This window comes from Engystomops pustulosus, chromosome 2, assembly GCF_040894005.1.
Source record: "Engystomops pustulosus chromosome 2, aEngPut4.maternal, whole genome shotgun sequence".
Taxonomy (NCBI): Eukaryota; Metazoa; Chordata; class Amphibia; order Anura; family Leptodactylidae; genus Engystomops; species Engystomops pustulosus.
In genome coordinates, this window is record NC_092412.1 from 263,671,328 (window position 1) to 263,727,142 (window position 55,815).

The 55,815-nt window shown below is 52.0% G+C and overlaps 2 protein-coding genes across 2 annotated transcripts; both read left to right on the forward strand.

Moving 5' to 3' along the window:
• Positions 1-9,217: 9,217 nt before the first annotated feature.
• Positions 9,218-36,299, forward strand: FSTL1 (follistatin like 1). Its single transcript, XM_072133550.1, has 11 exons — positions 9,218-9,361; positions 9,487-9,492; positions 27,833-27,937; positions 28,736-28,865; positions 28,978-29,010; positions 30,085-30,215; positions 30,579-30,697; positions 34,108-34,220; positions 34,498-34,608; positions 34,696-34,757; positions 35,274-36,299. The coding sequence occupies exons 1-11, from the start codon at positions 9,218-9,220 to the stop codon at positions 35,316-35,318; spliced, it is 999 nt and encodes a 332-aa protein (XP_071989651.1). The 3' UTR covers positions 35,319-36,299.
• Positions 36,300-44,147: 7,848 nt separating this feature from the next.
• On the forward strand, positions 44,148-55,207 carry LRRC58 (leucine rich repeat containing 58). The gene is made up of 4 exons (XM_072139044.1): positions 44,148-45,436; positions 48,495-48,623; positions 50,103-50,380; positions 54,501-55,207. Exons 1-4 carry the CDS (start codon positions 44,982-44,984, stop codon positions 54,695-54,697), a joined length of 1,059 nt encoding a protein of 352 aa, XP_071995145.1. The 5' UTR covers positions 44,148-44,981; the 3' UTR covers positions 54,698-55,207.
• The last annotated feature ends 608 nt before the right edge of the window (positions 55,208-55,815 follow it).

Below are 55,815 nucleotides of genomic sequence, written 5' to 3' on the forward strand. Positions count from 1 at the left end.
TATCCCCCTGTACAGTCTCCTCTCCCCGGGATGTAATGGCTGATAACAGAGAGTAATAGATTGTATCCCCCCTGTACAGTCTCCTCTCCCCGGGGTGTAATGACTGATAACAGAGAGTAATAGATTGTATCCCCCCCCCCCCTGTACAGTCTCCTCTCCCCGGGATGTAATGGCTGATAACAGAGAGTAATAGATTGTATCCCCCCTGTACAGTCTCCTCTCCCCGGGGTGTAATGGCTGATAACAGAGAGTAATAGATTGTATCCCCCCCCCCCCTGTACAGTCTCCTCTCCCCGGGATGTAATGGCTGATAACAGAGAGTAATAGATTGTATCCCCCCCTGTACAGTCTCCTCTCCCCGGGGTGTAATGGCTGATAACAGAGAGTAATAGATTGTATCCCCCCCTGTACAGTCTCCTCTCCCCGGGGTGTAATGGCTGATAACAGAGAGTAATAGATTGTATCCCCCCCTGTACAGTCTCCTCTCCCCGGGGTGTAATGGCTGATAACAGAGAGTAATAGATTGTATCCCCCTGTACAGTCTCCTCTCCCCGGGGTGTAATGGCTGATAACAGAGAGTAATAGATTGTATCCCCCTGTACAGTCTCCTCTCCCCGGGGTGTAATGGCTGATAACAGAGAGTAATAGATTGTATCCCCCTGTACAGTCTCCTCTCCCCGGGGTGTAATGGCTGATAACAGAGAGTAATAGATTGTATCCCCCCTGTACAGTCTCCTCTCCCCGGGATGTAATGGCTGATAACAGAGAGTAATAGATTGTACCCCCCCCCCCCCCCTGTACAGTCTCCTCTCCCCGGGGTGTAATGGCTGATAACAGAGAGTAATAGATTGTATCCCCCTGTACAGTCTCCTCTCCCCGGGATGTAATGGCTGATAACAGAGAGTAATAGATTGTATCCCCCCCCTGTACAGCCTCCTCTCCCCGGGGTGTAATGGCTGATAACAGAGAGTAATAGATTGTATCCCCCCCCTGTACAGTCTCCTCTCCCCGGGATGTAATGGCTGATAACAGAGAGTAATAGATTGTATCCCCCCTGTATAGTCTCCTCTCCCCGGGATGTAATGGCTGATAACAGAGAGTAATAGATTGTATCCCCCCTGTACAGTCTCCTCTCCCCGGGGTGTAATGGCTGATAACAGAGAGTAATAGATTGTATCCCCCCTGTACAGTCTCCTCTCCCCGGGGTGTAATGGCTGATAACAGAGAGTAATAGATTGTATCCCCCCCTGTACAGTCTCCTCTCCCCGGGGTGTAATGGCTGATAACAGAGAGTAATAGATTGTATCCCCCCTGTACAGTCTCCTCTCCCCGGGATGTAATGGCTGATAACAGAGAGTAATAGATTGTATCCCCCTGTACAGTCTCCTCTCCCCGGGATGTAATGGCTGATAACAGAGAGTAATAGATTGTATCCCCCCTGTATAGTCTCCTCTCCCCGGGGTGTAATGGCTGATAACAGAGAGTAATAGATTGTATCCCCCCTGTACAGTCTCCTCTCCCCGGGATGTAATGGCTGATAACAGAGAAGTAATAGATTGTATCCCCCTGTACAGTCTCCTCTCCCCGGGGTGTAATGGCTGATAACAGAGAGTAATAGATTGTATCCCCTGTACAGTCTCCTCTCCCCGGGGTGTAATGGCTGATAACAGAGAGTAATAGATTGTATCCCCCCCTGTACAGTCTCCTCTCCCCGGGGTGTAATGGCTGATAACAGAGAGTAATAGATTGTATCCCCCCTGTACAGTCTCCTCTCCCAGGGATGTAATGGCTGATAACAGAGAGTAATAATTGTATCCCCCTGTACAGTCTCCTCTCCCCGGGGTGTAATGGCTGATAACAGAGAGTAATAGATTGTATCCCCGTGTACAGTCTCCTCTCCCCGGGATGTAATGGCTGATAACGGAGAGTAATAGATTGTATCCCCCCCTGTACAGTCTCCTCTCCCCGGGTGTAATGGCTGATAACAGAGAGTAAAAGATTGTACCCCCCCCCCCCTGTACAGTCTCCTCTCCCCGGGATGTAATGGCTGATAACAGAGAGTAATAGATTGTATCCCTCTGTACAGTCTCCTCTCCCCGGGGTGTAATGGCTGATAACAGAGAGTAACAGATTATATCCCCTGTACAGTCTCCTCTCCCCGGGGTGTAATGGCTGATAACAGAGAGTAATAGATTGTATCCCCCCTGTACAGTCTCCTCTCCCCGGGATGTAATGGCTGATAACAGAGAGTAATAGATTGTATCCCCCTGTACAGTCTCCTCTCCCCGGGGTGTAATGGCTGATAACAGAGAGTAATAGATTGTATCCCCCCCTGTACAGTCTCCTCTCCCCGGGTGTAATGGCTGATAACAGAGAGTAATAGATTGTATCCTCCCCTGTACAGTCTCCTCTCCCCGGGATGTAATGGCTGATAACAGAGAGTAATAGATTGTATCCCCCCTGTACAGTCTCCTCTCCCCGGGTGTAATGGCTGATAACAGAGAGTAATAGATTGTATCCCCCCCTGTACAGTCTCCTCTCCCCGGGGGTGTAATGGCTGATAACAGAGAGTAATAGATTGTATCCCCCCCTGTACAGTCTCCTCTCCCCGGGGTGTAATGGCTGATAACAGAGAGTAATAGATTGTATCCTCCCCTGTACAGTCTCCTCTCCCCGGGATGTAATGGCTGATAACAGAGAGTAATAGATTGTATCCCCCCCCCCTGTACAGTCTCCTCTCCCCGGGGTGTAATGGCTGATAACAGAGAGTAATAGATTGTATCCCCCCTGAACAGTCTCCTCTCCCCGGGGTGTAATGGCTGATAACAGAGAGTAATAGATTGTATCCCCCCTGTACAGTCTCCTCTCCCCGGGATGTAATGGCTGATAACAGAGAGTAATAGATTGTATCCCCCCCCTGTACAGTCTCCTCTCCCCGAGATGTAATGGCTGATAACAGAGAGTAATAGATTGTATCCCCCCTGTACAGTCTCCTCTCCCCGGGGTGTAATGGCTGATAACAGAGAGTAATAGATTGTATCCCCCTGTACAGTCTCCTCTCCCCGGGGTGTAATGGCTGATAACAGAGAGTAATAGATTGTATCCCCCCCCTGTACAGTCTCCTCTCCCCGGGGTGTAATGGCTGATAACAGAGAGTAATAGATTGTATCCCCCCCTGTACAGTCTCCTCTCCCCGGGTGTAATGGCTGATAACAGAGAGTAATAGATTGTATCCCCCCCTGTACAGTCTCCTCTCCCCGGGGTGTATTGGCTGATAACAGAGAGTAATAGATTGTATCCCCCTGTACAGTCTCCTCTCCCGGGATGTAATGGCTGATAACAGAGAGTAATAGATTGTATCCCCCTGTACAGTCTCCTCTCCCCGGGATGTAATGGCTGATAACAGAGAGTAATAGATTGTATCCCCTGTACAGTCTCCTCTCTCCGGGGTGTAATGGCTGATAACAGAGAGTAATAGATTGTATCCCCCTGTACAGTCTCCTCTCTCCGGGGTGTAATGGGCTGATAACAGAGAGTAATAGATTGTATCCCCCTGTACAGTCTCCTCTCCCCGGGGTGTAATGGCTGATAACAGAGAGTAGTAGATTGTATCCCCCCCTGTACAGTCTCCTCTCCCCGGGGTGTAATGGCTGATAACAGAGAGTGATAGATTGTATCCCCCCCTGTACAGTCTCCTCTCCCCGGGATGTAATGGCTGATAACAGAGAGTAATAGATTGTATCCCCCTGTACAGTCTCCTCTCCCCGGGGTGTAATGGCTGATAACAGAGAGTAATAGATTGTATCCCCCCTGTACAGTCTCCTCTCCCCGGGGTGTAATGGCTGATAACAGAGAGTAATAGATTGTATCCCCCTGTACAGTCTCCTCTCCCCGGGATGTAATGGCTGATAACAGAGAGTAATAGATTGTATCCCCCCTGTACAGTCTCCTCTCCCCGGGGTGTAATGGCTGATAACAGAGAGTAATAGATTGTATCCCCCTGTACAGTCTCCTCTCCCCGGGATGTAATGGCTGATAACAGAGAGTAATAGATTGTATCCCCCCTGTACAGTCTCCTCTCCCCGAAGTGTAATGGCTGATAACAGAGAGTAATAGATTGTATCCCCCCCTGTACAGTCTCCTCTCCCCGGGATGTAATGGCTGATAACAGAGAGTAATAGATTGTATCCCCCCCTGTACAGTCTCCTCTCCCCGGGGTGTAATGGCTGATAACAGAGAGTAATAGATTGTATCCCCTGTACAGTCTCCTCTCCCCGGGATGTAATGGCTGATAACAGAGAGTAATAGATTGTATCCCCCCCCTGTACAGTCTCCTCTCCCCGGGGTGTAATGGCTGATAACAGAGAGTAATAGATTGTATCCCCCTGTACAGTCTCCTCTCCCCAGGGTGTAATGGCTGATAACAGAGAGTAATAGATTGTATCCCCCTGTACAGTCTCCTCTCCCCGGGGTGTAATGGCTGATAACAGAGAGTAATAGATTGTATCCCCCCTGTACAGTCTCCTCTCCCCGGGATGTAATGGCTGATAACAGAGAGTAATAGATTGTATCCCCCCCTGTACAGTCTCCTCTCCCCGGGGTGTAATGGCTGATAACAGAGAGTAATAGATTGTATCCCCCTGTACAGTCTCCTCTCCCCGGGATGTAATGGCTGATAACAGAGAGTAATAGATTGTATCCCCCTGTACAGTCTCCTCTCCCCGGGGTGTAATGGCTGATAACAGAGAGTAATAGATTGTATCCCCCTGTACAGTCTCCTCTCCCCGGGGTGTAATGGCTGATAACAGAGAGTAATAGATTGTATCCCCCCCCCCCCCTGTACAGTCTCCTCTCCCCGGGATGTAATGGCTGATAACAGAGAGTAATAGATTGTATCCCCCCCCCTGTACAGCCTCCTCTCCCCGGGTGTATGGCTGATAACAGAGAGTAATAGATTGTATCCCCCCCTGTACAGTCTCCTCTCCCCGGGGTGTAATGGCTGATAACAGAGAGTAATAGATTGTATCCCCCTGTACAGTCTCCCTCTCCCCGGGTGTAATGGCTGATAACAGAGAGTAATAGATTGTATCCCCCTGTACAGTCTCCTCTCCCCGGGGTGTAATGGCTGATAACAGAGAGTAATAGATTGTATCCCCCTGTACAGTCTCCTCTCCCCGGGGTGTAATGGCTGATAACAGAGAGTAATAGATTGTATCCCCCTGTACAGTCTCCTCTCCCCGGGGTGTAATGGCTGATAACAGAGAGTAATAGATTGTATCCCCCCCCCCCCCCTGTACAGTCTCCTCTCCCCGGGATGTAATGGCTGATAACAGAGAGTAATAGATTGTACCCCCCCCCCCCCCTGTACAGTCTCCTCTCCCCGGGATGTCATGGCTGATAACAGAGAGTAATAGATTGTATCCCCCCTGTACAGTCTCCTCTCCCCGGGATGTAATGGCTGATACCAGAGAGTAATAGATTGTATCCCCCCTGTACAGTCTCCTCTCCCCGGGATGTAATGGCTGATAACAGAGAGTAATAGATTGTATCCCCCCTGTACAGTCTCCTCTCCCCGGGTGTAATGGCTGATAACAGAGAGTAATAGATTGTATCCCCCCTGTACAGTCTCCTCTCCCCGGGATGTAATGGCTGATAACAGAGAGTAATAGATTGTATCCCCCCTGTACAGTCTCCTCTCCCCGGGGTGTAATGGCTGATAACAGAGAGTAATAGATTGTATCCCCCCCTGTACAGTCTCCTCTCCCCGGGATGTAATGGCTGATAACAGAGAGTAATAGATTGTATCCCCCCCTGTACAGTCTCCTCTCCCCGGGATGTAATGGCTGATAACAGAGAGTAATAGATTGTATCCCCCCCCTGTACAGTCTCCTCTCCCCGGGGTGTAATGGCTGATAACAGAGAGTAATAGATTGTATCCCCCCCCTGTACAGTCTCCTCTCCCCGGGGTGTAATGGCTGATAACAGAGAGTAATAGATTGTATCCCCCTGTACAGTCTCCTCTCCCCGGGATGTAATGGCTGATAACAGAGAGTAATAGATTGTATCCCCCCTGTACAGTCTCCTCTCCCCGGGGTGTAATGGCTGATAACAGAGAGTAATAGATTGTATCCCCCCCTGTACAGTCTCCTCTCCCCGGGATGTAATGGCTGATAACAGAGAGTAATAGATTGTATCCCCCCTGTACAGTCTCCTCTCCCCGGGGTGTAATGGCTGATAACAGAGAGTAATAGATTGTATCCCCCTGTACAGTCTCCTCTCCCCGGGGTGTAATGGCTGATAACAGAGAGTAATAGATTGTATCCCCCCTGTACAGTCTCCTCTCCCCGGGGTGTAATGGCTGATAACAGAGAGTAATAGATTGTATCCCCCCTGTACAGTCTCCTCTCCCCGGGATGTAATGGCTGATAACAGAGAGTAATAGATTGTACAGGAGGGATACAATCTATTACTCTCTGTTATCAGCCATTACATCCCGGGAGAGGAGACTGTACAGGGGGATACAATCTATTACTCTCTGTTATCAGCCATTACACTGCGGGGAGAGGAGACTGTACAGGAGGGATACAGTCTCCTCTCCCCGCAGTGGTAATGGCTGATAACAGAGAGTAATAGATTGTATCCCCCCTGTACAGTCTCCTCTCCCCGGGATGTAATGGCTGATAACAGAGAGTAATAGATTGTATCCCTCCTGTACAGTCTCCTCTCCCCGGGGTGTAATGGCTGATAACAGAGAGTAATAGATTGTATCCCCCCTGTACAGTCTCCTCTCCCGGGGTGTAATGGCTGATAACAGAGAGTAATAGATTGTATCCCCCCTGTACAGTCTCCTCTCCCGGGGTGTAATGGCTGATAACAGAGAGTAATAGATTGTATCCCCCCTGTATAGTCTCCTCTCCCCGGGGTGTATGAGGGTGATGGGGGGCAGTTAGGGGACACAGGGGTAAGATGGGGGGCAGTTAGGGGACACAGGGGTAAGATGGGGGGGCAGTTAGGGGACACAGGGGTAAGATGGGGGGCAGTGAGGGGCACGGGGTGTATGATGGGGGGCAGTGAGGGGCACGGGGGTGTATGATGGGGGCAGTGAGGGGCACGGGGGTGTATGATGGGGGGCAGTGAGGGGCACGGGGGTGTATGATGGGGGGCAGTTAGGGGCACGGGGGGTGTATGATGGGGGGCAGTTAGGGGCACGGGGGTGTATGATGGGGGGCAGTGAGGGGCACGGGGGTGTATGATGGGGGGCAGTTAGGGGCACGGGTGTATGATGGGGGGCAGTGAGGGGCACGGGGGTGTATTGATGGGGGGCAGTGAGGGGCACGGGGTGTATGATGGGGGAGTGAGGGGCACGGGGGTGTATGATGGGGGCAGTGAGGGGCACGGGGGTGTATGATGGGGGGCAGTTAGGGGCACGGGGTGTATGATGGGGGGCAGTGAGGGGCACGGGGGTGTATGATGGGGGGCAGTTAGGGGCACGGGGGGTGTATGATGGGGGGCAGTTAGGGGCATGGGGGGGCATGATGGGGGGCAGTGAGGTGCACGGGGTGTATGATGGGGGCAGTGAGGGGCACGGGGGTGTATGATGGGGGCAGTGAGGGGCACGGGGGGGTGTAAGATGGGGGGCAGTGAGGGGCACGGGGTGTATGATGAGGGGCACGGGGGTGTATGATGGGGGCAGTGAGGGGCACGGGGTGTATGATGGGGGGCAGTTAGGGGCACGGGGGTGTATGATGGGGGCAGTGAGGGCACGGGGTGTATGATGGGGGGCAGTGAGGGGCACGGGGTGTAAGATGGGGGGCAGTTGGGGGACACAGGGGTGTATGAGGGTGATGGGGGCAGTTGGGGGACACAGGGGTATGATGGGGGCAGTGAGGGGCACGGGGTGTATGATGGGGGGCAGTGAGGGGCACGGGGTGTATGATGAGGGGCACGGGGTGTATGATGGGGGCAGTGAGGGGCACGGGGTGTATGATGGGGGGCAGTGAGGGGCACGGGGTGTAAGATGGGGGGCAGTTGGGGGACACAGGGGTGTATGAGGGGGGGGGGCAGTGAGGGGCACGGGTGCATGAGGGGGGCAGTTAGGGGCACGGGGTGTATGAGGGTGATGGTTGGGCAGTGAGGGGCACGGGGTGTATGAGGGGGGCAGTTAGGGGCACGGGGGTGTATGATGGGGGCAGTGAGGGGCACGGGGTGTATGATGGAGGGCAGTTAGGGGCACGGGGGTGTATGAGGGGGGGCAGTGAGGGGCACGGGGTGTATGATGGGGGCAGTTAGGGGCAAGGGGGTGTATGATGGGGGCAGTGAGGGGGCACGGGGGTGTAAGATGGGGGGCAGTGAGGGGCACGGGGGTGTATGATGGGGGGCAGTGAGGGCACGGGGTGTAAGATGGGGGGCAGTGAGGGGCACGGGGGTGTATGATGGGGGGCAGTGAGGGGCACGGGGTGTATGATGGGGGGCAGTTAGGGGCACGGGGGTGTATGATGGGGGCAGTGAGGGGCACGGGGTGTATGATGAGGGGCACGGGGGTGTATGATGGGGGCACGGGGTGTATGAGGGGGGGGCAGTTAGGGGCACGGGGGTGTATGATGGGGGCAGTGAGGGGCACGGGGTGTATGATGGGGGGCAGTTAGGGGCACGGGGGTGTATGATGGGGGCAGTGAGGGGCACGGGGTGTATGATGGGGGGCAGTTAGGGGCACGGGGTGTATGATGGGGGGCAGTGAGGGGCACGGGGTGTAAGATGGGGGGCAGTTGGGGGACACAGGGGTGTATGAGGGGGGGGCAGTTAGGGGCACGGGGGTGTATGATGGGGGCAGTTGGGGAACACAGGGGTGTATGAGGGGGGGCAGTTAGGGGCACGGGGTGTATGATGGGGGGGGGGCAGTGAGGGGCACGGGGTGTATGATGGGGGGCAGTGAGGGGCACGGGGTGTATGATGGGGGGCAGTGAGGGGCACGGGGTGCATGAGGGGGGCAGTTAGGGGCACGGGGTGTATGATGGGGGGGGGGCAGTGAGGGGCACGGGGTGTATGATGGGGGGCAGTGAGGGGCACGGGGTGTATGATGGGGGGCAGTGAGGGGCACGGGGTGTATGATGGGGGGCAGTGAGGGGCACGGGGGTGTATGATGGGGGCAGTTAGGGGCACGGGGTGCATGAGGGGGGGGGGCAGGATAGTCTCCGGCAGGAGGAGGCCCCTGTGCAGGATGAGGGGCGGCACAGCTGGGCTCGGCCTGGGGAGGGGTGCAGGAGGAGGGGGCACATTTAGTTTCAGGCTCAGCACCGCAGCCTCACAGGACACAATCTTCTCCTCAGACCCAGAAGATCCGGCACCGCCTGCAGCCGCCATGGTGAGAGCTGCTCCCCTCTCCTGCCCCCCAATATCTCCCGTGTGCCCCCCACTAACCTCTGTCTGCCCCCCAGCTCCTGAGGACTGCCCCGCTGCTGCTGCTCCTGGCCCTGTCCTGCTCCCCAGGCTCTGGTAAGGACTGACCCCCAATACTGTGCTCCCCTCTTCTCAGCTCATCTCTGACCACTGTTACATTGTAACGCAGATTCTGCTGTGTATAGTATATAGCTTTCTACTGTATCACTGACTGTATATGGGAGGATTACATGGGATGTATATGACCCCCCCCCCCCCTGTATATAGGAGGATTACATGGGATGTATATGACCCCCCCCCTGTATATAGGAGGATTACATGGATGTATATGACCCCCCTGTATATAGGAGGATTACATGGGATGTATATGACCCCCCTGTATATGGGAGGATTACATGGGATGTATATGACCCCCCCCCTGTATATAGGAGGATTACATGGGATGTATATGACCCCCCCCCCTGTATATAGGAGGATTACATGGGATGTATATGACCCCCCCCTGTATATAGGAGGATTACATGGGATGTATATGACCCCCCTGTATATAGGAGGATTACATGGGATGTATATGACCCCCCTGTATATAGGAGGATTACATGGGTTGTATATGACCCCCCTGTATATAGGAGGATTACATGGGATGTATATGACCCCCCTGTTTATAGGAGGATTACATGGGATGTATATGAGCCCCCCCTGTATATAGAAGGATTACATGGGATGTATATGAGCCCCCCCCCTGTATATAGAAGGATTACATGGGATGTATATGACCCCCCCCCCCCTGTATATAGGAGGATTACATGGGATGTATATGACCCCCCCCCCTGTATATAGGAGGATTACATGGGATGTATATGACCCCCCCCCCTGTATATAGGAGGATTACATGGGATGTATATGACCCCCCCCCTGTATATAGGAGGATTACATGGATGTATATGACCCCCCCCTGTATATAGGAGGATTACATGGGATGTATATGACCCCCCCCCTGTATATAGGAGGATTACATGGGATGTATATGACCCCCCTGTATATAGGAGGATTACATGGGATGTATATGACCCCCCTGTATATAGGAGGATTACATGGGATGTATATGAGCCCCCCCTGTATATAGAAGGATTACATGGGATGTATATGACCCCCCCCTGTATATAGAAGGATTACATGGGATGTATATGACCCCCCTGTATATAGGAGGATTACATGGGATGTATATGACCCCCCCCCCTGTATATAGGAGGATTACATGGGTGTATATGACCCCCTGTATATAGGAGGATTACATGGGATGTATATGACCCCCCTGTATATAGGAGGATTACATGGGATGTATATGACCCCCCTGTATATGGGAGGATTACATGGGATGTATATGACCCCCCCTGTATATAGGAGGATTACATGGGATGTATATGACCCCCCCCCCCTGTATATAGGAGGATTACATGGGATGTATATGACCCCCCTGTATATAGGAGGATTACATGGGATGTATATGACCCCCCTGTATATAGGAGGATTACATGGGATGTATATGACCCCCCTGTATATAGGAGGATTACATGGGATGTATATGACCCCCCCCTGTATATAGGAGGATTACATGGGATGTATATGACCCCCCCCCTGTATATAGGAGGATTACATGGGATGTATATGACCCCCCTGTATATAGGAGGATTACATGGGATGTATATGACCCCCCTGTATATAGGAGGATTACATGGGATGTATATGACCCCCCTGTATATAGGAGGATTACATGGGATGTATATGACCCCCCTGTATATAGGAGGATTACATGGGATGTATGTGACCCCCCCCCCCTGTATATAGGAGGATTGCATGTGATGTATATGACCCCCCCCCCCCTGTATATAGGAGGATTACATGGGATGTATATGACCCCCCCCTGTATATAGGAGATTACATGGGATGTATATGACCCCCCCTGTATATAGGAGGATTACATGGGATGTATATGACCCCCCCCCCCTGTATATAGGAGGATTACATGGGATGTATATGACCCCCCCCCTGTATATAGGAGGATTACATGGGATGTATATGACCCCCCCTGTATATAGGAGGATTACATGGGATGTATATGACCCCCCCCTGTATATAGGAGGATTACATGGGATGTATATGACCCCCCCCTGTATATAGGAGGATTACATGGGATGTATATGACCCCCCCCTGTATATAGGAGGATTACATGGGATGTATATGACCCCCCCTGTATATAGGAGGATTACATGGGATGTATATGACCCCCCCCCCTGTATATAGGAGGATTACATGGGATGTATATGACCCCCCCCCTGTATATAGGAGGATTACATGGGATGTATATGACCCCCCCCTGTATATAGGAGGATTACATGGGATGTATATGACCCCCCCCCTGTATATAGGAGGATTACATGGGATGTATATGACCCCCCCTGTATATAGGAGGATTACATGGGATGTATATGACCCCCCCTGTTATATAGGAGGATTACATGGGATGTATATGACCCCCCCCCCCCTGTATATAGGAGGATTACATGGGATGTATATGACCCCCCCCCCCTGTATATAGGAGGATTACATGGGATGTATATGACCCCCCCCTGTATATAGGAGGATTACATGGGATGTATATGACCCCCCCCCCCCTGTATATAGGAGGTTTCATGGGATGTATATGACCCCCCTGGTATATAGGAGGATTACATGGGATGTATATGACCCCCCCCCCTGTATATAGGAGGATTACATGGGATGTATATGACCCCCCCCCCTGTATATAGGAGGATTACATGGGATGTATATGACCCCCCCTGTATATAGGAGGATACATGGATGTATATGACCCCCCTGTATATAGGAGGATTACATGGGATGTATATGACCCCCCCCTGTATATAGGAGGATTACATGGGATGTATATGACCCCCCTGTATATAGGAGGATTACATGGGATGTATATGACCCCCCTGTATATAGGAGGATTACATGGATGTATATGACCCCCCCTGTATATAGGAGGATTACATGGGATGTATATGACCCCCCATGTATATAGGAGGATTACATGGGATGTATATGACCCCCTGTATATAGGAGGATTACATGGGATGTATATGACCCCCCTGTTATAGGAGGATTACCTGGGATGTATATGACCCCCCTGTATATAGGAGGATTACATGGGATGTATGTGACCCCCTGTATATAGGAGGATTACATGGGATGTATGTGACCCCCCCCTGTATATAGGAGGATTACATGGGATGTATATGACCCCCCCCCCTGTATATAGGAGGATTACATGGGATGTATATGACCCCCCCCTGTATATAGGAGGATTACATGGGATGTATATGACCCCCCCCCTGTATATAGGAGGATTACATGGGATGTATATGACCCCCCCCTGTATATAGGAGGATTACATGGGATGTATATGACCCCCACCCCCTGTATATAGGAGGATTACATGGGATGTATATGACCCCCCCCTGTATATAGGAGGATTACATGGGATGTATATGACCCCCCTGTATATAGGAGGATTACATGTCATGTATATGACCCCCCCCCCTGTATATAGGAGGATTACATGGGATGTATATGACCCCCCCCCCTGTATATAGGAGGATTACATGGGATGTATATGACCCCCCCCTGTATATAGGAGGATTACATGGGATGTATAATGACCCCCCTGTATATAGGAGGATTACATGGGATGTATATGACCCCCCCCCTGTATATAGGAGGATTACATGGGATGTATATGACCCCCCCTGTATATAGGAGGATTACATGTCATGTATATGACCCCCCTGTATATAGGAGGAGTTACATGTCATGTATATGACCCCCCTGTATATAGAAGGATTACATGTCATGTATATGACCCCCCCCCCTGTATATAGGAGGATTACATGGGATGTATATGACCCCCCCCCTGTATATAGGAGGATTACATGGGATGTATATGACCCCCCCCCTGTATATAGGAGGATTAACATGGGATGTATATGACCCCCCCCCCTGTATATAGGAGGATTACATGGGATGTATATGACCCCCCCCCCCTGTATATAGGAGGATTACATGGGATGTATATGACCCCCCTGTATATAGGAGGATTACATGGGATGTATATGACCCCCCCCGTATATAGGAGGATTACATGGGATGTATATGACCCCCCCCCCCTGTATATAGGAGGATTACATGGGATGTATATGACCCCCCCCCTGTATATAGGGGATTACATGGGATGTATATGACCCCCCCCTGTATATAGGAGGATTACATGGGATGTATATGACCCCCCCTGTATATAGGAGGATTACATGGGATGTATATGACCCCCCCCTGTATATAGAAGGATTACATGGGATGTATATGACCCCCCCCTGTATATAGGAGGATTACATGGGATGTATATGACCCCCCTGTATATAGGAGGATTACATGGGATGTATATGACCCCCCCCTGTATATAGGAGGATTACATGGGATGTATATGACCCCCCTGTATATAGGAGGATTACATGGGATGTATATGACCCCCCCCTGTATATAGGAGGATTACATGGGATGTATATGACCCCCCCCTGTATATAGGAGGATTACATGGGATGTATATGACCCCCCTGTATATAGGAGGATTACATGGGATGTATATGACCCCCCTGTATATAGGAGGATTACATGGGATGTATATGACCCCCCCTGTATATAGGAGGATTACATGGGATGTATATGACCCCCCCTGTATATAGGAGGATACATGGGATGTATATGACCCCCCTGTATATAGGAGGATTACATGGGATGTATATGACCCCCCTGTATATAGGAGGATTACATGGGATGTATATGACCCCCCCTGTATATAGGAGGATTACATGGGATGTATATGACCCCCCCCCCTGTATATAGGAGGATTACATGGGATGTATATGAGCCCCCCCCCCCTGTATATAGGAGGATTACATGGGATGTATATGAGCCCCCCCCCCCTGTATATAGGAGGATTACATGGGATGTATATGACCCCCCCTGTATATAGGAGGATTACATGGGATGTATATGACCCCCCCCTGTATATAGGAGGATTACATGGGATGTATATGACCCCCCCCTGTATATAGGAGGATTACATGGGTGTATATGACCCCCCCCTGTATATAGGAGGATTACATGGGATGTATATGAGCCCCCCCCTGTATATAGGAGGATTACATGGGATGTATATGACCCCCTGTATATAGGAGGATTACATGGGATGTATTATGACCCCCCTGTATATAGGAGGATTACATGGGATGTATATGAGCCCCCCTGTATATAGGAGGATTACATGGGATGTATATGACCCCCCCTGTATATAGGAGGATTACATGGGATGTATATGACCCCCCCTGTATATAGGAGGATTACATGGGATGTATATGACCCCCCCCTGTATATAGGAGGATTACATGGGATGTATATGACCCCCCCTGTATATAGGAGGATTACATGGGATGTATATGACCCCCCCTGTATATAGGAGGATTACATGGGATGTATATGACCCCCCCCCTGTATATAGGAGGATTACATGGGATGTATATGACCCCCCTGTATATAGGAGGATTACATGGGATGTATATGACCCCCCCCTGTATATAGGAGGATTACATGGGATGTATATGACCCCCCTGTATATAGGAGGATTACATGGGATGTATATGACCCCCCCCCCTGTATATAGGAGGATTACATGGGATGTATATGACCCCTCCCTGTATATAGGAGGATTACATGGGATGTATATGACCCCCCTGTATATAGGAGGATTACATGGGATGTATATGACCCCCCTGTATATAGGAGGATTACATGGGATGTATATGACCCCCCCTGTATATAGGAGGATTACATGGGATGTATATGAGCCCCCCCCCTGTATATAGGAGGATTACATGGGATGTATATGAGCCCTGTATATAGGAGGATTACATGGGATGTATATGACCCCCTGTATATAGGAGGATTACAATGGGATGTATATGACCCCCCCTGTATATAGGAGGATTACATGGATGTATATGACCCCCCCCTGTATATAGGAGGATTACATGGGATGTATATGACCCCCCTGTATATAGGAGGATTACATGGGATGTATATGACCCCCCCCTGTATATAGGAGGATTACATGGGATGTATATGACCCCCCCCTGTATATAGGAGGATTACATGGGATGTATATGACCCCCCCCCCTGTATATAGGAGGATTACATGGGATGTATATGACCCCCCCCCCCTGTATATAGGAGGATTACATGGGATGTATATGACCCCCCCCCCTGTATATAGGAGGATTACATGGGATGTATATGACCCCCCCCCCTGTATATAGGAGGATTACATGGGATGTATATGACCCCCCCCCTGTATATAGGAGGATTACATGGGATGTATATGACCCCCCCCCCCTGTATATAGGAGGATTACATGGGATGTATATGACACCCCCCCCCCCCCCTGTATATAGGAGGATTACATGGGATGTATAGGACCTAATACACTGCACCCCCCCCCCATGACACCTGGGGGCCGCAACATCCAGGGAGGAGACCACCCAGTCCAGACCTAAATCCATGGAGAATCTGAGACTACACAAACTCCAACCAATGTGACTGAGCTATAACCTTAGTGCAAAGAAGAATGGGGGAACCTCCAGCCTCTAGATGTACAGAGAAGAATGGGGGAACCTCCAGCCTCTAGATGTACAGAGAAGAATGGGGGAACCTCCAGCCTCTAGATGTACAGAGAAGAATGGGGGAACCTCCAGCCTCTAGATGTACAGAGAAGAATGGGGGAACCTCCAGCCTCTAGATGTACAGAGAAGAATGGGGGAACCTCCAGCCTCTAGATGTACAGAGAAGAATGGGGGAACCTCCAGCCTCTAGATGTACAGAGAAGAATGGAGGAACCTCCAGCCTCTAGATGTACAGAGAAGAATGGAGGAACCTCCGGCCTCTAGATGTACAAAGAAGAATGGAGGAACCTCCAGCCTCTAGATGTACAGAGAAGAATGGAGGAACCTCCAGCCTCTAGATGTACAGAGAAGACTGGGGAAACCTCCAGCCTCTAGATGTACAGAGAAGAATGGAGGAACCTCCAGCCTCTAGATGTACAGAGAAGAATGGGGGAACCTCCAGCCTCTAGATGTACAGAGGAGAATGGGGGAACCTCCAGCCTCTAGATGTACAGAGAAGAATGGGGGGACCTCCAGCCTCTAGATGTACAGAGAAGAATGGGGGAACCTCCAGCCTCTAGATGTACAGAGAAGAATGGAGGAACCTCCGGCCTCTAGATGTACAAAGAAGAATGGGGAACCTCCAGCCTCTAGATGTACAGAGAAGAATGGAGGAACCTCCAGCCTCTAGATGTACAGAGAAGAATGAGGAACCTCCAGCCTCTAGATGTACAGAGAAGAATGGAGGAACCTCCAGCCTCTAGATGTACAGAGAAGAATGGAGGAAACCTCCAGCCTCTAGATGTACAGAGAAGAATGGGGGGAACCTGCAGCCTCTACAAAGTTGTGAGCCCCCTTAGATTGGTCACTGCTGATATTCAGCATTGTCTCCTGTGTCGTTGTCTCTTGTGTCGTTGTCTCCTGTGTTTAGCACTTGATACTTTGTTTCTCTATCACAGTAAATAGATACAATCCATGGATGTTTATACATGATGTTCCTGGGTGTGAAGACTTTTGCACTCCCCTGTATACTTGTTATTACCTGTGATGTGTATAATGGCTGGTGATTGTTTCCTCCCTGTCTGGGGGAGATAATGATCTCGGACTGTAATTGTGTAGAGAAGGGTCTGAAGATATACACAGCCCAGTATAGAGATTCTTTATATAGCGCCTTCATATTCTGTAGCGCTTTACAGATCATGGGGGGGGGGGGGCATATACTAATTGCCAACAATAGGAGGTGGGGGTCCTGCTCCCAAGAGCTTACAGTCTATATGCTCCTACAGCATAGAAAGGGTTAATGTGTAGTAAGACCCTGCCCCCTGTACCCTGCTATATTGCCCCCCAGAGATGCCCCCTCTGTGCCTGTTCATTCTTCTCTGTATATAACATCTGGTGTAGATATAACAGCAGCCCATCCCCCACCCTTACAGCAGAGCATCCTGCCCAGGGATCCTATAGGCTGCGTTCACACATTCAGTTTTTTAGATGCAGTTTTCAATGTCCAAACCAGGAGAGGAGTGACCTTCCCTCATGATCTGTCCTCACCATGGATGATCCACAGCTGAACCTGAAAAACTGAATGTTTAAAAGCCCCCGCAGATTGTAAGCTCTTCAGACGAGCCATGTGTTTTATGTGCACTAGCTACATACCAGGGACTTTACCAGTGGATTGTAAGCTCTTCAGACGAGCCATGTGTAGTAACTACATACCAGAGACTTCAGCAGTGGATTGTAAGCTCTTCAGACGAGCCATGTGCACTAGCTACATACCAGAGACTTCAGCAGTGGATTGTAAGCTCTTCAGACGAGCCATGTGCACTAGCTACATACCAGAGACTTCAGCAGTGGATTGTAAGCTCTTTAGACGAGCCATGTGTAGTAGCTACATACCAGAGACTTCAGCAGTGGATTGTAAGCTCTTTGGCTCATTAGCTTGGAGCCCTGGGTGGGGTGTCCTAAGGTCCTCGGCCTCCATCCTCTCCTGGTGACTCATGAGGGTGCGGTGCTCAGGCCCCCAGATGTGGACTTGTGTTTGCCCATCTGGGTGTTGCATACACTGCGTGTGGTGCGCCTGTAATCTGCACACCCTAGGCGGGTAACCATTAAAGGGGTGTTCCCATTCCTCATGGATTTCTAGATCTCTGCTTGCTCGTTAGTGTCATAGACAGTAATCAGAGCTGTGATATAACGAGCCGTGTGACCAGGGACACTGGAAATGAAGCTTTCTAAAGAATGACAGCAAGCAGAGATCTAGAAAACCGTAAGGAATTGATACAGAAAGTATATAGGAAAATTGTATAACTTTTAATTATTCAAACAATAACAATTATTTACTGAAATGGTACTATGGTGCAATGGGGCTAGGAAGGGGTTAAGTTTGGGTGCAGGACTTCACACTACAACCCACCTGTTTACAGAGCAAATACCCCCAGGGTGGTCGTCCATATAACATGTAATTGTGTGGGATTCCAGCAGGGTCCAGGTGTCACTCCCTACAAACACAGCTGTGGTGTCGTCACAGTGTATGAGCTCAGCTTCCGGGGGTCACCCAGATGTGTACAGCCCCATTACCATAAATCCTGGGTAACTCCTTGTATCCCCCCTGTACAGTCTCCTCTCCCCGGGATGTAATGGCTGATAACAGAGAGTAATAGATTGTACCCCCCCCCCCTGTACAGTCTCCTCTCCCCGGGGTGTAATGGCTGATAACAGAGAGTAATAGATTGTACCCCCCCCCCTGTACAGTCTCCCTCTCCCCGGGGTGTAATGGCTGATAACAGAGAGTAATAGATTGTATCCCCCTGTACAGTCTCCTCTCCCCGGGGTGTAATGGCTGATAACAGAGAGTAATAGATTGTATCCCCCCCCCCCCCCTGTACAGTCTCCTCTCCCCTGGGTGTAATGGCTGATAACAGAGAGTAATAGATTGTATCCCCCCTGTACAGTCTCCTCTCCCCGGGATGTAATGGCTGATAACAGAGAGTAATAGATTGTATCCCCCTGTACAGTCTCCTCTCCCCGGGGTGTAATGCTGATAACCGAGAGTAATAGATTGTATCCCCCCTGTACAGTCTCCTCTCCCCGGGGTGTAATGGCTGATAACAGAGAGTAATAGATTGTATCCCCCCCCTGTACAGTCTCCTCTCCCGGGGTGTAATGGCTGATAACAGAGAGTAATAGATTGTATCCCCCCTGTACAGTCTCCTCTCCCCGGGATGTAATGGCTGATAACAGAGAGTAATAGATTGTATCCCCCCTGTACAGTCTCCTCTCCCCGGGATGTAATGGCTGATAACAGAGAGTAATAGATTGTATCCCCCCTGTACAGTCTCCTCTCCCCGGGGTGTAATGGCTGATAACAGAGAGTAATAGATTGTATCCCTCCTGTACAGTCTCCTCTCCCCGGGGTGTAATTGGCTGATAACAGAGAGTAATAGATTGTATCCCCCCCTGTACAGTCTCCTCTCCCCGGGATGTAATGGCTGATAACAGAGAGTAATAGATTGTATCCCCCCCTGTACAGTCTCCTCTCCCCGGAATGTAATGGCTGATACCAGAGAGTAATAGATTGTATCCCCCCCTGTACAGTCTCCTCTCCCCGGAATGTAATGGCTGATACCAGAGAGTAATAGATTGTATCCCCCCCTGTACAGTCTCCTCTCCCCGGGATGTAATGGCTGATAACAGAGAGTAATAGATTGTATCCCCCCTGTACAGTCTCCTCTCCCCGGGGTGTAATGACTGATAACAGAGAGCAATAGATTGTATCCCCCCCTGTACAGTCTCCTCTCCCCGGGATGTAATGGCTGATAACAGAGAGTAATAGATTGTATCCCCCCCTGTACAGTCTCCTCTCCCCGGGATGTAATGGCTGATAACAGAGAGTAATAGATTGTATCCCCCCCTGTACAGTCTCCTCTCCCCGGGATGTAATGGCTGATAACAGAGAGTAATAGATTGTATCCCCCCCTGTACAGTCTCCTCTCCCCGGGATGTAATGGCTGATAACAGAGAGTAATAGATTGTATCCCCCCTGTACAGTCTCCTCTCCCCGGGATGTAATGGCTGATAACAGAGAGTAATAGATTGTATCCCCCCCCCTGTACAGTCTCCTCTCCCGGGATGTAATGGCTGATAACAGAGAGTAATAGATTGTATCCCCCCCTGTACAGTCTCCTCTCCCCGGGATGTAATGGCTGATAACAGAGAGTAATAGATTGTATCCCCCCTGTACAGTCTCCTCTCCCCGGGGTGTAATGGCTGATAACAGAGAGTAATAGATTGTATCCCCCCCTGTACAGTCTCCTCTCCCGGGATGTAATGGCTGATAACAGAGAGTAATAGATTGTATCCCCCCCCCTGTACAGTCTCCTCTCCCCGGGATGTAATGGCTGATAACAGAGAGTAATAGATTGTATCCCCCCTGTACAGTCTCCTCTCCCCGGGATGTAATGGCTGATAACAGAGAGTAATAGATTGTATCCCCCCCTGTACAGTCTCCTCTCCCCGGGGTGTAATGACTGATAACAGAGAGCAATAGATTGTATCCCCCCTGTACAGTCTCCTCTCCCGGGGTGTAATGGCTGATAACAGAGAGTAATAGATTGTATCCCCCCCTGTACAGTCTCCTCTCCCCGGGGTGTAATGGCTGATAACAGAGAGTAATAGATTGTATCCTCCCCTGTACAGTCTCCTCTCCCCGGGGTGTAATTGGCTGATAACAGAGAGTAATAGATTGTATCCCCCCCTGTACAGTCTCCTCTCCCCGGGGTGTTAATGGCTGATAACAGAGAGTAATAGATTGTATCCTCCCTGTACAGTCTCCCTCTCCCCGGGGTGTAATGGCTGATAACAGAGAGTAATAGATTGTATCCCCCTGTACAGTCTCCTCTCCCCGGGATGAAATGGCTGATAACAAGAGAGTAATAGAATTGTATCCCCCCCCCTGTACAGTCTCCTCTCCCCGGGGTGTAATGGCTGATAACAGAGAGTAATAGATTGTATCCCCCCTGTACAGTCTCCTCTCCCCGGGATGAAATGGCTGATAACAGAGAGTAATAGATTGTATCCCCCCCTGTACAGTCTCCTCTCCCCGGGATGTAATGGCTGATAACAGAGAGTAATAGATGTATCCCCCCTGTACAGTCTCCTCTCCCCGGGATGTAATGGCTGATAACAGAAAGTAATAGATTGTAACCCCCACCCCCTGTACAGTCTCCTCTCCCCGGGGTGTAATGGCTGATAACAGAGAGTAATAGATTGTATCCCCCCTGTACAGTCTCCTCTCCCCGGGATGTAATGGCTGATAACAGAGAGTAATAGATTGTATCCCCCTGTACAGTCTCCTCTCCCCGGGATGTAATGGCTGATAACAGAGAGTAATAGATTGTATCCCCCTGTACAGTCTCCTCTCCCCGGGGTGTAATGGCTGATAACAGAGAGTAATAGATTGTATCCCCCTGTACAGTCTTCTCTCCCCGGGGTGTAATGGCTGATAACAGAGAGTAATAGATTGTATCCCCCCTGTACAGTCTCCTCTCCCCGGGATGTAATGGCTGATAACAGAGAGTAATAGATTGTATCCCCCCCTGTACAGTCTCCTCTCCCCGGGATGAAATGGCTGATAACAGAGAGTAATAGATTGTATCCCCCCCCTGTACAGTCTCCTCTCCCCGGGGTGTAATGGCTGATAACAGAGAGTAATAGATTGTATCCCCCTGTACAGTCTCCTCCCCCCGGGGTGTAATGGCTGATAACAGAGAGTAATAGATTGTATTCCCCCCTGTACAGTCTCCTCTCCCCGGGGTGTAATGGCTGATAACAGAGAGTAATAGATTGTATCCCCCTGTACAGTCTCCTCCCCCCGGGGTGTAATGGCTGATAACAGAGAGTAATAGATTGTATTCCCCCTGTACAGTCTCCTCTCCCCGGGGTGTAATGGCTGATAACAGAGAGCAGTAACTATAGTGAGCTGAGCTGCGGCAGCACTACATGTCTGGGCTCTGGATGTTTTGGCTGCAGTCACTTCCTGGGGGTCCGCATTCTCCATCCCTGATATCATCGCTGTGCACATTCCTGTGCTGGGACTTGTAGTCCTTGTGTAGCTGTAGATTCCAGGACGTGTAGGGACAAGCCCTGTTCACAGGGAATAACTCAGACTCCTCTAGTCACATCCGGAGCTGCAGTCATAGCAGGGGCCCCCATGTTTGTGGTTTGCTGAGGCTCATCCTCCATGTGAGATGCAGACACAACCCTCCAGGAGTCAAGGGGTTAAACTGCGTCTGTAAAGTACAACCAGATGCCGGGGCAGAGGAATGTAATCACACGTGTTATGTACAGGAGAGGAACAACTACCCCCATCACAGGAACTACCTCCACCACTAGGAGGAGATCACTACATACACATTATACACCACCACTAGGGGGAGATCACTACATACACATTATACACCACCACTAGGGGGAGATCAATACATACACATTATACACCACCACTAGGGGGAGATCACTACATACAGATTATACACCACCACTAGGGGGAGCTCACTACATACACATTATACACCACCACTAGGGGGAGATCACTACATACACATTATACACCACCACTAGGAGGAGATCACTACTTACACATTATACACCACCACTAGGAGGAGATCACTGCATACACATTATACACCACCACTAGGAGGATATCATTACATACAGATTATACACCACCACTAGGGGGAGATCACTACATACACATTATACACCACCACTAGGAGGAGATCACTACATACACATTATACACCACCACTAGGAGGAGATCACTACATACACATTATACACCACCACTAGGGGGAGATCACTACATACACATTATACACCACCACTAGGGGGAGCTCACTACATACACATTATACACCACCACTAGGGGGAGCTCACTACATACACATTATACACCACCACTAGGGGGAGCTCACTACATACACATTATACACCACCACTAGGAGGAGATCACTACATACAGATTATACACCACCACTAGGGGGAGATCACTACATACAGATTATACACCACCACTAGGGGGAGATCACTACATACACATTATACACCACCACTAGGAGGAGATCACTACATACACATTATACACCACCACTAGGGGGAGATCACTACATACACATTATACACCACCACTAGGGGGAGCTCACTACATACAGATTATACACCACCACTAGGGGGAGATCACTACATACAGATTATACACCACCACTAGGGGGAGATCACTACATACACATTATACACCACCACTAGGGGGAGATCACTACATACAGATTATACACCACCACTAGGGGGAGATCACTACATACACATTATACACCACCACTAGGGGGAGATCACTACATACAGATTATACACCACCACTAGGAGGAGATCACTACATACACATTATACACCACCACTAGGGGGAGATCACTACATACAGATTATACACCACCACTAGGGGGAGATCACTACATACACATTATACACCACCACTAGGGGGAGATCACTACATACACATTATACACCACCACTAGGGGGAGATCACTACATACAGATTATACACCACCACTAGGGGGAGATCACTACATACACATTATACACCACCACTAGGGGGAGATCACTACATACAGATTATACATCACCACTAGGAGGAGATCACTACATACACATTATACACCACCACTAGGGGGAGATCACTACATACACATTATACACCACCACTAGGAGGAGATCACTACATACAGATTATACATCACCACTAGGAGGAGATCACTACATACACATTATACACCACCACTAGGAGGAGATCACTACATACACATTATACACCACCACTAGGGGGAGATCACTACATACACATTATACACCACCACTAGGAGGAGATCACTACATACAGATTATACACCACCACTAGGGGGAGCTCACTACATACAGATTATACACCACCACTAGGGGGAGATCACTACATACACATATACACCACCACTAGGAGGAGATCACTACATACACATTATACATCACCACTAGGAGGGAGATCACTACATACAGATTATACACCACCACTAGGGGAGATCACTACATACAGATTATACACCCACCACTAGGGGGAGATCACTACATACAGATTATACACCACCACTAGGGGGAGATCACTACATACAGATTATACACCACCACTAGGGGAGATCACTACATACACATTATACACCACCACTAGGAGGAGATCACTACATACAGATTATACACCACCACTAGGGGGAGATCACTACATACACATATACCACCACCACTAGGGGGAGATCACTACATACAGATTATACACCACCACTAGGGGGAGATCACTACATACACATTATACACCACCACTAGGGGAGATCACTACATACAGATTATACACCACCACTAGGGGGGAGATCACTACATACACATTATACACCACCACTAGGGGAGATCACTACATACCCATTATACACCACCACTAGGGGGAGATCACTACATACAGATTATACACCACCACTAGGGGGAGATCACTACATACACATTATACACCACCACTAGGGGGAGCCGCCAGCTATCAGGGTTGTAGAAGGATCAGTAACACCTCTGCTCAGTCTTCAGGTTATGACTGTATCTTCTCCTGGGAGAGTGCTGGTGACACCCTTGTTGCCGTGTTCTCTGGTTCCTCTGTGTTGTGTCCCTGATACTTTGTAGCACTCAGTCTCCAGTGTTCTGTGGTGTCCCCTCCCCCATGTCTAGACGCAGCGCCCCGCGGTGGAGACGTCTGGTGCTCTGTAGTGATTCTTGTTCTATTCTTGGCCTAATGGCGAGTCCTTGGCAGATAACATTGGGCACTGACAATACCACCAGGACCTGTGTAGCGGGTGTCACTGGGCAGCACGAGGGGCCGAACCTGTAAGACACCGTCAGCCATTACTGGGGGCTGCTGCCGGACCCTGTAAGATTTCCATGATCTCATACAGTGGAGGGTCCAGACAAACCGCAGCAGTGTGCGCTGACAGGTGTCATGGGGTCTGCACTGTGTCCCCCCTCCCCCTCATTACCTCACTACAGGAAAAGGGGGTCTGCACTGTGTCCTCGGTCCCACCCCACCTGCATCATCCTGTATGGACCTGGTAGTGATAGGCACAGTATGGCGCTGTGTGCCCTGTATGGGGGGGGGCAGTGTGCCCTGTATGGGGGGGGGGGGGCCGTGTCTTCCTGTATATGGGGGGAGGGCCGTGTGCCCTGTATATGGGGAGGGGGGCCGTGTGGCCTGTATATGGGGAGGGGGGCCGTGTGTCCTGTATATGGGGGGGGGGAGGGCCGTGTGCCCTGGTATATGGGGAGGGGGGCCGTGTGGCCTGTATATGGGGAGGGGGGCCGTGTGGCCTGTATGGGGGGAGGGCGTGTGCCCTGTATGGGGGGAGGGCCGTGGTCCCTGTATGGGGGGGAGGGCCGTGTGCCCTGTATATGGGGGGGGGGGGGCGTGTGGCTGTATATGGGGAGGGGGGCCGTGTGGCCTGTATATGGGGAGGGGGGCCGTGTGGCCTGTATGGGGGGGAGGGCCGTGTGCCCTGTATGGGGGGGAGGGCCGTGTGTCCTGTATGGGGGGGAGGGCCGTGTGCCCTGTATATGGGGGGGGGGGGGGGGGCGTGTGGCCTGTATATGGGGAGGGGGGCCGTGTGGCCTGTATATGGGGAGGGGGGCCGTGTGCCCTGTATGGGGGGGAGGGCCGTGTGCCCTGTAGGGGGGGAGGGCCGTGTGCCCTGTATGGGGGGGGGCAGTGTGCCCTGTATGGGGGGGAGGGGCCGTGTGCCCTGTATGGGGGGGAGGGCCGTGTGTCCTGTATGGGGAGGGGGGCCGTGTGTCCTGTATATGGGGGGGGGGGCCGTGTGGCCTGTATATGGGGAGGGGGGCCGTGTGGCCTGTATATGGGGAGGGGGGCCGTGTGTCCTGTATGGGGGGGAGGGCCGTGTGCCCTGTATGGGGGGGGCAGTGTGCCCTGTATGGGGGGGAGGGCCGTGTGGCCTGTATGGGGGGGGGGGCAGTGTGGCCTGTATGTGGCTGTTACAGTGTTAGTTCTGGTCTTGCACATCAGAGACCCCCGTGTGTGACGTATAACACACATATAAGGGGGGTCCACGCTTCCTGTACACTGTCTGTGTGACGCCTCCGGCTCCCCGTAGCAGGCCGGTGCAGGGGTTAATGTCTGCTTCCTGCCGCTGGACTTTATAGAGTTTGCTGCTGGCAGCCTGTGATTGGTTGGATCCTGACTGATTGGAGCGTTCTGATTGGTCCACATCCCCCCTGCTTCCCAGAGTAGATGCAGCTGGAAGTCATTAGAGATTCCTGGGAATTCTCAGTCTGGAGCAGCGGCGCCCCCTATAGCTGCCTCCACCAGGAACATGACCCCATCATCCCTGAGCCCAGGAGCTCACCATGTAATCTCGAGCACACACGATGTATCACTCCCATCATCCCTGAGCCCAGGAGCTCACACGATGTATCACTCCCATCATCCCTGAGCCCAGGAGCTCACAATCTAATCTCCGAGCACACACAATGTATCACTCCCATCATCCTGACCCCAGGAGCTCACAATCTCCGAGCGCACACATTAGGACATTTATTATACTGTCTGCGCCAGTTTTCAGGTACTTTGTAAAGATCTTTTGGTCATCTGTGTCCAACAAGACTGAAATATTAGCACCCTAAGGGGCGTGCACTGAGAGTCGGACCCTGCAGCGCATTTATTACTGCGACTGGACAGATTGGGGGACATTTATTATCGCAGTGCGCCCCAAAAATACCAGGATTTTTCTGGACGCAGAATTGTTGCGGATCATTTATAATGAGTTTGCGGCAGAGAGAACAGATGTTTCCGACTATCCCGACACCTCCAGGTTTTTTGGGCGCAAGTGGGCGTGGCCTAACGTTTCCACATTTCTGTGTATCTTGCCGGCATATTTAGGCGCACAATAGACCAGAAAAAATTGGTCAGAGAGCAAAATGGAGGCGCCAGTGTATGTAAGATTTGGGCGCACCCTTCATTACTGCCGGCATTTTCCTGGCGCACGACTGATTAGTTCCGTCTACCCAGTAATCACTACCAGCCGTGCGACACTTTAATACATGGGGCTGCGCTCTCCGGAGCACACAATTAGTAAATCCCCCCCCCATGTGTCACACTGTATAGCAGCGGTGGCGGACCTATGGCACGGGTGCCAGAGGTGGCACTCATAGCCCTCTCTATGGGCACCCTCACCATCACCCCAGGGTAGAGTTTGCCAGACAGGACTCAAGGCCTCCTGCAGCCCAGGACCCTAGAAGGCTGCTACACTGAGTCACTGAGTATATACCTGTGACAGAGCGGGGAGTAATAAGTTACGGCTTAAATTGTCGCATTGGCACTTTAGTAAAAATAAGTGGCTTTTGGTTGTAGTTTGGGCACTCTGTGTCTAAAAGGTTCCCCGTCACTGCTGTATAGTAAAGGTGACCAAACAAAAGCTGGTGCCACATCTGTGCCGCCTCTCCTCTGCCACCCACTGGAAGCTCTGTGCACTGCAGCCTCTCCCTACGTGTATATAACAGTACAGTATACAGTATATAATATAATCCCCTTTCCTTCTCGCAGGAAGAGGCAAAAAGCAAATCCAAGGTCTGCGCCAATGTGTTCTGCGGTGCTGGCAGAGAGTGCGCTGTAACTGAGAAAGGGGAACCTACCTGCCTCTGCATCGAGGTGAGTATCTGCATTACATAAGAATAATACTGTACGGATGGGTTCCCCCCCCCCCCCCCCCCGGGTGTGTATATATATATATACGGATGGCGTCCCCCCCCCCCCCGGGTGTATATATATACGGATGGCGTCCCCCCCGGGTGTATATATATACGGATGGCGGCCCCCCCGGGTGTATATATATATATATATACGGATGGCGTCCCCCCCCCCCCCCCCCCGGGTGTATGTATATATACGGACGGCGTCCCCCCCGGGTGTATATATATGTCCCCCTGTGTATACGGATGGCGTCCCCCGGGTGTATATATATATATATATATATGTCCCCTCCCCCCCTGTGTATATATATGTCCCCCCTGTGTATACGGATGGCGTCCCCAGGTGTATGTATATATATATATATGGATGGCGTCCCCCGGGTGTGTATATATACATATAGCGCCCCCCCTCTGTGTATATATATATATACATATAGCGCCCCCCCCCCTGTGTATATATATACATATAGCGCCCCCCTGTGTATATATACGTATAGCGCCCCCCCTGTGTATATATATATGTATAGCGCCCCCCCCTGTGTATATATATATATGTATAGCGCCCCCCCCTGTGTATATATATATGTATAGCGCCCCCCCCTGTGTATATATATATACGTATAGCGCCCCCCCTGTGTATATATATATATATATATACGTATAGCGCCCCCCTGTGTATATATATATATATACGTATAGCGCCCCCCTGTGTATATATACGTCCCCTGTATACGGCTGATGTCTTGTCTCTCTCTAGAAATGTAAGTCTCACAAGCGTCCGGTGTGCGGGAGTAACGGGAAGACTTACCTCAATCACTGCGAGCTGCACCGCGACGCCTGCCTGACCGGCTCCAAGATCCAGGTGGATTATGACGGTCACTGCAAAGGTACAAGAGCGCAAAACCTGTGTATAGTGTCATCCTGGTGATTATAGCGGTGCAATAGTCTGCAGAGCATCGCACCTCTAATACTTCATTCATTGTTTTCTCTATCCTGTAGAAAAGACGTCTGACGCCCCCGCAGCCAGTCCAGGTACCGCTCCTACCTCTGTATTACACCCCGGCCGTCACCTCCTCTGTATAACACTCCGGCCTGTCGCCTCTCTGTATTACACTCCGGCCCCTCACCTCCTCTGTATTACACCCCGGGCCGTCACCTCCTCTGTATTACAACCCGGCCGTCACCTCCTCTGTATTACACTCCGGCCGTCGCCTCCTCTGTATAACACTCCGGCCGTCACCTCCTCTGTATTACACTCCGGCCGTCACCTCCTCTGTATTACACTCCGGCCCGTCGCCTCCTCTGTATTACACCCCGGCCGTCACCTCCTCTGTATTACACTCCGGCCCGTCGCCTCCTCTGTATAACACCCCGGCCGTCACCTCCTCTGTATTACACTCCAGCCGTCACCTCCTCTGTATAACACCCCGGCCCGTCACCTCCTCTGTATTACACTCCGGCCCGTCGCCTCCTCTGTATTACACTCCGGCCTGTCGCCTCCTCTGTATAACACTCCGGCCGTCACCTCCTCTGTATAACACCCCGGCCTTCACCTCCTCTGTATAACACCCCGGCCCGTCACCTCCTCTGTATTACACTCCGGCCCGTCACCTCCTCTGTATTACACTCCGGCCCGTCACCTCCTCTGTATTACACTCCGGCCCGTCACCTCCTCTGTATTACACTCCGGCCCGTCACCTCCTCTGTATTACACTCCGGCCGTCACCTCCTCTGTATTACACCCCGGCCGTCACCTCCTCTGTATTACACCCCGGCCGTCACCTCCTCTGTATTACACTCCGGCCGTCACCTCCTCTGTATTACACCCCGGCCGTCACCTCCTCTGTATTACACCCCGGCCGTCACCTCCTCTGTATAACAACCCGGCCGTCACCTCCTCTGTATAACAACCCGGCCGTCACCTCCTCTGTATAACACCCCGGCCGTCACCTCCTCTGTATAACACCCCGGCCGTCACCTCCTCTGTATTACACTCCGGCCGTCACCTCCTCTGTATAACACCCTGGCCGTCACCTCCTCTGTATTACACTCCGGCCTGTCGCCTCCTCTGTGTATTATATTCATATTCGGCTCCTTGTCTCGCAGTTGTGTGTTACCAGTCTGATCGCGATGAGCTCCGGAGACGCGTCATCCAGTGGCTTCAGGCAGAGATTATCCCTGACGGATGGTTCTCCAAGGGCAACAACTACAGCGACATCCTAGAGAAATACTTCAAGGTGCGGAGCGGGAGGCCATGACCCCAAGTACACAGCCCGGACGACCCCTGACCCCCTGACCCTAATAGAGGAAACTGGCTTACAGGATAGCCCCATAATAACCCCCTGTATGTACACAGCCCGGATCCCTGACCCTCTGACCCCGGCCCTAGTAGGGGACAAGGGGTTACAGGATAGCCCCATAATAACCCCCTGTATGTACACAGCCCGGATCCCTGACCCCCTGACCCCGGGCCTAGTAGTGGACATGGTTACAGCATAGCCCTATAATGTGCACCTCCTGCTGTCCTGCCTATTTGCCTCCTCCAGGACGGGATAGGATATCCTCCATCTGTCTTATATCTTGTAATTTCCCGTATTTAGAGCTACGATGACGGTGACTCCCGGCTGGACTCCTCCGAGTTCCTGAAATTCCTGGAGCAGAACCAGACGGCCATCAACATCACCACCTACATGGACCAGGAGACCAACAAGATCCTCAGGTAAGACCCGGACCCCACAGTAATTGTATGGCAGGACCACCAGGGGTCTGAGAGGGGTGTCCTGGGATAACCCCAAATACAGGGGGAGGAGCTCTATATATCCAGTATATACATGGAGGAGCCCCCTATATATCCAGTATATACATATACCCTGTAGTGTAACACATGGGGGAGCCCCTATATATCCAGTATATACATATACCCTGTAGTGTAACACATGGAGGAGCCCCCTATATATCCAGTATATACATATACCCTGTAGTGTGACACATGGAGGAGCCCTATATATCCAGTATATACATATATCCTGTAGTGTGACACATGGAGGAGCCCTATATATCCAGTATATACATATACCCTGTAGTGTGACACATGGAGGAGCCCCTATATATCCAGTATATACATATACCCTGTAGTGTGACACATGGAGGAGCCCCTATATATCCATTATATACATATACCCTGTAGTGTGACACATGGAGGAGCCCCTATATATCCAGTATATACATATATCCTGTAGTGTGACACATGGAGGAGCCCTATATATCCAGTATATACATATACCCTGTAGTGTGACACATGGAGGAGCCCCTATATATCCAGTATATACATATACCCTGTAGTGTGACACATGGGGGAGCCCCTATACATCCAGTATATACATATACCCTGTAGTGTGACACATGGGGGAGCCCCTATACATCCAGTATATACATATACCCTGTAGTGTGACACATGGAGGAGCCCCTATATATCCAGTATATACATATACACTGTAGTGTGACACATGGAGGAGCCCTATATATCCAGTATATACATGTACCCTGTAGTGTAACACATGGAGAAGCCCCTATATATCCAGTATATACATGTACCCTGTAGTGTGACACATGGAGGAGCCCCTATATATCCTGTATATACATATACCCTGTAGTGTGACACATGGAGGAGCCCTATATATCCAGTATATACATATACCCTGTAGTGTAACACATGGAGGAGCCCCTATATATCCAGTATATACATATACCCTGTAGTGTAACACATGGAGGAGCCCCTATATATCCAGTATATACATATACCCTGTAGTGTGACACATGGAGGAGCCCCTATATATCCAGTATATACATGTACCCTGTAGTGTGACACATGGAGGAGCCCCTATATATCCAGTATATACATATACCCTGTAGTGTGACACATGGAGGAGCCCCTATATATCCAGTATATACATATACCCTGTAGTGTAACACATGGAGGAGCCCCCTATATATCCATTTTATACATATACCCTGTAGTGTGACACATGGAGGAGCCCCCTATATATCCAGTATATACATATACCCTGTAGTGTGACACATGGAGGAGCCCCTATATATCCAGTATATACATATACCCTGTAGTATAACACATGGGGGAGCCCCTATATATCCAGTATATACATATACCCTGTAGTGTGACACGTGGAGGAGCCCTATATATCCATTTTATACATATACCCTGTAGTGTGACACATGGAGGAGCCCCTATATATCCAGTATATACATATACCCTGTAGTGTAACACGTGGGGGAGCCCTATATATCCAGTATATACATATACCCTGTAGTGTAACACATGGAGGAGCCCCCTATATATCCAGTATATACATATACCCTGTAGTGTAACACGTGGAGGAGCCCCTATATATCCAGTATATACATATACCCTGTAGTGTGACACATGGAGGAGCCCCTATATATCCAGTATATACATATACCCTGTAGTGTAACACATGGAGGAGCCCCTATATATCCAGTATATACATATACACTGTAGTATGACACATGGAGGAGCCCCTATATATCCAGTATATACATATACCCTGTAGTGTAACACATGGAGGAGCCCCTATATATCCAGTATATACATAAACCCTGTAGTGTAACACATGGGGGAGCCCCTATATATCCAGTATATACATATATCCTGTAGTGTGACACATGGAGAAGCCCCTATATATCCAGTATATACATATACACTGTAGTATGACACATGGAGGAGCCCCTATATATCCAGTATATACATATATCCTGTAGTGTGACACATGGAGGAGCCCTATATATCCAGTATATACATATACCCTGTAGTGTAACACATGGAGGAGCCCCTATATATCCAGTATATACATATACCCTGTAGTGTGACACATGGAGGAGCCCCTATATATCCAGTATATACATATACCCTGTAGTGTGACACATGGAGGAGCCCCTATATATCCAGTATATACATATACCCTGTAGTGTAACACATGGAGGAGCCCTATATATCCAGTATATACATATACCCTGTAGTGTGACACATGGGGGAGCCCCTATATATCCAGTATATACATATACCCTGTAGTGTGACACATGGAGGAGCCCCTATATATCCAGTATATACATATACCCTGTAGTGTGACACATGGAGGAGCCCCTATATATCCAGTATATACATATACCCTGTAGTGTGACACATGGAGGAGCCCCTATATATCCAGTATATACATATACCCTGTAGTGTAACACATGGAGGAGCCCCCTATATATCCAGTATATACATATACCCTGTAGTGTGACACATGGGTAGCCCCTATATATCCATTATATACATATACCCTGTAGTGTGACACATGGAGGAGCCCCTATATATCCAGTATATACATATACCCTGTAGTGTGACACATGGAGGAGCCCCTATATATCCAGTATATACATATACCCTGTAGTGTGACACATGGAGGAGCCCCTATATATCCAGTATATACATATACCCTGTAGTGTAACACATGGAGGAGCCCCTATATATCCAGTATATACATATACCCTGTAGTGTAACACGTGGAGGAGCCCCTATATATCCAGTATATACATATATCCTGTAGTGTGACACATGGAGGAGCCCTATATATCCAGTATATACATATACCCTGTAGTGTAACACATGGAGGAGCCCCTATATATCCAGTATATACATATACCCTGTAGTGTAACACATGGAGGAGCCCCTATATATCCAGTATATACATATACCCTGTAGTGTAACACATGGAGGAGCCCCTATATATCCAGTATATACATATACCCTGTAGTGTGACACATGGGGGAGCCCCTATATATCCAGTATATACATATACCCTGTAGTGTGACACATGGAGGAGCCCCTATATATCCTGTATATACATATACCCTGTAGTGTGACACATGGGGGAGCCCCTATATATCCAGTATATACATATACCCTGTAGTGTGACACATGGAGGAGCCCCTATATATCCTGTATATACATATACCCTGTAGTGTAACACATGGGGGAGCCCCTATATATCCAGTATATACCCTGTAGGAGGAGCCCGGTATATAATGATCTGTGTCTTGTACCCGCAGGGGTCTGTGTGTGGAGGCGCTGATTGAGCTTTCTGACGAGAACGCGGACTGGAAACTGAGCTTCAATGAATTCCTCAAGTGTCTGAACCCCACGTACAACCCCCCTGAGAAAAGTGAGTGGTGCCCTATATATATATATCTCATTCCTGCCCTGCCCCTGGGGGGGTGCCATCCTCCCTGCCCTGCCCCTGGGGGGGTGCCATCCTCCCTGCCCTGCCCCTGGGGGGGTGCCATCCTCCCTGCCCTGCCCCTGGGGGGGTGCCATCCTCCCTGCCCTGCCCCTGGGGGGGTGCCATCCTCCCTGCCCTGCCCCTGGGGGGGCGCCATCCTCCCTGCCCTGCCCCTGTGGGGCGCCATCCTCCCTGTACTCACCTGCTGTCTTCTCCGCAGAGTGCGCCCTGGAAGATGAGACGTACGAGGACGGAGCAGAGACTCAGGTCCAGTGCAATCGCTGTGTTTGCGCCTGTGGGAACTGGGTTTGCACCGCCATGTCCTGTGAAGGTAATGACCCCCATAGTCCATCGCCCCATTATTAACCCCCTCTCCCCCACATATGAGGGACCCTCATTGATCTCTGGCTGTTTCCAGGTAAAGACGGCCAATCGGAGGGCGACATGAGCCGATACGTGGAGGAGCTGAGGAAGCACCAGGTGAGCGATTGTCCTCGCACCCCGAAACCTCATGGATTGTATCTACTTACTGTGATAGAGAAACAAAGTATCAATGCTGAACACAAATCTGCTTCTCCTCTCCTTCCCTCGTGTTCTCACTGTTCCGCTACATGGGACGGGAGAATGTGGAGAGATCCTCCCCTGAGCTGTGGGTCCGGGCGGTCCGGGGTGGGGTGGGGGTGGGGGTGGGGGGGGGGGTGACCGTGTTGTTATCCCGTCCCCCATCCGCTGACAGATAATGGATTGTGCCTCCTGACCCTGCTGTGCTCTGTGCTGCAGTCCTATCCCCGAGCTGGCTGCTGTCTCCCTGGGTTCTCGTGATGCCGTGGCCGTGGCAGAACCTCCGGGGGTCGTTAAGACTTTTGATACTTTGTTTCTCCGTCACATAAAATAACAAGTAAATACATAGAAGGTTGTAGAGTAGTCGGGGGTGAGGGTTTTTGGAGCCGCTGTGTCCCCATCGCTGAGCCCCGGCCTCTCTCTTTCTTCTGGCAGGAGACGGCTGAGAAGGCCAAGTCAGTGAGCAGCAAGGACATCTGAGGAGGAGCCCCCCGGCCTGCGCCCGACGCCCCTCCATTCCTTAGTCTGTCGGACGGCCAGGAGAATCTCTTCTTAGCTTTTATCAATTAAACAAAAATAAACCTTATGTAGGGCATAGGTGCAAATGAATAGCCAAGGGGGTGGAGCTTTGGGTATGGCCCCTCCCCCGCTGAATATGCAGATACTTCACTATTTCCTTGATTTAGCGTACAATAAGGCGCTCAGCTCCCCATAATGCCGCTCCACCATGACCCCAGATAATGGCGGCTGCTGAGTGCCTTATTGCCCCCTCCAGCAGCCACCCGTCTATAGGAGGCGTGTTTATGGGCGGAGTCAGCCGGATGGAGCGGGATGAAGCAAGTGTCCGGTGGGACGTGCCGCGAGCAGGGGCAGCTGCGCCTCGCACTATGATGGTTCTGGGAATGTGGCGTTTTTAGTAATGATGAGGATAATTTGCCAAAGACGTGAATAATTAGCAGTGACCCTTCCAGCGCCCAGTTAACCCCTTCACCACCCGCCCTAGGACTCCCTTGAAGGTGCTATGATTTCAGGACCTGGGTCCATACTGTATTTTATGTTGTGTGTTATTGATATTTAGATGTGATACCGTAGACGTAGCGACACCGCCCCTCCCTGTAGCATCCTGCGCTTTGGGCGTCACGCAGCTTCGTACAATCATATACCGGCGCCTGGCAGTGCAGGACGGCGCCCCCTGGTGGGGGGAGGGCGCTATAATAATGGCGTCTGGCGTGATTGACCATACTCCTCCGGGGCGCTTCAGTCTGATTGTCCCAGGAAGGGTTAAGGAGAGGTGACCAGCACTGCCCAAAGTTCACCCTCCACTACCAGCGCACATAGGGAACCCCTATACTTCCCCCCTGCCAGGCGCTGCCTATTTTTTGCATATATTTCACCCCATATTTGTTTTTTATAATGGTATTTTTTTATTCTGTAACAACCAAATAAAAAAACTACAAAAGATCAATGTGTCGTTATTCATGTGTCATGGGAAGAAGCCGGGTGCTCAGCAGCACAGAGTGTTTCAGGAGAGGAGTGTGCTCATCTCATGGGAGGTCACAGACTGCGCCTATTCCCATGTGTAAGAGACGCCCGGCCGTCCCTCTGGTGCAGCGCAGCTTCTCCTGCCATCACCGCCTCTTTCTGTTGTTCTTCAGTAACACATTATGTATCCCCCTGAAGCCATGTGCCCAGTCCTGCGCAGGGGCAGCAGGAAGTGATGCATGCACCCGAGCGCAGGGGCAGCAGGAAGTGATGCATGCACCCGAGCGCAGGGGCAGCAGGAAGTGATGCATGCACCCGAGCGCAGGGGCAGCAGGAAGTGATGCATGCACCCGAGCGCAGGGGCAGCAGGAAGTGATGCATGCACCCGAGCGCAGGGGCAGCAGGAAGTGATGCATGCACCCGAGCGCAGGGGCAGCAGGAAGTGATGCATGCACCCGAGCGCAGGGGCAGCAGGAAGTGATGCATGCACCCGAGCGCAGGGGCAGCAGGAAGTGATGCATGCACCCGAGCGCAGGGGCAGCAGGAAGTGAGCGCAGGGGCAGCAGAAAATGACGCACGCGCAGGGGCAGCAGGAAGGGTCAGGAGAAGGTGATTCATTCCATCAGTTTTGCTGTTGCTGTGACTGGTTATGGAGGATTTGTTAGAACCACCTTTCCAGTAGATGATTTATCACATGTTGTGGTGATGTTTCTGCTGTGGGGTAGGTTTGGTGGTATAATAGGTCTGGGTGTCACCCCGCAGCTATTCCCAGAGTCCACCATCAGGGCTCCAGCATCTGTCTGTGAATGTCTATTTCTCCTTCTGCTGCCCCCTGGTACACGCTGACTACAATCTAATAGCGCAGGACAAGGTGATTACATCGCCCTCAGTTACCCCTGCCCCGTGTACGCTCATGACTAGTGTGAGGACACCTCTTCCCTCCATCACATACAGGACTCCTGTACCAGTGACTTGTTCATGGTCTTGAATCTCCGTTATGGTCCAGGATCCTGCTCCTGCCTTGTCTCTGCAGGCGGCCATCGCACATACTGAACTATCTGTGCTCCTTGTATGAGGCCGGGACTCGCTCTCAGATACAAATGTCTGGGGTCCTCTGCCAGGATGTGGGGAACACTAGCACCCCCTCATCTCTTATCCCCGGCTCACATCTACGCACTCCTGTTCTGTGTATTCTTGCCTGATGGTAAGTGTCTCTAGAGAAGAGCTTCAGTCTTCAGAGATGAAGTGAAGCTGACGGAGTTCTGCCTCCTGAGACCCTGTCCAGGGGTCATCACCAATGTATCTTATACAGAATCTCTTGCACATGTTCCAGGCTCTTCTCCGCACAACCCGGGAATGAAGTAGTAAATGTTGGGGCTGGTGGAGCCCCCATGGCGGTGCCCATGAGCAGGTGACTATGTGCATGGAGCATATCCCTGACTCCCAGCTCTTCTATATGGAGTATATAGGTACCTGGACGTCCTCGACCATCGCATCATCTACTTACATGAAGGGTCTTAGGATTTTATTATTTCTTGTTTGTAAACTTTCAGGAAAACAATAAAATGTAAAGATTTGGGGACCTTATAGTTTGAGGACCTTGAACTCCTTTTTTCTTCCAGGATTTTCTCCTCTTCCCCAGTGAATATGTCCTTGGGGTCCTCCACACTCATCCGGTAGGACGTGTTCTTGTCCATCACCACAATGATTCCCGCTTATCACCGATTCCTCATTTAAACCGTATTTGGATTCCCCTATTGGCACATTCATCCATTCTCCTCTCCCTGGAGATATCGGAGGGGCGTCCAGCTCTTCGCTATATACAGTGGATGGGTCCGGGCCAATGTCATATTGTTCTGCTGTCCAAAGGTCCTCAAGGAGTTGAGATCTCATTGTGACTCATCAAATCCCAAATCCCTGCAGGTCTTACAATCATTAATGGTCATAGATTTACAGATCCTGGACCCAGGTGAAGAGGTCACATTTGTAGTTACTTTGTCTCTGGCAGACGAAGGGTTATTGGACGATGCATAACCTATAGTTCATCCTCTATAACAGCGACCCCCGAGGTGTCAGGTCATTCAGTGACTTTGCTCCAGGTCCTCGGGTCGGTACCATGTGTCCATGTAGCAGCACAGAGTATTTCGGAGAGAAATGTATGGGGGGTGCAGGATTCCCAGAAGCACAGAGGGTTTCAGGAGAAGAGAGGAAGGAGCAGGGTCTCCGCTGGTTTCCTGGAAGGGGCTTTGTTCCTGGTTGATCCTGACTGAATTCTAAGAACAGAGGGGGGGGGGGGGGGCGTGTTATGGGCTCAGGGTCACAGAGGTTCTCCAGGAAGGACCCATTGATCTCACAGCAGAATTGTCCCTTATCTAATCTCCATGCCATAAAATAGAAAGAACAGACAGAAGGTCAGCCCTGAGATCAACAATCAGGATGCAAGATAAGAAGTGAGGCTGATACACTGCACCAGAAGACCCGCTCCGAGCTGTCACAATATTCTACAATCTTATACAGAGAACAGACTCCATCTATAGCGAGCGGCAGGCAGGTGCCAGTATATATAGGGGAGTAATGGGAACCCCTTTCAGTACAAAGGGTGACTGACTCCTATCACTCCTAGGGTTGACTGTCCTATGCCATGGCCCCCACATCATCACAAGAGAAGGGGCAGTGTGTCCTCCAATCACTATTAGGGGTGACTGTCCTATACCATGGCCCCCACATCATCACACCAGCAGGGGGCAGTGTGTCCTCCTATCACTGCTAGGGGTGACCGTCCTATACCATGGCCCCCACATCATCACACCAGCAGGGGGCAGTGTGTCCTCCTATCACTGCTAGGGGTGACCGTCCTATACCATGGCCCCCACATCATCACACCAGCAGGGGGCAGTGTGTCCTCCTATCACTACTAGGGGTGACTGCCCTATACCATGGCCCCACATCATCACACCAGCAGGGGGCAGTGTGTCCTCCTATCACTACTAGGGGTGACTGTCCTATACCATGGCCCCCACATCATCACACCAGCAGGGGGAAGTGTCCTCCTATCACTCCTAGGGGCAGTGTGTCCTATACCATGGCTCCCACATCATCAGACCAGCAGGGGGCAGTGTCCTCCTATCATTACTAGGGGTGACTGTCCTATACCATGGCCCCCCACATCATCACACCAGCAGGGGGCAGTGTGTCCTCTTATCACTTCTAGGGGTGACTGTCCTATACCATGGCCCCCACATCATTACACCAGCAGGGGGAAGTGTCCTCCTATCACTACTAGGGGTGACTTTCCTATACCATGGCCCCCACATCATCACACCAGCAGGGGGCAGTGTGTCCTCTTATCACTGCTAGAGGTGACTGTCCTATACCATGGCCACCACATCATCTCACCAGCAGGGGGCAGTGTGTCCTCCTATCACTGCTAGGGGTGACTGTCCTATACCATGGCCCCCACATCATCACACCAGCAGGGGGCAGTGTCCTCCTATCACTTCTAGGGGTGACTGTCCTATACCAGTGATGGCGTACCTATGGCCCGGAAGTCAGAGGCGGCACTCGGAGCCCTTTCTGTGGGCACCCGGCCATCCCCCAGCACCAGACAGGACTCTAAGATTCTTCCTGCAGTTCCAAGCAACTTAAAAGTTGCGGCTTTCAGTCATATTTTGATACTTCGCTACTTGGGACTGTAGGAAGAGGGAGAATGAGTAGACAGGGACGAATTATCTTTGGAGGACCTTCTTCTGGTCCCACGATTCTCTGTGTACAGAGGGACACTGGAAAGAAGATAAAATGAAGAACATTTTCCATCTTTCTACTGTGCTGCTGTCCTCAGGAGGCCAATATGATTGAAAGTTGTTGAAAAGTGATGGCACCTCGCGATAAATAAGGGGGAGTTTGGGTTGCAGTTTGGGCACTCGGCTGCTAAAAGGTTTGCCATCACTGTCCTATACCATGGCCCCCACATCATCACACCAGCAGGGGGCAGTGTCCTCCTATCACTACTAGGGGTACCTGTCCTATACCATGGCCCCCACATCATCACACCAGCAGGGGGCAGTGTGTCCTCCTATCACTTCTAAGGGTGACTGTCCTATACCATGGCCTCTCACATCATCACACCAGCAGGGGGCAGTGTGTCCTCCTATCACTGCTAGGGGTGACTGTCCTATACCATGGCCTCTCACATCATCACACCAGCAGGGGGCAGTGTCCTCCTATCACTACTAGGGGTACCTGTCCTATACCATGGCCCCCACATCATCACACCAGCAGGGGGCAGTGTGTCCTCCTATCACTACTAGGGGTGACTGTCCTATACCATGGCCCCCCACATCATCACACCAGCAGGGGGCAGTGTGTCCTCTTATCACTACTAGGGGTACCTGTCCTATACCATGACCCCCACATCATCTCACCAGCAGGGGGCAGTGTGTCCTCCTATCACTACTAGGGGTGACTGTCCTATACCATGGCCCCCCACATCATCACACCAGCAGGGGGCAGTGTGTCCTCTTATCACTGCTAGGGGTACCTGTCCTATACCATGGCCCCCACATCATCTCACCAGCAGGGGGCAGTGTCCTCCTATCACTGCTAGAGGCAGTGTGTCCTATACCATGGCCCCCCACATCATCACACCAGCAGGGGGCAGTGTCCTCCTATCACTACTAGGGGCAGTGTATCCTATACCATGGCCCCCCACATCATCACACCAGCAGGGGGCAGTGTCCTCCTATCACTACTAGGGGCAGTGTGTCCTATACCATGGCCCCCACATCATCTCACCAGCAGGGGGCAGTGTGTCCTCCTATCACTGCTAGGGGCAGTGTGTCCTATACCATGGCCCCCACATCATCACACCAGCAGGGGGCAGTGTGTCCTCCTATCACTGCTAGGGGTGACTGTCCTATACCATGGCCCCCACCTCATCACACCAGCAGGGGGCAGTGTGTCCTCCTATCACTGCTAGGGGTGACTGTCCTATACCATGGCCCCCACATCATCACACCAGCAGGGGGCAGTGTGTCCTCCTATCACTACTAGGGGTAACTGTCCTTTCCCATAACTCCCCACATCATCACACCAGCAGGGGGCAGTGTGTCCTCCTATCACTACTAGGGGCAGTGTGTCCTATACCATGGCCCCCACATCATCACACCAGCAGGGGGCAGTGTGTCCTCCTATCACTACTAGGGGCAGTGTGTCCTATACCATGGCCCCCACATCATCACACCAGCAGGGGGAAGTGTCCTCCTATCACTACTAGGGGCAGTGTGTCCTATACCATGGCCCCCACATCATCACACCAGCAGGGGGCAGTGTGTCCTCCTATCACTACTAGGGGTGACTGTTATATACCATAGCCCCACATCATCACACCAGCAGGGGGCAGTGTGTCCTCCTATCACTTCTAGGGGTGACTGCCCTATTCCATGGCCCCCACATCATCACACCAGCAGGGGGCAGTGTCCTCCTATCACTAATAGGGGTGACTGTCCTATACCATGGCCCCCACATCATCACACCAGCAGGGGGCAGTGTGTCCTCCTATCACCTCTAGGGGTGACTGTCCTATACCATGGCACCCACATCATCACACCAGCAGGGGGCAGTGTGTCCTCCTATCACTTCTAGGGGTGACTGCCCTATTCCATGGCCCCCAAATCATCACACCAGCAGGGGGCAGTGTCCTCCTATCACTTCTAGGGGCAGTGTGTCCTATACCATGGCCCCTACATCATCACACCAGCAGGGGGCAGTGTGTCCTCCTATCACTCCTAGGGGTGACTGTCCTATACCATGGCCCCCACATCATCACACCAGCAGGGGGCAGTGTGTCCTCCTATCACTACTAGGGGTGACTGTCCTATACCATGGCCCCCACATCATCACACCAGCAGGGGGCAGTGTGTCCTCCTATCACTACTAGGGGCAGTGTCCTCCTATCACTACTAGGGGCAGTGTCCTCCTATCACTGCTAGGGGCAGTGTCCTCCTATCACTGCTAGGGGCAGTGTGTCCTATACCATGGCCCCCACATCATCACACCAGCAGGGGGCAGTGTCCTCCTATCACTACTAGGGGCAGTGTGCCCTATACCATGGCCCCCACATCATCACACCAGCAGGGGGCAGTGTGTCCTCCTATCACTACTAGGGGTGACTGTCCTATACCATGGCCCCACATCATCACACCAGCAGGGGGCAGTGTGTCCTCCTATCACTACTAGGGGTGACTGTCCTATACCATGGCACCCACATCATCACACCAGCAGGGGGCAGTGTGTCCTCCTATCACTCCTTGGGGTGACTGTCCTATACCATGGCCCCCACATCATCACACCAGCAGGGGGCAGTGTGTCCTCCTATCACTGCTAGGGGTGACTGTCCTATACCATGGCCCCCACATCATCACACCAGCAGGGGGCAGTGTCCTCCTATCACTACTAGGGGTGACTGTCCTATACCATGGCCCCCACATCATCACACCAGCAGGGGGCAGTGTCCTCCTATCACTACTAGGGGTGACCGTCCTATACCATGGCCCCCATATCATCACACCAGCAGGGGGCAGTGTCCTCCTATCACTTCTAGGGGTGACTGTCCTATACCATGGCCCCACATCATCACACCAGCAGGGGGCAGTGTGTCCTCCTATCACTACTAGGGGTGACTGTCCTATACCATGGCCCCACATCATCACACCAGCAGGGGGCAGTGTGTCCTCCTATCACTCCTAGGGGTGACTGTCCTATACCATGGCCCCCACATCATCACACCAGCAGGGGGCAGTGTGTCCTCCTATCACTGCTAGGGGTGACTGTCCTATACCATGGCCCCCACATCATCACACCAGCAGGGGGCAGTGTCCTCCTATCACTACTAGGGGTGACTGTCCTATACCATGGCCCCCACATCATCACACCAGCAGGGGGCAGTGTCCTCCTATCACTACTAGGGGTGACTGTCCTATACCATGGCCCCCATATCATCACACCAGCAGGGGGCAGTGTCCTCCTATCACTTCTAGGGGTGACTGTCCTATACCATGGCCCCACATCATCACACCAGCAGGGAGCAGTGTGTCCTCCTATCACTACTAGGGGCAGTGTGTCCTATACCATGGCCCCCACCTTATCACACCAGCAGGGGGCAGTGTGTCCTCCTATCACTCCTAGGGGTGACTGTCCTATACCATGGCCCCCACATCATCACACCAGCAGGGGGCAGTGTGTCCTCCTATCACTACTACGGGCGGTGTGTCCTATACCATGGCCCCCACCTTATCACACCAGCAGGGGGCAGTGCCCTCCTATCACTACTAGGGGTGACTGTCCTATACCATGGCCCCACATCATCCCACCAGCAGGGGGCAGTGTGTCCTCCTATCACTGCTAGGGGCAGTGTGTCCTATACCATGGCCCCCACATCATCACACCAGCAGGGGGCAGTGTGTCCTCCTATCACTGCTAGGGGTGACCGTCCTATACCATGGCCCCCACATCATCACACCAGCAGGGAGCAGTGTCCTCCTATCACTGCTAGGGGCAGTGTGTCCTATACCATGACCCCACATCATCACACCAGCAGGGGGCAGTGTGTCCTCCTATCACTTCTAGGGGCAGTGTGTCCTATACCATGACCCCACACCATCCCACCAGCAGGGGGCAGTGTCCTCCTATCACTGCTAGGGGCAGTGTGTCCTATACCATGGATTCCCTTATTGTCCATATTATCCGAGTAGCGGTAATGTGGAGTCACGTGACACCGTTTTTCCGCTGAGTAACGTCTCGCCCCCGTCACGTGGTCAGTGTAGGTTCTGCTCACCACGTGACTACCCCCCTGACGTCACCGCCTTCTCCCCGCCCCCTGTACGATGATCCCACATCCCGGGCCATTGGCTCATATCCGCCGCTGTCATCCAGGTTCCGCGGCCCCGGCCGTGCACACAGGCGCAGGTGTCCAGGCTCCGGGGGTGAGAAGACCGAGGGGTTTCCCGAGTCTACCGACAGGGGCTGGGAGAGTAGTGTCCATACACGGGAGCAATGTCCGGCCCCGTCCCCTGAGGATCCCCCCTAGCGGCCCCCTTCCCCCTAAGGTCCCCCCTAGCTGTCCCGTCCCCCGCAGGATCCCCCTAGCGGCCCCCTAAGGTCCCCCCTAGCTACCCCGTTCACCTGAAGAACCCCCTAGCGACCCCCCTAGCTGCCCCCGTCCCCCTTAGGTTCCCCCTAGCTGCCCCCGTCCCCCTAAGGTTCCCCTTAGCTACCCCGTTCACCTGAAGAACCCCCTAGCGACCCCCCTAGCTGCCCCCGTCCCCCTTAGGTTCCCCCTAGCTGCCCCCTTCCCCCTAAGGTTCCCCTTAGCTACCCCGTTCACCTGAAGAACCCCCTAGCGACCCCCCTAGCTGCCCCCTTCCCCCTTAGGTTCCCCTTAGCTACCCCGTTCACCTGAAGAACCCCCTAGCTGCCCCCGTTCCCCTTAGCTACCCCGTTCACCTGAAGAACCCCATAGCGACCCCCCTAGCTGCCCCTGTCCCCATTAGGTCCCCCCCTAACTGCCTTCACCACCTGAGGTCTCCCCCAACTTCCCCTGTCCCCTCGAAGTTAGTTCCCCCTTGTCGACCCCGTCCCCCCGCGTTCCCCTAGTCGCCCCCCACCATGGAGGTCCCGGAGGCGGCGGAGGGGGGGGACCATGTGGTGAACCTGTCCCGCCTGGGCCTGGAGAAGCTGAGCCTGGAGCAGGTGGCGGAGGAGCGCTGTCAGGACGCTCAGCAGCTGCTGCTCCCCCATAACCGGCTCCTGGTGCTGCCCCCCAGTGTGGGGGTCTTCTCCCAGCTGCTGCTCCTGGATGTCAGTAACAATGGTCTGGCCTACATGGGGGAGGAGATCCTGGCCCTCACCTGCCTGAAGACCCTCCTGGCCAAGAACAACCGCCTGGACGAGGCCTCGCTGCCCAAGGACATGGGGGCCCTGCGCCTGGAGGTGGTCAACTTCAGCGGGAACCAGTTCGAGGAGCTCCCGGGGCAACTGCTGCAGATGCCCACCCTGAAGACCCTGTCCATGGGGGGCAACCGCCTCAAGAGCATCCCCTCCGAGATCGAGAACATCACCAGGTACCAGGGCCCGAGGGTAACTACTACTCCCAGCACGGGGCAGGAGAGCCGGGGTATAACTACTACTCCCAGCACGGGGCAGGAGAGCCGGGGTATAACTACTACTCCCAGCACGGGGCAGGAGAGCCGGGGTATAACTACTACTCCCAGCACGGGGCAGGAGAGCCGGGGTATAACTACTACTCCCAGCACGGGGCAGGAGAGCCGGGGTATAACTACTACTCCCAGCACAGGGCAGGAGAGCCGGGGTATAACTACTACTCCCAGCACGGGGCAGGAGAGCCGGGGTATAACTACTACTCCCAGCACGGGGCAGGAGAGCCGGGGTATAACTACTACTCCCAGCACGGGGCAGGAGAGCCGGGGTATAACTACTACTCCCAGCACGGGGCAGGAGAGCCGGGGTATAACTACTACTCCCAGCACGGGGCAGGAGAGCCGGGGTATAACTACTACTCCCAGCACGGGGCAGGAGAGCCGGGGTATAACTACTACTCCCAGCACGGGGCAGGAGAGCCGGGGTATAACTACTACTCCCAGCACGGGGCAGGAGAGCCGGGGTATAACTACTACTCCCAGCACGGGGCAGGAGAGCCGGGGTATAACTACTACTCCCAGCACGGGGCAGGAGAGCCGGGGTATAACTACTACTCCCAGCACGGGGCAGGAGAGCCGGGGTATAACTACTACTCCCAGCACGGGGCAGGAGAGCCGGGGTATAACTACTACTCCCAGCACGGGGCAGGAGAGCCGGGGTATAACTACTACTCCCAGCACGGGGCAGGAGAGCCGGGGTATAACTACTACTCCCAGCACGGGGCAGGAGAGCCGGGGTATAACTACTACTCCCAGCACGGCGCAGGAGAGCCGGGGTATAACTACTACTCCCAGCACGGCGCAGGAGAGCCGGGGTATAACTACTACTCCCAGCACGGGGCAGGAGAGCCAGGGTATAACTACTACTCCCAGCACGGGGCAGGAGAGCCGGGGTATAACTACTACTCCCAGCACGGGGCAGGAGAGCCGGGGTATAACTACTACTCCCAGCACGGGGCAGGAGAGCCGGGGTATAACTACTACTCCCAGCACGGGGCAGGAGAGCCGGGGTATAACTACTACTCCCAGCACGGGGCAGGAGAGCCGGGGTATAACTACTACTCCCAGCACGGGGCAGGAGAGCCGGGGTATAACTACTACTCCCAGCACGGCGCAGGAGAGCCGGGGTATAACTACTACTCCCAGCACGGCGCAGGAGAGCCGGGGTATAACTACTACTCCCAGCACGGGGCAGGAGAGCCGGGGTATAACTACTACTCCCAGCACGGGGCAGGAGAGCCGGGGTATAACTACTACTCCCAGCACGGCGCAGGAGAGCCGGGGTATAACTACTACTCCCAGCACGGCGCAGGAGAGCCGGGGTATAACTACTACTCCCAGCACGGCGCAGGAGAGCCGGGGTATAACTACTACTCCCAGCACGGCGCAGGAGAGCCGGGGTATAACTACTACTCCCAGCACGGCGCAGGAGAGCCGGGGTATAACTACTACTCCCAGCACGGCGCAGGAGAGCCGGGGTATAACTACTACTCCCAGCACGGCGCAGGAGAGCCGGGGTATAACTACTACTCCCAGCACGGCGCAGGAGAGCCGGGGTATAACTACTACTCCCAGCACGGCGCAGGAGAGCCGGGGTATAACTACTACTCCCAGCACGGCGCAGGAGAGCCGGGGTATAACTACTACTCCCAGCACGGCGCAGGAGAGCCGGGGTATAACTACTACTCCCAGCACGGCGCAGGAGAGCCGGGGTATAACTACTACTCCCAGCACGGCGCAGGAGAGCCGGGGTATAACTACTACTCCCAGCACGGGGCAGGAGAGCCGGGGTATAACTACTACTCCCAGCACGGGGCAGGAGAGCCGGGGTATAACTACTACTCCCAGCACGGGGCAGGAGAGCCGGGGTATAACTACTACTCCCAGCACGGGGCAGGAGAGCCGGGGTATAACTACTACTCCCAGCACGGGGCAGGAGAGCCGGGGTATAACTACTACTCCCAGCACGGGGCAGGAGAGCCGGGGTATAACTACTACTCCCAGCACGGGGCAGGAGAGCCGGGGTATAACTACTACTCCCAGCACGGGGCAGGAGAGCCGGGGTATAACTACTACTCCCAGCACGGGGCAGGAGAGCCGGGGTATAACTACTACTCCCAGCACGGGGCAGGAGAGCCGGGGTATAACTACTACTCCCAGCACGGGGCAGGAGAGCCGGGGTATAACTACTACTCCCAGCACGGGGCAGGAGAGCCGGGGTATAACTACTACTCCCAGCACGGGGCAGGAGAGCCGGGGTATAACTACTACTCCCAGCACGGGGCAGGAGAGCCGGGGTATAACTACTACTCCCAGCACGGGGCAGGAGAGCCGGGGTATAACTACTACTCCCAGCACGGGGCAGGAGAGCCGGGGTATAACTACTACTCCCAGCACGGGGCAGGAGAGCCGGGGTATAACTACTACTCCCAGCACGGGGCAGGAGAGCCGGGGTATAACTACTACTCCCAGCACGGGGCAGGAGAGCCGGGGTATAACTACTACTCCCAGCATGCAGTGTAGGAAGTATCCGTGTACAGCCGGGGTGGTACTACAACTCCCAGCATGCAGTGTAGAATGTGCCTGCAGTGTCATCCTATTGGTTCCTGCCCCCGATTTCCCCCCCCCCCCCGGGAATTTCGGTACAAAGGGGATGTGCTGAACTCTACAGCCGCCCCTGCAAGGGTTAATCCAGCCCCGCCCCCGCCCCTCCCCCAGCAGGTGCTGATTCCAGGTTCATTGGGTCCAAATAAAGTGTGTGAAAGGTGAGAGCTGGGGCGGAGCCTGCGGGGTGATCACATGACCGGCTGATACATTGTATCCTCTTAGTGTACCAGTAATGTGTTAACCCTTCCACTGCCTTACTTGTATCCCTCTGCCCTTTGGACTGTTCCATGTGTATTTTTGGAGGGGGAGGCAAATGTTGTGTTTGATCCCAGTTCTCTGTCCCTGTGTCTTGCAGCCTGGAGTTCCTGTACCTGGGAGGGAATTTCATCTCGTACATCCCCCCGGAGATCGCAAACCTGCCGCACCTGAGCTACCTGGTGCTGTGTGACAACCGCATCCAGAGCGTCCCCCCGCAGCTGGCTCAGTAAGTACCCCTCTACCCCCGCAGCTGGCTCAGTAAGTACCCCCTCTACCCCCGCAGCTGGCTCAGTAAGTACCCCCTCTACCCCCGCAGCTGGCACAGTAAGTACCCCCTCTACCCCCGCAGCTGGCACAGTAAGTACCCCCTCTACCCCCGCAGCTGGCTCAGTAAGTACCCCCTCTACCCCCGCAGCTGGCTCAGTAAGTACCCCTCTACCCCCGCAGCTGGCTCAGTAAGTACCCCTCTACCCCCGCAGCTGGCTCTGTAAGTACCCCTCTACCCCCGCAGCTGGCTCTGTAAGTACCCCTCTACCCCCGCAGCTGGCTCTGTAAGTACCCCTCTACCCCCGCAGCTGGCTCTGTAAGTACCCCTCTACCCCCGCAGCTGGCACAGTAAGTACCCCCTCTACCCCCGCAGCTGGCACAGTAAGTACCCCCGCAGCTGGCTCAGTAAGTACCCCCTCTACCCCCGCAGCTGGCTCTGTAAGTACCCCTCTACCCCCGCAGCTGGCTCAGTAAGTACCCCTCTACCCCCGCAGCTGGCACAGTAAGTACCCCCTCTACCCCCGCAGCTGGCTCTGTAAGTACCCCTCTACCCCCGCAGCTGGCACAGTAAGTACCCCCGCAGCTGGCTCAGTAAGTACCCCTCTACCCCCGCAGCTGGCTCAGTAAGTACCCCCTCTACCCCCGCAGCTGGCTCAGTAAGTACCCCCGCAGCTGGCTCAGTAAGTACCCCCTCTACCCCCGCAGCTGGCTCTGTAAGTACCCCTCTACCCCCGCAGCTGGCTCAGTAAGTACCCCTCTACCCCCGCAGCTGGCACAGTAAGTACCCCCTCTACCCCCGCAGCTGGCTCTGTAAGTACCCCTCTACCCCCGCAGCTGGCACAGTAAGTACCCCCGCAGCTGGCTCAGTAAGTACCCCCTCTACCCCCACAGCTGGCTCAGTAAGTACCCCCTCTACCCCCACAGCTGGCTCAGTAAGTACCCCTCTACCCCCGCAGCTGGCTCTGTAAGTACCCCTCTACCCCCGCAGCTGGCTCAGTAAGTACCCCTCCACCCCCGCAGCTGGCTCAGTAAGTACCCCTCCACCCCCGCAGCTGGCACAGTAAGTACCCCTCCACCCCCGCAGCTGGCACAGTAAGTACCCCTCCACCCCCGCAGCTGGCACAGTAAGTACCCCTCTACCTCCGCAGCTGGCACAGTAAGTACCCCCTCTACCCCCGCAGCTGGCTCTGTAAGTACCCCCGCAGCTGGCTCTGTAAGTACCCCCGCAGCTGGCTCTGTAAGTACCCCCGCAGCTGGCTCTGTAAGTACCCCCGCAGCTGGCTCTGTAAGTACCCCCGCAGCTGGCTCTGTAAGTACCCCCGCAGCTGGCTCTGTAAGTACCCCCGCAGCTGGCTCTGTAAGTACCCCCTCTACCCCTGCAGCCGGGGCAGTGACGGTCTATGACATGTAACGGACTCTCTGGTTCTGCTCCTTCCAGGTTACACTCCTTGCGATCGCTGAGCCTCCACAATAACCTCCTGACCTACCTACCCCGCGAGATCCTGAGCCTGGTGCACCTGCAGGAGCTGAGCCTGCGCGGCAACCCCCTGGTGGTGAGATTTGTCAGAGACCTGACCTACGCCACCCCCACATTACTGGAGCTGGCGGGCAGAACCATCAAGAGCCGCGGCATCCCCTACAACCCATGGGAGCTGCCCGAGAACCTCGTGAGATACCTCGACCTCGCCAGCAAGTGCCCCAACCCCAAGTGCGGAGGTGAGAGCCACCGAATAATGTCATGTATGTACACAGTGACTGCACCAGCAGCAGAATAGTGAGTGCAGCTCTGGGGTATAATACAGGATGTAACTCAGGATCAGTACAGGATAAGTAATGTCATGTATGTACACAGTGACTGCACCAGCAGCAGAATAGTGAGTGCAGCTCTGGGGTATAATACAGGATGTAACTCAGGATCAGTACAGGATAAGTAATGTCATGTATGTACACAGTGACTGCACCAGCAGCAGAATAGTGAGTGCAGCTCTGGAGTATAATACAGGATGTAACTCAGGATCAGTACAGGATAAGTAATGTCATGTATGTACACAGTGACTGCACCAGCAGCAGAATAGTGAGTGCAGCTCTGGAGTATAATACAGGATGTAACTCAGGATCAGTACAGGATAAGTAATGTCATGTATGTACACAGTGACTGCACCAGCAGCAGAATAGTGAGTGCAGCTCTGGGGTATAATACAGGATGTAACTCAGGATCAGTACAGGATAAGTAATGTCATGTATGTACACAGTGACTGCACCAGCAGCAGAATAGTGAGTGCAGCTCTGGGGTATAATACAGGATGTAACTCAGGATCAGTACAGGATAAGTAATGTCATGTATGTACACAGTGACTGCACCAGCAGCAGAATAGTGAGTGCAGCTCTGGGGTATAATACAGGATGTAACTCAGGATCAGTACAGGATAAGTAATGTCATGTATGTACACAGTGACTGCACCAGCAGCAGAATAGTGAGAGCAGCTCTGGGGTATAATACAGGATGTAACTCAGGATCAGTACAGGATAAGTAATGTCATGTATGTACACAGTGACTGCACCAGCAGCAGAATAGTGAGTGCAGCTCTGGGATATAATACAGGATGTAACTCAGGATCAGTACAGGATAAGTAATGTCATGTATGTACACAGTGACTGCACCAGCAGCAGAATAGTGAGTGCAGCTCTGGAGTATAATACAGGATGTAACTCAGGATCAGTACAGGATAAGTAATGTCATGTATGTACACTGTGACTGCACCAGCAGCAGAATAGTGAGTGCAGCTCTGGGATATAATACAGGATGTAACTCAGGATCAGTACAGGATAAGTAATGTCATGTATGTACACAGTGACTGCACCAGCAGCAGAATAGTGAGTGCAGCTCTGGGGTATAATACAGGATGTAACTCAGGATCAGTACAGGATAAGTAATGTCATGTATGTACACAGTGACTGCACCAGCAGCAGAATAGTGAGTGCAGCTCTGGGGTATAATACAGGATGTAACTCAGGATCAGTACAGGATAAGTAATGTCATGTATGTACACAGTGACTGCACCAGTAGCAGAATAGTGAGTGCAGCTCTGGGGTATAATACAGGATGTAACTCAGGATCAATACAGGATAAGTAATGTCATGTATGTACACAGTGACTGCACCAGCAGCAGAATAGTGAGTGCAGCTCTGGGGTATAATACAGGATGTAACTCAGGATCAGTACAGGATAAGTAATGTCATGTATGTACACAGTGACTGCACCAGCAGCAGAATAGTGAGTGCAGCTCTGGAGTATAATACAGGATGTAACTCAGGATCAGTACAGGATAAGTAATGTCATGTATGTACACAGTGACTGCACCAGCAGCAGAATAGTGAGTGCAGCTCTGGGGTATAATACAGGATGTAACTCAGGATCAGTACAGGATAAGTAATGTCATGTATGTACACAGTGACTGCACCAGCAGCAGAATAGTGAGTGCAGCTCTGGGGTATAATACAGGATGTAACTCAGGATCAGTACAGGATAAGTAATGTCATGTATGTACACAGTGACTGCACCAGCAGCAGAATAGTGAGTGCAGCTCTGGGGTATAATACAGGATGTAACTCAGGATCAGTACAGGATAAGTAATGTCATGTATGTGCACAGTGACTGCACCAGCAGCAGAATAGTGAGTGCAGCTCTGGGGTATAATACAGGATGTAACTCAGGATCAGTACAGGATAAGTAATGTCATGTATGTACACAGTGACTGCACCAGTAGCAGAATAGTGAGTGCAGCTCTGGGGTATAATACAGGATGTAACTCAGGATCAGTACAGGATAAGTAATGTCATGTATGTACACAGTGACTGCACCAGCAGCAGAATAGTGAGTGCAGCTCTGGGGTATAATACAGGATGTAACTCAGGATCAGTACAGGATAAGTAATGTCATGTATGTACACAGTGACTGCACCAGCAGCAGAATAGTGAGTGCAGCTCTGGAGTATAATACAGGATGTAACTCAGGATCAGTACAGGATAAGTAATGTCATGTATGTACACAGTGACTGCACCAGCAGCAGAATAGTGAGTGCAGCTCTGGGGTATAATACAGGATGTAACTCAGGATCAGTACAGGATAAGTAATGTCATGTATGTACACAGTGACTGCACCAGCAGCAGAATAGTGAGTGCAGCTCTGGGGTATAATACAGGATGTAACTCAGGATCAGTACAGGATAAGTAATGTCATGTATGTACACAGTGACTGCACCAGCAGCAGAATAGTGAGTGCAGCTCTGGAGTATAATACAGGATGTAACTCAGGATCAGTACAGGATAAGTAATGTCATGTATGTACACAGTGACTGCACCAGCAGCAGAATAGTGAGTACAGCTCTGGTGTATAATACAGGATGTAACTCAGGATCAGTACAGGATAAGTAATGTCATGTATGTACACAGTGACTGCACCAGCAGCAGAATAGTGAGTGCAGCTCTGGTGTATAATACAGGATGTAACTCAGGATCAGTACAGGATAAGTAATGTCATGTATGTACACAGTGACTGCACCAGCAGCAGAATAGTGAGTGCAGCTCTGGGGTATAATACAGGATGTAACTCAGGATCAGTACAGGATAAGTAATGTCATGTATGTACACAGTGACTGCACCAGCAGCAGAATAGTGAGTGCAGCTCTGGAGTATAATACAGGATGTAACTCAGGATCAGTACAGGATAAGTAATGTCATGTATGTACACAGTGACTGCACCAGCAGCAGAATAGTGAGTGCAGCTCTGGGGTATAATACAGGGTGTAACTCAGGATCAGTACAGGATAAGTAATGTCATGTATGTACACAGTGACTGCACCAGCAGCAGAATAGTGAGTGCAGCTCTGGGGTATAATACAGGATGTAACTCAGGATCAGTACAGGATAAGTAATGTCATGTATGTACACAGTGACTGCACCAGCAGCAGAATAGTGAGTGCAGCTCTGGGTATAATACAGGATGTAACTCAGGATCAGTACAGGATAAGTAATGTCATGTATGTACACAGTGACTGCACCAGCAGCAGAATAGTGAGTGCAGCTCTGGAGTATAATACCGGATGTAACTCAGGATCAGTACAGGATAAGTAATGTCATGTATGTACACAGTGACTGCACCAGCAGCAGAATAGTGAGTGCAGCTCTGGAGTATAATACCGGATGTAACTCAGGATCAGTACAGGATAAGTAATGTCATGTATGTACACAGTGACTGCACCAGCAGCAGAATAGTGAGTGCAGCTCTGGGGTATAATACAGGATGTAACTCAGGATCAGTACAGGATAAGTAATGTCATGTATGTACACACTGACTGCACCAGCAGCAGAATAGTGAGTGCAGCTCTGGTGTATAATACAGGATGTAACTCAGGATCAGTACAGGATAAGTAATGTCATGTATGTACAGTGACTGCACCAGCAGCAGAATAGTGAGTGCAGCTCTGGGGTATAATACAGGATGTAACTCAGGATCAGTACAGGATAAGTAATGTCATGTATGTACACAGTGACTGCACCAGCAGCAGAATAGTGAGTGCAGCTCTGGGGTATAATACAGGATGTAACTCAGGATCAGTACAGGATAAGTAATGTCATGTATGTACACAGTGACTGCACCAGCAGCAGAATAGTGAGTGCAGCTCTGGGGTATAATACAGGATGTAACTCAGGATCAGTACAGGATAAGTAATGTCATGTATGTACACAGTGACTGCACCAGCAGCAGAATAGTGAGTGCAGCTCTGGGGTATAATACAGGATGGCCCCTCTCACCCCTCTCCTCTCCCCCTCTCAGGTGTGTACTTTGACAGCTGTGTGCGTCACATTAAGTTTGTGGATTTCTGTGGTAAGTACCGGCTGCCGCTGATGCATTACCTCTGCTCCCCCGAGTGCTCGTCTCCCTGCAGCTCCATCTCCTCGCAGAGTGAGTCTGACTCTGAGGACGAGGCGAGTGTCGCTGCCCGCAGGATGCAGAAGGTATTGCTGGGCTGAGCACTCTCCATGGACTCACATGTGAAGCTTCCGGACTCTGAGGAGGATTTGGATCCTGGACTCTGGGGTTTGTCGTCTCCTTTGCGCTGTTCTACGGTTGTGGAGGTTTTTCTTAATTTGGGAGACGCCTTCCCCTCCAGACTTGACGACATCCCCGGCCCCGGGCTTTTATGTAGCACTTTACCTGGACACGTGCGACACTACAGCTCCCAGCATGCCCTGACCATGTGCCTTATTGATGGATCAGTGATGGACTCCAGTCACGGCGCCCCCTGTGGTCAGCTCAGCAGTGCAGAGGGTGTGGCCTAGAGACGCTGGCCCCGCCTCTAATGACTCCTAACGTCTTCTTGTATTTGGTGACTGATGAATGTGGATCTAACTGAACCCCAGTAATAAGTCATTTTTATGCCGCTGCCCCCTAGAGGTGAGATGTGGTATTACTACCAGTGTTATCATAGAAAGATGATACCAAAACCACAAGATGAATAAAGTTTTGTAGATTTGTGATGACTCCGTGCTGTATAATACTGACTGCACACTCCATACACAGATGCAATGGACCAGGTGTAAAGTACCTGTTTCCCATTCCCTGCAATTTGCATCTGCTGCCATCAGATAGTAGACACTCCTTCCTCCAGACTCCGCCTCCTCTTTCCTTCTGGACTCCACCTCCTCTCCTCTGCCCCCTCCCCTCGGCTTTTCTTCTGGACTCCGCCTCCTCTGCCCCCTGGCTTTTCTTCTGGACTCCGCCTCCTCTGCCCCCCTGGCTTTTCTTCTGGACTCCGCCTCCTCTGCCCCCCTGGCTTTTCTTCTGGACTCCGCCTCCTCTGCCCCCCTGGCTTTTCTTCTGGACTCCGCCTCCTCTGCCCCCCTGGCTTTTCTTCTGGACTCCGCCTCCTCCAGCCACCCTGGGCTTTCCTTTTGGACTCCGCCTCCCTTGCCCCCCCTCCTTGACTTTCCTTCTGGACTCCGCCTCCCTTGCCCCCCCTCCTTGACTTTCCTTCTGGACTCCGCCTCCCCTGCCCCTCCTCCTTGGATTTCCTTCTGGACTCCGCCTCCCCTGCCCCTCCTCCTTGGATTTCCTTCTGGACTCCCCTATTGGCTCTGAAGATTATATA

What these genes read in the sequence shown, in the direction of transcription:
- FSTL1 (XM_072133550.1), top strand. Translation starts at nt 9,218, where the DNA reads ATGAGGGGCGGCACAGCTGGGCTCGGCCTGGGGAGGGGTGCAGGAGGA. An exon ending in TCCTAGAGAAATACTTCAAG is followed by an intron (nt 30,216 to 30,578) that starts GTGCGGAGCGGG and finishes TCCCGTATTTAG; the next exon opens with AGCTACGATGACGGTGACTC. An exon ending in AGGAGCTGAGGAAGCACCAG is followed by an intron (nt 34,758 to 35,273) that starts GTGAGCGATTGT and finishes TTCTTCTGGCAG; the next exon opens with GAGACGGCTGAGAAGGCCAA.
- LRRC58 (XM_072139044.1), top strand. Translation starts at nt 44,982, where the DNA reads ATGGAGGTCCCGGAGGCGGCGGAGGGGGGGGACCATGTGGTGAACCTG. An exon ending in GTCCCCCCGCAGCTGGCTCA is followed by an intron (nt 48,624 to 50,102) that starts GTAAGTACCCCT and finishes TGCTCCTTCCAG; the next exon opens with GTTACACTCCTTGCGATCGC. An exon ending in CCCCAACCCCAAGTGCGGAG is followed by an intron (nt 50,381 to 54,500) that starts GTGAGAGCCACC and finishes TCCCCCTCTCAG; the next exon opens with GTGTGTACTTTGACAGCTGT.